The following is a 71243-nucleotide window of genomic DNA, read 5'->3' on the forward strand; positions in this document are numbered from 1 at the left end:
GTACCCCACTATCTCGCATCACACCCATTATCTCACATCACACCCACTATCTCCCTTTGCACCCATGATCTCGAACATGTGAAGTATTTACGTAACTGTTAATTATATATCTATAAATAGCCTCCCTCATTTAAACGAAAGGAGGACTTTTTCGGGGGAAACATCAAAGGAAGACCAGCATTTATTCTCCACTGACTTAGCCATCGGAGTGTTTGTGGGAAATACTTCCCACACTGTTACAAGTCTTGGAATCTAAAGAAGGAAGAGACTCCAAATCCTTTTGTTAGACATCCAAGTTCGAAGTTCTACAAGATCAAGATCCCCAATAAATTCACTGTTGTATTCTGGCAACAACAGTATCAAATGCCTTTTCAATATCTATTTTGCAAATCATCTTAGGGGGATACCAATCTCAGAAGCGCCATGCCCAGGGATGAAACAATTTTCCTCAGGGCCAATAAGGGTGTGAATCACAGTCTTGAGGCGATTAGCAAGCATTTCAGTAATAGTTTTGTAGCAAAGATTGCAAAGAGATATTGGTCTAAAATCAGTGACAGAATTAGGGTTGGGTTTTTTGGGAATCAAAGCCACAAAGGTTTCCCCCCAAGAGTGAGGGAGGTGACTAGAATTAAAAAAGTAAGAAATCACATTAAAAAAATAATCACCAAGTTGATTCCAGTAAAAAAGATAAAATTCAACATTGAGACCATTCGGCCCCGAGACTTTTACCACGGGGCATGGATTTGAGAGTTTATCAGCATAGTGGTTATACTATACAATGGTGGTCCTTATGAGCTAATTGTTACACACTTCTTAATCCTCATCCTTAGAGAAAGGTCTAGTCAAAAATTCTCTATCCATGTCCAAAAGAGTAGGCAAGTTATCTGGTAAAGCATTGAAATAGAAATCAGGAGTTTGAGCAACAGTAGTATACCAAAGATTTTTAAAGAAATTAAGGAAACATTTTTCAATATCAATTTGATTTGAGAAAATATTACCCGAAATGTCTTTAAGCTCTCTTACTATGTTTTTATGCTAGTGAACTTTGACTGTGTTATGGAAGTGGTGAGTATTACTGTCACCTTGAGTCATCCATTACAATTTTACACGTTGACCCCAAAAAATGTTCTGCTGCCTTAGTAAAGCATTGAGTCTATTATACAGAGCCCTGATCCAAGTCGCATGCCAATCATCCTGTTAAGAAGCATCCACAATCTCTAGCCTCTTGATTTCCCCTTGAATATTAGAAATCTCCTTATCAATATGGCAGAGGCCACTCCTTTTCCACCTGAGGATATTATGTTTAGTGCAGGAAATAGAGTGCATGAAAGAGTGCATAGGAGAGGCAGAGGAATCATCAGACCAAGCTCTAAAAACACTATCATGACACCCCTCGTAATTTAACCAAATATTTTCAAAACGAAAAATATTATTAGAAAACTTGGAAGAATTTTTAGCATTGAGAAAAAGAGGGGAGTAGTCAGAATTAGTATGGGAGAGATGATGGTTTGAATACTCTTTATAACTTAAAAGCCAGTTTATGTTTGCAAGGAATCTATCTAGCCTAGTCCACTTGTGGGCAAAGCCAATCTGAGCATTGCACCAGGTGAAATAAGGGCCCGAGAAACCAAGATCAAAGAGTTTATTTTCAAAAATAAATTTTTTAAAAAAAAGCGGATTTGGAAGCATAGTTTCTGAAATTTCCCTCCTTATGTTCCTCAGAGCTAGTTATGGCATTAAAATCACCCGTGAGGAGCCAAGGAAGAGCTAAGAGTGGTTATTTTTACATGAGATTTCCAAAGATGTTTAAGTTTAGAAAGCACCTGTGAGTTGTAGACGGAGGTAAGGATCCAGGAGTTATCATTGGAAGATACCACAAGGTGTAAAGCGCTTCTGTTCACAGCGACAGGAGTAATAAAACAGATCGAACGATTCCAGATGATAATAATACCTCCGAAGAAACCGTTTGAGGGGATGGCAGCCCAATCCCAGCAACGGTTAAGCTTTGTACAAAACCTGTGAATTCTAGGAATAATAGTCTTAGTCTCAACCAAACAGTTGAAATCCGGTTTACTAGTTTTCATGAAATCTTGAATACGATCCATGGTGCTCGAGGTGGATAACCCCCTGCAATTCCAAGTAATTACTTTTAAATCCATAAAAAAAAGAAACAAAAGAGAAAGGAGTCAAAAGAATAACAAAGAAAACAAGAAAAAAGATCAATTAAAAGGAGAATTTCTCCCATTCTTTGGCTTCATTCCCCTTTTAGATGGTAGCATCCCTCTAGTAATGCCCAAATATCATATCGTCATCAACTTCCTGCAATGATCCAACATCATTAGAAGAGGAATCATCGATATTCTGATCACTATGTGGGGAGTTAGCAAGAGCGTCGATAACTTTGTCCACCACCATGAGATGTCTGTCTTCAAGAGAGTGGTTTTGGGAAGGAGGATGGAGCAAAACAGAGGAAATGAGTATCAATTCTAGAGAAGATTCTGGTTCACTGGGGCCACTTGAAGAATCAAATTCAGAAAGTTTACCTTTCCCCTTATCGCTGCACAGAGAAGTATCTGGAGCCACCGAAAGTTGATTTTTGGGGATGGAAGTAGGATTGTTAGAGGGCGGTGTCTCCTCGTGACAAGGGACATTAGCACAGTTGATAGGAGGAGAGATGGAAGGCAACCCATCGGGACCATCAAAAGCATTGTCAGAAGTAATGATCCAATGGACGAAATTTCAACAGGTAAAGATGCCTTGAGATTTGAATTTGATAAGGTTTGAGCAGCACGCGACTTACCACCTCTCCCCATGGGAGTACTACGTGGCACCTACATGTGAGGGTGATCAACCATGTGTTGTGAGGAGACCCAAGTGGGTGACCATGCGTCAAGATCTGGGACATCGTCCCACGATGTTCTCTGGAATTAGGGCGACGAGCACCACTGTGGTCGCCGCCATGAGATACACCTTGACCGCCACCATGACCGCTACCATGACCCCCACCTCACCCTCGCGAGGCAACATGTTGTCCTCTAGGTTTCAATCAGGGACCAAATTCCATGTTTAAAGGAGATTAGGTCATAGGAGATACCCCTACCCTTTGTCGACCTCATCAACCTGTATCTTAGGTTCAGCTTACGCTAGCTCTGGCTCAGTGATACCGGAGGCACATGCGAACCTGGACGCAGGTGACTACCGGTGAAAGAACAGTTTGCCTTCCCATGACCTACTCTCCCGCACCTGTAACAGATAATAGGTAATTTCTCATAGAGCACAAGAACAAAAACTGAATACCCACCATAATTAACCGATGTTCCTTGTTGAAAAGGTTGTTCTAGGTCAAGTTCTACACAGACACAAGCAAATTTTGCTCGTGAACAGTCCATAATATGTCCATTCACCTTCAGAACACGCCTAAACTGGGAAGCCACCAGTTTGAGAATTCCCCCCTCCCTCCCTCCCACCCTTCCCCAAAGCTCCATGGGAAGGTGATAGATTTGGATCCAAACTGCTGCAGTGAAGAGCTTCTCAAAAGCCGGCTAAAAGCTCTCCGACCCGGGGGAGAGTTAAAGAATTCTTCCAGCTACTGACCACGGTTCATCCCACAAAAGGCGATCCTGCATTTCATAAGACTCACATTTAATAAAATAAAAACCATTAGGAAGATCCGCCACCGTGAAAGCTACTAGTCCTCTCCATGCATCAGCCAGCGCAAGCTTCGCCTGGTCGAGAGAAAGAGCCTTGCCCAGAAATTTTGCATAAAAAGATGTCTACATGCTGTCCTTGGCATGGAGCCAAAGATCATGTCGATTGTAACTGCAGCAGTGGAGAAATTTTTGATACATTCGAAATGATCCCTCCTCAGATGCGAGGAGGTTCCTGGAGGTCAACTTTCTGTCCATCGGAGATAATATTTGCCCAAGAGATTCCAGAAGAAGGTCCTGGGTGGGAAGGAGGAGGAGCTTGGGGCCATCAGAAGAGCAAGCGTGGATGGCTCAGATGGAAGGGCAAGCATGGAGAGCTTAAATGTGCACCGGTCGTTATACTGTTGAAAGACTGACAAGTACTGAAATTGAAGAAAGCTTTGTATGACCTTAAACAATCTCTAAGGTATGGTATGTACATATTGATGTATATTTTTAAAAAAGTGGTTTTAGAAAATGCCCTTATGAACATGCTTTGTATGTTAAGGAGAATAAGCATGGAGATGTTACATATGTTTACTTATATATTAATGATTTGATTTTCACATGCAACAATCAGACAATGTTTGAAGATTTCAAAAAAAGATGACTAAAGAATTTGATATGACTAATTTGGGGATTACATGTCTTTTTATCTTGGAATTGAGGTGAGAAGCAAAGAAAAGAATAGATTTTTATTTCTCAAAAGACTTGTGTAGAAGCAATATTAAAGGAGTTTGAGATAGATGAGACAAATTTAGTTTCTACACCTATAAATGTGGAATCAAATTTTCCAAATTTGACAATACTGAAAAGGTAAATCCAATTCCATTTACAAGATTTGTTGAAAGATTGTGATTTTTAACATGCATAAAGCCAGATATTTTGTATGGAGTTGGCATCAGTAGTCAATTCATTAAATGACAAACAAGGACTCATATAAAAGAATCCAAGTGGATTCTTCGATATATTAAGGGACATTGAACTATGGCTTCTTTCATATTGCTACAAATGATTTCAGATTATTTGGATTTAATTGGTATTGATTGGAGAGAAGATGTCGATGACCGAAAAACTATTAGTGGCTTTGCCTTTTCATGGGCATTGTTGTATTTGCTTGGAGTTCAAAGAAACTAGCAATTGTTATTCTGTTAACATGCGAAGTTGAGTATGTTGCAAATGCTTCTTGTTTTTATCTTGTTATTTGGTTGAGAAGACTTCTAAATAAATCTAAAATTTAAGCAAAATAGAGCTACCGAAAGAAGTTAACATATAGACGACAAATATCATTTACTACAAAAGTAAAGATATGTAGTCACAATTTTTTGTGGTTCTCAATTATTTCATCATAAATATAAGGCTTGTTGTAATAAAAACCTACGTGGCATATATTTGATATCATTGGAAAATACACAAGCTACACATTTCACCTAAGTCAGCCTCCAAGTTCAATGGCCATTTTTTTGTTTTTACGAAAATGTACTAATTATGGCGGCTTAAATAACTTTCTAGAAATAATCCTTTGTTAGGGGTACTAGAGGGGCACATAACTCCCACTGGAAACCAAGTGCAATAGGAGTTGAGACGGCTCGAACCAAGTGCTATCCCACGGTTCCTATTCAATGGCCACTTCATGAAGCATTAATTGATTTTTTTTTTTTAATTATTATGCAACTAGTCTCTGTTTCATTTTTTTTAATAAGTTTTCTTCATATGTAATCAAGGTGTTATGTGTAATTATTTAATTAGTAGGGGTATATGTGCAATATGGCGACTCTCTATTAATTTCAATTTTCAAATCCAAAGTGTAATAATCACGATAGTGCCCGATGGCGTCCTCTTCTTCGCGCTCGTCCTCGTCTTCTGAAAACCCTAACCACGATCTCCTCAACAAGGTTTGCCAATTTTTTTTACTTTAATTTCTTGCTATTTATTGGATCTTATGATGTTCTCCATCTTTTCTTGTCAGATTCGAAGCCGTGAGATCGCCATTAGCGAGCTCAACGGCCTCGCCCCCTCCCGCGTGAGCTCTCTTTTCTTTCTTCTCCTTTGCTGCAAATTACTGTACATTGAGTCGTTCTTTTACTTGGGTAATTATAGTTTCATGATTGAATTTGTTGATTTTTCTTGTAAATTAACCGAAATTTTGAAATGCTTTGTTTGATTTTGGATGCTGACAATGCTGACCAAAGTCTTTTTTTTTTCATGTAGAATGTTTATCAGAAAATTGGAAGAATGCTTTTTTCGAAAGAGTATAAAAACAGCCGTTCAATCTGAGAAAGTGAGTGTTCTGCATAATCTCTTTGAAATTTCTTGGCTTGTCAAGATGCTTATCCAAGTCATCTTCTTCATTATGATGACAACTTCATCAAGAAGCGTGGAAGCTGTAATGGTATTACAAATTTGATGGAATTTGCTAAAGTTTTATTATAATTTTTTGTTGCCTTTCCCACTGATTTTTTTATTTTTGTTTTGATCATTAAAACAACTTGAGACAGCCAAAGCACAGTTGCAAAAGATGGATCTGAAATAAAAGAACTAAGGTACGCTGTCTGCGCTTGTTTATCCTTGGATTTATTTGACCAGATTTTTTTATGTTTATGTTTGGTCTATATTTGAATAGACATACATTTTCACAAAAAAATTGTCCAAGGCTAATTATTGTGGATGTCTCTTCACAATAATTGTGACGGAGAAAGCACCAATTCAGACGGAATGGATTCAAGATGAATTAGGAAAGCAAGAGATTGGGATTGGGCTTGTCAATTGATGCAAAACGGCACAACCAATATATATCCGAACTCCTTTTACTTGTGGAAGTGCATCTTTGATTTGTCAATTATGTTGTGGTTGAAGTCCTACTCATGGTGACCTGGTTGAATTTGGTGAAGCTGTAGATATTATTGTTGATTATTTAGTACTATGCACTGATGGGAGGAGTTGTATGAAACAAAAATTGTGGATGCCAGGCTGCCAGCTTAATTGGAAGGAAATTATGTGGAAGTTTTGCAGTTTTGCTCCTATATCTTCCAAAAAGGAAAAAGATTTTTTAGAGTTGTTTTATGGATCTGCAAGAGCATACTTGGGTTTCCCCAATAAATAGAAGGTATAATACCCCTAATTGGTCATTTTAGTTTTCTCTCTCTTTCCTGTTGGTCCCTCTACTCAGAAATGCTCCCGATTAGTCCCTCTACTTTTGAAAATATGTCCACTTAGTTAGAAATACTCCCAACTAGTCCTTATATTTTTAAAAATGGCCCAACTAGAGGGACTAAGTGGGCGCATTTTTAAAAGTAGAGGGCCTAGTTGGGAGCATTTCTAACTAAGTGGGCACATTTTCAAAAGTAAAGGGACTAGTCAGGAGCATTTTTGAGTAGAGGGACCAAAAGGAAAGAGAGAGAAAAGTACATGGACTATTTTGGTGATTATACCTAACTAGAAAGTGCATCTTGCCCAACTGTAAATGAACACTTCTTTCCCTTCTCACATTTGTTCTCTATTGCATTCTTACAATCACTTCATTTTCATTTATTAATTTAATAGTAATAGAAATACATGTCATACTGAGACAATTTGTAACTTGCTATACTCTTAACTAGTACGTTAGGGGTAAAAATCTTAAGAGGTCACCAAACAATACCCATATTTCACTTTGGTACCAAATTTCAATTTGTATATTTTTGATCACCCTACTTCGATTTGATTTCAACGGGGGGATATCCGAGGGATTTCGGTGAGAAATATTTGACATGGACACCGGATAAGCCATGTGGAGAGCATTTGGACACTTCATATGCTGATGTGGACTAGCCATGTCACACCTAAAAGCTACATCATCTATCCAAGTACCATTAAGTTTTATGATGACGTGACTCTTGGGGTGACGCGGCTAGTCCATATTAACATATGACGTGTCAAAATGCCCTCCACATGGTTTATCCAGTGTCAATGTCAGACATTTCTCACCGGAATCCATCGGGTACCTTATTGTTGAAATCAAATTGGAGTAGGATGAAAAAAAGATATAAATTGAAGTTTGGTATCCAAATTGAAATATGGGCATAATTTGTTTACCTTTCAAGATTTTTACCCCAAAGATTTATCTATGCGGAGAGACTGATTTATTCGGATTGGAAGAGTAATCTTTGAGGAACAAGAGAAAAAAAAAATCATTATTTTTTTATACAAAACGAGAATAGAAAATTAAGTTAATTATTTACAAAAAAGAAAGAAATTTTTTCTTTGATCTTCCCTCAAGCTCTTTTTCGGTTACATACTTGCATATAAGACACATCTGGTATTTGGTTATTATTTGTACCAATGACCTACAGAATCTCATAATTGATCATAAAGTTCTATCCTTATATGTTCTGATCGCCAGTTCATACTATATTAGATCCAGTTGTATTCGATTGGAATTGAGAGAATAAAATAATCCATATGAAAATTGACTTTACTTTTCTTGTGTAGATGTCGTGGTAAGAGCTGGGTCAGTCGAATCATCCTCAGGTACATAAATTGCTTGGATCAAAGTTATAGATCCATTTTTGGTAGAAGTAATTCTTTCTTGCAATCACTTAGTAAGTTTCCATATCAAATCTCAATTCAATCAAGTTTGTGGCATCTACCAATTTTGCCGTACGACTTTGCGGAGATCTGTGTTTATGGTAAACAATCGCCTGGGCTTTGTCATTGCGAATCCCTTTTGTGAGGAGGCACCTCTTCTCTCAAAATTACTGGTGGCCCATTCTCCCTGGTCGGAATAGGTAAGTAAATTTCTTTCCTTAGAACCGCACTAGAGAGTTTCCTATCGCATACAGCTTAGCAATTGATCCCTTTGTCATCATATTTTGTTAGATCGAATAGAATCATTTTGTGAAGATCAAATAGAATCATTTTGTGTATCCAGAATAATATCAATCCAAGCCATTTTATGCATAAAAAGTGACAATTAACCAACTTGATCCTCTTCCCTGGGATCCCAGATAAGGGAACCCTAGAAGAGCCGCCGATCTTTTAACAATACCTTCTAAGGAATCGTTAGTCCAAGACATTGAACAACAATGTTTTATTTTAGAAAAACACTAGGAAAAATTACTTACTCCATCTGACTAAATCCCAGTTTGAGTCTGGGGTAACCTACACGGAAAGATATTTATTTCCCTATTTTAACTCATTTGAATTAGAAATTATTCAGCTAGATTTAGTCACATGTCGAGATCATCTATCTGTGGAGATTGGTTCCTTTTCCCTTTCACTTGTACTATAGGGAAGGAGTGGACTTTATGCGTAGTACTCATTGACTAATCAATTAAGTAATCAAATTGTAATAATTATTAATTGTTAAATTGATCGTTTTGCGAAGCCCTAAAAAAACATGATTTTCGACAGAATCAAAAGACATATATGGTAGAATCATAACCATAGAATACAACCCTAATCGAGATGCATACATTTGTCTCATACACTATAGGGATGGTGAGAAAGGTATATATTTTACATCCCAGAGGGGCTATAATTGGATATACCATTGTTTCTGGTATAGAAGTTTCTATATCAATGTGTGCTAAAGAGCGTGGAGGTTCGAATCCTCTTCAAGGCATAATATTGAGAATGCTCATTGAATGAGCAATTCAATAACAGATTTCCGATCTAATCAATATTGATATACCGAGTATCTTATCTGTTGATACGAAGTATTCTGGTAATCAAATCACTTTTCTTGAGAAATACAAGACATTTAAGTTGTACAAGTAAAGAGATCTATTCATTGGAAAATGAACGTGAACGGTGATGGGATTGATGATAAAATAGAAGCCTCGGGCCAATCAATTGAATATTGGTTAATACATAATCGATTGAACACATTTTGGATATGACTCTTTTGTTCAAAAATGAAGTGTTCCAAATGTTTTCTTTATACATTATTCTCATTATGTTCCGGGTGGTAATCTCTACTGAAGAATATAGCTCTATGAGCAAAGGCTCCTGTCATGAGAAAAGAATTTGTGAATGTTTGTATCCATATGGCAAGATAGATCTGAGTATATGTTGGAAAGAAGGAGATTGAGCTGAAGTATGTGACATCTAAAGACCAAGTGGCAGACATGTTTATTGAGGCCTTAAAAGTTTGAAGATTTCTGCAGGTTGAGATCTGTCCTTGGAATAGTTAAAGGCTAATTTACAAGTTTATTCACAAGGGTTTTTTGTTTCTATATATATTTCATTCAGTGTGAACTTTTCAGCGTGTTAGATTTGGACCCAATTGAAGACTGCTTCCTCTGTTCTCTGTTTTTTCCTTCTCTAACACTTACTTGGGCTATATCTATGTGAAATTAATTTGAATAATGTGGATAATTGCTAGATGTGATTATGGATAAAGAGAATTTGACTTCTACACAGATGTTTAATGCAAGAGATAATCTTGAAGTTGGGTTGAATACCAAACAAAATTCTTATTGATTCAGTCTTTGCAAGGGTAGAGGAGTTCGAGGAGATTTAGGCTCGTGTTTTTTCATGAAAAGTATGTGTTTGAGTGAGTGAGATAACGAAATCATACTATTAGTTGGTATGGCTCTTGTACTCTGATGAGCTTATTATTTCATGTATAATTTGATGTACCATGGTTTTCTTTTTATTTGGGTTTTCCATTGTTATTGTGTTACTTGCTTAGTTGCCTATGTCTTTTTATTGTTTGGTATTTTATTGTCATGATGGAGCTCACTAGGTGTGGTTACAGTTGTGAAGGATTTCATCTATACAAGTGCCTCTCCCTTTCCTGAAGAAGTGGTTCTGCCAAATTTATATTAAGTTGAATCTTATTCAAAGTTTAGTTGAGATATATATATATATATATGTGTGTGTGTGTGTGTGTATCTTATTTGGAGTGTTTTATCTATAGTTTGAATCTGAGTAGGATTTGAGTTGGTTATTTTAGTTTTAGTGAGATTTGGTTTATGTAGTCTATATAAAAATTTTCCCTCAGTATACATAAAGGATGAAAAAGTGAGAGATCACCCATCAGTCATTAGGATTTGGAAGGAAATATATGAAAAAAGTATTGAAAGTAAATCCCACTTCTAAGACTTAGATGCTGTTGCATATTTTGATTGAAATAAAATTTTTTATTATTACATATTACGTCATTTTCCTATCCATGTTTCTATGGTTTTTCAATTAACTAGGAGCAGACTTTTTATAATTTTTTTTTATTAAATTAATTTGTTATTCTTTGTGACTTCGCAAAGATGAGTGAAATAGCCTCTTTTTGAACTCCATATAGGCAGCTAAATTGTCTCTTGGATGCTAAATTTTGTATATCTGTTAGAGTAGGATTATATCTTAATGTCTTTCTGGTTTATTACTTAACAGAGACTTACTCTACTTCATTGTATAAAGTTAATGATGTTTAAGTTGAAGTTCTAATCCTTTCTTATTTAAAAAGAGCTGGTGTTCCAATTATATTCTAGAGAGAGACTATTCTTTGGGTTGTTATTGACAACAGGTTTGAATTACTTTGGATCTAACCTTTATAGTTATTTTACCAATGAATTCAAGGTTTCTGTGTTTCTTTTAGTAGTTGGATAGTTTTTTATTGTTTCTATTGTCTAGTCTTTGTTTTCCAAACTAAGTTTTATCAAAATATATGATGTTGGAGTTAGATTTGAGGGCAAGTGCTATGATCATAGCCTAATAATTCTCCTTGATAATGATGAATCATTGTTCTTTTCCTGCATTTAAGTTTGAGATTTTTGATCCTGTCAATTGTTTTCACACTTTGAAATGCTGGTTTGGTAGGCATTATGGCTAGCAAGAGGCTTCTAAAGGAGCTTCAGCACCTGCAGAGAGATCCTCCAACATCATGCAGTGCAGAACCTGTTGGAGATGACCTGTTCCATTGGAAAGCGGCAATCATGGGCCCTGCTGATAGTCCCTATGCTGGAGGTGTATTCTTTGTTGATATTCATTTTTCTCCAGAGTATCCTTTCAGGCCTCCTTATGTGAAATTCCAAACCAAGGTAAGATGGACTTGTATTCCTATCATTTATTATGGTTCTATAACTAGATCTTGTTCTTCAATTATGCTTTTTGTTGTCTTCTTAATTAACTATGATTTTTCATAGGACTTTAAAACTCAATTTTCATATGGTTTACATTCAACACAGATTAACAGGTGTTATACATTCATTATATCTCACTTTGATTCTTTTATTCATTTGAGATGTATACTTCAATTGTGAAAATGCAAGTGTGATAATTCATGTGGCATGTTCAATGAGGATTCAATCCTTTTACCTTTGACAGTGGATCAGAAAAAAAATTGTAAATATGCAATGTAGAAATTACTAATTTACAGGGTGTTATCAATATAAGTCTTATTTCAGTTTGAAGTTTTTGGATTGAGTAGTATTCTTTTTGATAGATTATTTTTATCTTTATCTTCTTGCTTGGTTTTCTTTGCTTGTCTCCTTGAATTTCATGGACTGAGCTAGTGTCAGCATGCTCAGTAATAGATCATGTTCTAGTTTGGCAGGAGTAGCATGTAAACTGACACCGGGAGAGATTATTAGCTTTATTATCGACCTTCTCTTTATTGGCCAGTTTTGGTATTATTTTTATTTACAGTCATTTGAGTACATTCTTAGCTACTCCCTACATGGATTGATTATCATTGGCATTAGTTCTAATGTCTCGAAGATTATCAGCTTAGGTGTTGTATGAATCACATTATTAGCAACTTTACCACATGATTCAATGAGTATCATCAGCATTAGTACCAATGCCTTTAGGATTATCCTTGGTTATTGCAAATGAAGTATCTCGATGTACAAATAAGATCCTTGGTTCAATTGTTTGATCAAATTCAACTATCAAACTTCATTTTATCTTTTAGATCAGAACAGTATCCTTCAACTACTAATTTATATTGTTGTGAATAACAATAAATAAAAATTTAATCTACTGACATCAATCTTTACATTGATTCTGACAGGTTTACCATCCAAACATCAACTCCAATGGCAACATTTGCCTTGACATCCTCAATGAGCAATGGAGCCCAGCTCTGACAATTTCCAAGGTCCTTCTCTCCATCAGTTCTCTGCTCACTGACCCGAACCCCGACCATCCTCTCGTTCCGGCGATTGCTCGCATCTGCAAGAACCAGAGAGCCCTTTATGAAGAAACCGCTCGAGAATGGACCCAGAAATATGCCATGGGTTGACTAATGATCATTCCTTATTTTCAGAAACAAAAAATATTGTGTTAGACTTGTTAATTGTTGTCTTTAGCTAAAGCATAAGATCAAGTGCTTGTTATGAATCTCTTAGTTTTCTTTGTGAAGTCATATAGACTGGCATGGAACTCAATCTATTTGGCTGTATGAACATGTTCTGATTATGAGCAAGTATTCTGTTTATTTCTACAACTCTATTGATGTGGCTTGTGTCTAATGAAATTTTTATTTATCAACTTTTGATTAAAAAATTAAGTTGAATTCAAACTGAAGTTCTCTACTCGAATTTTATTTGAGTTGAAGTCATATAAAGATTCAATTAATGATAAAATATTATATTGTTCTCATCTTAACTCAAATACCCCCCTAGTTTTTTTTTCCCAAAATATCTTTTCAAGCTAAATATTTATTCAAGTCTCTAATTAAGTGGGAAATAAAGGTCAATTAAAAATTAAGGATTGGAACTAATAATTTTTTTTGGTATATCTAACCTTCCAATCATGCGCCTGCAGTTTGTATGAGTATGAAAAGTGTCAGAAGATTATGATAAGATTGGAAGGAGATCTAAAGATTTCAGATAATTTCTTTTAGAGAGAAATCATCACAAATATATTGACTCAAAATTTCCTTTTGTATCTATATAAATTGCATTCAGTGTGTTGGATTTTGACCCAATTGAGGACTGCTTCCTCTGTTCTCTGTTTTTTTCCTTCTATAACAATTATTTGGGCTATATCTATGTGAAATTAATTTGAATAATGTGGATAATGATTAGATGTGATCATGGATAAAAAAAAAGATTTTTGACTTCTACGCAGAGATTTAATACAAGGGATGATCTTAGGGTTGGATTGAAAATCAAATTAAATTCTTAATATTGATTCATTTTTTACTGGGAGTAGGAGTTCTAAGAGACTTAGGATTTATTCTATATATTGCAGGATGTGGCTTCTGTTTATCATGAAAATTGTGTGAGAGAGAGAGTGAAACCATACTATTAGTTGGTATGACTTTTGCACTCTTATTATCTTATTCTTTCATGTACTCTTTGATGCCTCACGGTTTTCTTTTGTTTTGTGTTGTTTTTTTTATTTGTTGTTGTGTTAATTGCTGAATTGCTTATGTGTTTTTATTGTTTGGTATTTCCTTATCATCGTCTATTTGGAGCTCACTAGATGTGGTTAAGGTTGTGAAGGATTTCATCTATACAAGCACCTATCCCTTTACGGAAGAAGTGGTTTTCCCCAAATTTATTGAATCTTATTCTTAGTTCAATTTATATATATAGATATATATTATATTAATAGTTTGAATTTGAGTAGGATTTGAATTTTTTTTTTTTAAGTTTTAGTAAGATTTGGTTTATGTAGTCTATATAAATATTTCTCCCAATACACATAAAGGATGAAAAAGTGAGAGATCACCCATTAGGATTTGGAAAGAAAAATATAAAGTTGTATTGGAAGTAAATCGGTAAATTCTACTTCTATGATTCAGATGCTGTTACATCTTTGGATTGAGATATAAAGTTTTATTATTGCATGCTCCATCATTGTCCTATCCAAGTTTCTATGTTTTTTCAATTAACTAAGAGCAGACTTTATTTTTTCTCCTTCATCATCTTTTTTTAATTTAATTTGTTTTTTCTTAGTGACTTTGCAAGAATGAGTGAAAGAACCCCTCTTCTAGCTCCATATTGGCAACTAAATTGTCTCTTGGATACTAAATTTTGTCGTATCTGTTCGAGTAGGATTTTTATATCTTAATGTCTTTCTGGTTTATTACTTAGCAGAGATTTAGTAGGATTATTACATCTTATTGTCTTTCTGTCTTTTTGTTTAGCAGAGATTTACTCTATTTCATTGTATAAGGTTAGTAATGTTTTTGAGTTTAGTTGAAACTCTCTAATCCTTCTCTATTTCATTGTATGAGGTTTCCTTGTTTCTCTTAATAGTTGGCATTAAGGTGCATGAAAATAATACCCTCTAGATGGTTTTTTTTATTGTTTCAATTTTCTTGTCTTTGTTTTCCAAACTCAGTTTTTATCAGAATATATATATAATAGTGGAGCTATACTTGAGGACAAGTGCTATGATCAAGGCCTTATAATTCTCTTTGATAAGGATAAATTACTGTTCTTTTTACTGCATTTAACTTTGAGAGGTTTAATCCTGCCAAATTTTTTTTTTCACATTTTCAAGTTCTGATTTTGTAGGCATTATTAATTATGGCTACCAAGAGGCTTCAACAGGAACTTCAGGACTTGAGGAAAGATCCTCCATCATCATGCAGTGCAGGACCTGTTGGAGATAACTTGTTCTATTGGCAAGCTACAATCATGGGCCCTGAAGATAGTCCATATGCTGGAGGCATATTCTCTGTTGAGATTCACTTTCCTGAAGACTATCCTTTCAAACCTCCTCAAGTGGATTTCCAAACTGAGGTAAGTTGCACTTTTATTCTTGTAATTTATTTGAGTTCAGTAACTAGAACTTGTACTTCAATTATGTTTTTTGGCGTCTTAGTTGTATATACTCTGATTGTGAAAATGCAAATGTGATAATTCATGTATCATGTTGAATGAGAACTCAATCCTGTCACCTTCGACAAAGGATCAGGAAACTAATTTAGATGGTAATATCAATATAAGTCTCATTTCAGTTTAAAGTTTTTGAATAGATCATTAATTATTATTGCTTGTCTCTTTGTATCTCAAGGCCTGAACTAGTGTCAGCATGCTCAAAAGATTAGATAATGTTTTAGTTTGGCAGTAGTATGTAAGCAAACTCCGAGAGATATTATTAATTAGCTTTACTATCAATTTTCTAATTATTGGCTATTTTTGTCGATGTTCTTTCTATTTACATTCATTTGTATACATTCTTAGTTATTCCCTTAATGGATTGATTATACATCATTGGCATTAGTAACAACGTCTTTAACGGCTACTTACTGCAAATTAATGAAGTGTCTCAATGAACAAATAAGATCCTTAGTCCAATTAATTGTTCAAACTCATGTACCAAACAACAGTTTATCTAAAAGATCAGAACAGTATCATTTGACTACTAATTAATTATATTGCTTTAAAGCAGAAAAAATATAAATATAATTTGGTGACATTGATCTTTATATTGATTCTACAGGTTTACCACCCAAACATTGGGCTCAGTGGTTATATTTGCCTTGACATCCTGAAGAATAGATGGAGCCCAGCTATGTCAGTTTCTACCCTCCTCCTTTCCATCTGTTCTCTGCTCACTGATCCAAATCCTGATGATCCTCTCAACCCTGCTATTGGTAACATGTACAAGAACAGAAGAACCCTCTTCGAAAAAAACGCTCGAGCATGGACGCGAAAGTATGCCATGGGTTGATCAATGATCATTCCCCTGTGCTTGTTAGGAATCTTTTAGTTTTTTTCTTTAAATTGATATATACTTTTGTTAGAACTTCATATTATTTGAACTTTGTTATGTACCCTTTCTGTTTTTAGTTTTTTCCCATTTTTTTGGTAGCCTTTCTTTATATATATATATATATTTGAGGGCAACTCTTATCAATAATATATATATGTATATATAGTGAGAAAGGATGGGTTTTCTACTCACAACTCTCATGGAACTCAATCTGTAACATGCTTTGATATATCAACAAGTATTTTGTTTATTTCTGCAATGCTATTGATGAGACTTGTTTTGATGTAAAGAAATTGTGATAATTTAAGGTATTTCACAATTGAGTTATCACAATTAATTAATATGTTGATAGCGTACATTGTCACATTAAAATTGTTACTAATAATATCATTAACAGTATTTCTATAATATTTGCATATAGTATTGTAATATTACTATGGCACATAGAATTAAATCATATGACATTTCTCTTCTTCTGAGTTTACCTTGTAATTTTTTTTCTATTTTTAACAAATTTGTGGTTTATCTAGTTTATTAAAAAAAAAAAAAATCATGCGTCACTCACCCACCATTCAAATTACTTATTACTGGACCCTTTAGTGATTAATTGTCGAAACTCCATTTTGGCTCATAAGATCATTGTTATTTCTTGAGACATTAATTGAATATTTTTTTATTATTATTGAGCTGGTCACTGTTTCATTATATTAATAATATATAAGCTTTTCTTCAGATGTAACGTAATAAAGGTGAATTTGTGTAATTATTTAATTATTAAGGGTTTAAGTGTAAAATGGTGGCTGTTTATAATATTTATTGTTCATATCCAAAGCGTAATCATCACGATAGTGCCCGATGGCGTCTCCTCCCGCGCGCTCGTCCTCGTGCTCTGAAAACCCTAATCGTGATCTCCTCAATGAGGTTTGTCGAGTTTTTCCTTCAATTTCCTGCTTTTTCTTGGATCTTATGATGTTTTTCTCTTTATCTTGTTAGATTCAAAGCCATGAGATCGTCATTAGCGAGCTCAAACGGCCTTGCACCACTCCGAGTGAGTTCTCTTGTCTTTCATCTCCTTTGCTGCACTTTACTGTACATTGAGTTGTTCTTGGATTTGGGTAATTATAGTTTTGTGATTGAATTTGTTATGATTGAATTTGTTTGATTTTGGTTGTAAATTGACTGAAATTTTGTAATGATTTGTTTGATTAGTATTTCTTATTAGATTCTGATAGAAAGCAAAGAATTTGTGAATGTTTGTATTTATATGGCAAGACAGATTTGAAAGAATACGTTTTGACTTCTAAAGATCAAGTTGTTGACATGTTGAGTAAGGCCTTAAAGTTTGAAGATTTTCACAGGTTGGGATCTGTCCATGGAGTAGTTAAAGGCTAATTTACAAGTTTAAGAAGAGTGTTGAGAAATTAAACTTATATGTGTTGCTCAGTGTGAACTTTTCAGTGTGTTGGATTTTGACCCAATGGGAGCCGGTTCCTCTGTTCTCTGTTTTGTTGCCTCTCTAACAAGTGCTTGGGCTATATCTGTGTGAAATTAATTTGAATAATGTGGGTAATGATTGGATGTGATCATGGTTAAAGAAGAGTTTGATTTCTACACAGAGATTTAATCCAAGGGGTAATCTTAGGGTTGAGTTAAATATCAAATGAAATTCATATTGATTCATTTTTTACTGTGACGAGTTCTAGGAGACTTAGTGTTTTTATTATTCTATATATAGCAGGACATGGCTTGTGTTTGTCATGAAAATTGTGTGTGTGTGTGTGAGCGTGAAATCATACTATTAGTCGGTATGACCATTCTAATCTAATTATCTTGTTGTTTTATGTTTTCTTTGATGCCCCGTGGTTTTCCTTTTATTTTGGTTTTCTATTTGTTATTGTGTTACTAGCTTAATTGCTTATGTCTTTTTATTGTTTGGTATTTATTATCATCATCTATTTGGAGCTCAGTAGGTGTGATTACGCTGGTGAAGGATTGATTTCTTCTATACAAGCACCTCTTCCTTTCCAGAAGGAATGGTTTTGCTAAATTTATTGAATTTTATTCTAAGTTCGATTGATATATATGTGTGTGTGTGTGTGTTATATCTATAGTTGAATCTTATTCTAAGTCTATATAAATTTTTTCTCAGATACACATAAAGGATGAAAAAGTGAGAGAGAGAGAGATCACCCATTAGGATTTGGAAAGAAAAATATAAAGTTATAATGAAAGTAAATCGATAAATTCTACTTCTATAATTTAGATGTTTTTACATCTTTGGACTGAGATATAAAATTTTATAATTGTGTGTTCAGTCATTTTCCTAGCCAAGTTTCTTTGTTTGTTCAATTAACCAAGAGCAGACTTTATTTTTTCTCCTTCATCATCTTTTTTTAATTTAATTTGTTTTTCTTAGAGACTTTGCAAGAATGATTGAAATAGCCCCTTTTCTAGCTCCATATTGGGAGCTAAATCGTCTCTTGGATGCTACATTTTGTCGTATTTGTTAGAGTAGGATTCTATCTTATTGTCTTTCTGGCTTATTATTTAGCAGAGATTTACTTTGTTTCATTGTTTGTTTTTGAGTTAATTTGAAGCTCTAATCCTTTTAATATTTAAAGAGGGCCAGTGTTTCAATTGTAATCTTACTATTCTGTGGGTTGCTAGAGGCAACGGTTTTGAATTAGTTTGGATCTAACTTTTATAGTTATGTTTATCAATGAATTCAAGGTTTCCTTGTTTCTTTTAGTAGTTGTCAATAAGGTGCATGAAGATAATACCCTCTAGATGGTTTTTTATTGTTTCCTTTTTCTAGTTTTTGTTTTCCAACTCAGTTTTTATCAGTATATATGATGGTGGAGTTATTTTTGAGGGCAAGTGCCATGGTCATGGCCTTATAATTCTCCTTGATAATGATGAATTACTGTTCTTTTACTGCATTTGACTTTGAGAGGTTTATCCTGTCATGTTTTTTCACACTTTGAAATTCTGAAATTTTTTAGGCATTATGGCTAGCAAGAGGCTTCAAAATGAGCTTGATTACTTGCAGAGAGATCCTCCAACATTTTGCAATGCAAGACCTGTAGGAGAAAACTTGTTCCGTTGGCAAGGGACATTCATGGGCCCTGAAGATAGCCCATATGCTGGAGGCGTATTCCCTGTTGATATTCACTTTCCTCCAGACTATCCTTTCAAGCCTCCTAAAGTCAAGTTCCTAACCAAGGTAAGATGGACTTGTATTCTTGTCATTTATTGGAGTTCTATAATTAGAACTTGTACTTTAATTTTGCTTTTTGTTGCCTTCTCTAAGTTGCTATGATTTGTCCTAAGAATTGAAAAATCACTTTTATATGGTTTGAACACAGATTAACACGTCTTATACATGCATTATATCTCGGTTTGATTCTTTTATTCATCTTAGTTGTATACTCTAACTGTGAACATGCAAGTGATGATTCATGTATCATGTTGAATGAGGACTCAATCCTTTTACCTTTGACAGTGGATCAGGGAACAAAATGTTGAGTATATAATGTAGACAGTACTACTTTACAAGGTGGTGATAATATAATTCTCATTTCAGTTTAAAGTTTTGGAGAATAGGTTTTGTGGGGTAGATCATTTTTATCTGTTTCTTGGCCTCACTTTCATGCTTAACTTTCACATAACCTTTTGCTGTTCGCTTGTCTCCTTGTATCTCAAGGCCTGAACTATTTTCAGCATGCTCAAAATATAGATCATGTTCTAGACTCCGGGAGAGATTATTAGCTTTACTGTCAACCTTCTATTCATTGGCCATATTCGATATTATTTCTATATACACTCATTTGACTTCATTTTCAGCTATTCCCTACATGGATAGATTATCATCAGCATTAGTACCAATATCTTAAGGATTATGGCTAGTTATTGCAAACGAAGTATCTCAATGGACAAATAAGATCCTTGGTCCAATTGTTTGATCAAATTAAAGTACCAAACAACATTTTATCTTATATCAGAAAAGTATCATTCGACTCCTGATCTATATATTCTGCTGACATTGATCTTTATGTTGATTCTGACAGGTTTACCATCCAAACATCAACATGCATGGTAGCTGTTAGATGTGTGTATGTATATCAGATGTATGTATGTATATATATACATGTGTAGTGGTGTATACTTGTATGTGTTGCTTCTATATGTAGCCATTGATCACTTGTTTCTAATATAACTGATGAGCTTTGATCCATCTCTTTTCTTCTCTTCTTTCATTCTTCTCCCTTCTAACATGGTATCAGACTAGGTACCTTCCTCCGGCCATCTCTCCGGCCACCTCTCCGGCCATCTCTACACTTCATCAGTCGGCCATTTCTATACTTCACTAGTCCTGTCTTCTTCCCCCTTGTTTCATTTCTCTTTTCATTTCCTCATTCAAAAAATAAATAAATAAATAAAATAAATAAAATAAAATCTTCTGCGACCGGCCAGCACATCCACGCTCGCAACCGGCCAGCACGCGCACCAGCATCTTCTGCGCACAACCCTTAACCCCACCCGCGCACCGACGATCGCCTCGAACCACGCCCGCGACCGCCCGAAAGACGCCCGCGCCCGGCCCCTCGGCCACCAAGCATCGCCTCCCGATCCACGCCCCGCGACCGCCCGCACGCCGCGCGACCGGCCCCGCGCTCGGCCACGCCCCGCCTCAACACCCGCGCCCGGCCAGCACACCTGCGCCCCACAGCCGTGCGCGCGCATCTGCCCACTCGCCGTGCGCTGGCCCGGCCGGCCGCCATCACTCGCCGGGAGGCTGCTGATCACTACCTTGTCGCCCGACCTCCATCCTTTTCCCCCACGAATATAGCCTTTTTGTGTCTTCTCCAAGCACATGAAGACAATTGAGCTCGACTCCATTCAAAAAGCAAAAGACATTGATGTCTCATTTCTTTCGTACTCATGTGCTTAGGCTTAGGCGATTAAAAAGGAAAATATATATATGGATGCTTATGGGCTTAGTAGTGTGCTACCTGAGATGCGTCACCGCAATCTCCATCATTCTGATGTGGTACTTGACGGCACCAACTACATCGCTTGGCGGCTCACTATCAAGCGTATTCTTGATGGCATTCGCGTTCTTCGCCATGTTGATGGTACGAGTACTGCTCCTACTGCTCCTTCTATCCCTGACACCACTTCTTCCACCGAGGCCTCTACTCTTCTTCTGGCATTTGAGCAGCAGTTTGAGAAATGGGTTGCTGACGACTCTATGGCCAAGATGATGATCTGTCAGACGATCACTCTTGATATTCGTACTCAGATTGCTGATCTTCCCACCGCTCGGGCGATGTGGGACTATCTTGAGCGTCGTTACTGTGGTTCCAGTCAGGCGCAACTTTACACTTTATATCAGACTCTCTCTAGTCTTCAGCAGGGCGAGGACACTGTCGACCAGTTCTATAGTCGGTATTGTGCCTTATGGCGTCAGATTGATGCTCTGACTCCTCCCTATTGTGCTGTTCATGCTGCCCAGATCCTTACTTGTTCTGAGTCTTGCTCACGTCGTCGTAGCCATGATGAAACACGCCGTATGTATGAGTTCATTATGCACCTTCGTCCCGAGTTTGAACAAACTCGGGCTCAGTTACTACATGCTCCATCGGTCTACTCTTTGGATGATGCTTTCACCTTTGTTCGTGCTGAGGAAACCCGTCTCCGGGCTACCTTCACAGGGGGAGGTAGTGCTCTTGCTGTTCCTCGCATTCCTTCTGCCTCTTCGTCCTCATCTAGTAGACCCCCGGCACCTTCTGTCTCATCTAGGCCTCCTTCTTCTACTAGGCCGAAACGCATCATGATTTGTCACTACTGTGGCATGTTTGGTCATCATGAGCGTGAGTGTCGGAAGAAACAGCGTGGACTTCCGCGTACTGCTCCTTCACTGCCTCTTCTACCGCTGCCTCACTCTCACCAGCAGGCACATTCTGTCCAGGTCTCTCCTGCTACATCATCTTCTCCTTCGCTGTCTCCTACCGATCATCAGTTATTGGCGATGTTTCGACAGTTTCAGCAGTCTCATCTAGCAGACTCCACTGGCCATGCACGGTCGGCTCAGGTTCCTCCTACTGCTCCAGGTAGTTCCTGTCCTCTTTGGCTTCTTGATTCTGGTGCTTCTCTTCACATGACTCCTGATGCCACTCATCTTCATCATTCTCATCCGCCATTACATGTTACACGTGTTCGTACTACTGATGGCACCCTCCTCCTCATTTCATCTACTGACCATTTTTCTTCTACTTCTTTTTCTATTCCCTCTGTCTCTCATGTTCCTCGTTTATCCATGAACCTCATGTCTGTTAGTCAGCTTACTGATTATGGTTGTCAGGTTATTTTTGACCGTACCACATGTCGTGTGCAGGATCACAGTGGGAAGGTGATTGGAGCTGGCCGCCGCCATGATGGAGTCTATGTGTTGGATACTCTTCATCTGTCATCTTCAACTAAGTCTATTCATCACTGTCATGCTACTGTTTTATCTCATCATATGTGGCATCATCGTCTTGGTCACTTGTGTCCCTCTCGTCTGTCATCTCTTGTTCGTCTTGGCGTCTTAGGAGCTGTCTCTCCTTCCTCTGATATTGTCTGTGTTGGCTGTAAGCTTGGTAAACAGCTCCAACGTCCTTATCCTATGAGTGTATCTCAGACTACTGCACCTTTTGAACTTATTCATTCTGATGTTTGGGGTCCTGCTCCTTCTGTTTCTAAAGGAGGTAACCGCTATTATGTTATTTTTATTGATGACTACACTCGTTTTACTTGGATCTACTTTATGCATAATCGTAGTCAGATATTGTTTATTTATCGATCTTTTACAGCCATGGTTCACACCCACTTTGTTGCCTCAGTCAAGATCTTTCGATCTGACTCGGGTGGTGAATATATTTCTCAGGCTTTTCGAGCCTTTTTATCTTCTGAGGGCACATTGCCTCAGTTATCCTGTCTTGGTGCTCATGCTCAGAATGGGGTTGCTGAACGCAAACATCGTCATATCTTAGAGACGGCTCGTGCTCTTCTTCTTGGTGCTTTTCTCCCTCCTCATTTTTGGGCTGATGCTGTTAGTACGGCTGTTTATCTGATTAACCTTCAACCTTCCTCTCATCTTCATGATCGCAGCCCGGGGGAGTCTCTTCATGGGACACCTCCTCGCTATGATCATCTTCGTGTTTTTGGTTGTCGTTGTTTTGTTTTGCTCTCACCGCGGGAATGGACCAAGCTCACCGCCCAGTCTATCTCCTTTGTTTTTCTGGGATATAGCCTTGAGCGTAAAGGTTATCGTTGTTATGATCCCGTTGCTCGTCGTATTCGTATTTCTCGTGATGTCACATTTGATGAGACTACCCCATTTTACGCTTCTCCCTCTTCTACTGAGTCTCCCTCTCCTTCGGTTCCTCTATCTTTTCTTTTCCCTCCCATTTCTCCTGTAGGTACCTCTCCTGTGCCTTCTCCGTCGATCATTACTCCTCCAGAGCTTCTTAGTCCCTCCTCTCTTGACCCTGCTTCTCCTCTTTCTGTTGAGTCTCCTACTGTGTCTATCCCTTCTTCTTCTTCACTTCCTCCTGCTCATCCGCCAGTCTGTTTATTCTACCATCGTCGGGATCCCGCAATGACTCCATCAGGGTAGGCCCTCTCTGACGTCTCTCCTACTACTGATCCGACTCCTCCTTACTCTTTGCGAGATCGCTCCACTTTACATCCTCCTGTTCGTTATGCTTCTGCTAGCACCAGTGTCTCAGATATCATTGAGCCAGGTACCTACAGGGAAGCGGTTCGATCCCCTGAGTGGCGGACTGCCATGGCTGAGGAACTTGATGCCTTGTCTCGGACTCACACGTGGGATATTGTCCCTCTCCCTACCCATGCTATTCCTATTACATGTCGCTGGATCTATCGGGTGAAGACCCGTTCTGATGGGTCTCTCGAGCGTTATAAAGCGCGTCTTGTTGCTCGTGGTTTTCAGCAGGAGTATGGCCGTGACTATGAGGAGACTTTTGCCCCCGTGACCCACATGCACACAGTCCGTACATTAGTTGTTGTTGCTGCTGTTCGTAGGTGGGTTCTTCATCAGCTTGATGTGAAGAACGCCTTTCTTCATGGGGACCTGAAGGAGGAGGTCTACATGACTCCTCTCGGCCTACAGGTACCTCCTGGCTCTGTTTGTCGCCTTCGCCGTGCTCTCTATGGTCTCAAACAGGCTCCTCGTACCTGGTTTGAGAGGTTCAGCACAGTCGTTGAGGCTGCTGGGTTTACTCCGAGCATATATGATCCGGCAGTCTTCATTCATTCTTCACCCCGTGGCCGGACCATTCTTCTTTTGTATGTGGATGATATGATTCTTACTGGTGATGATTCTGCTCACATTGCTTTTGTGAAGCAACGACTATGTGAGACTTTTTTTATGACTGATCTTGGTCCGCTTCGTTATTTTCTGGGTATCGAGATCACATCTCATCCTGATGGCTATCGACTATCCCAGCAGCGTTACACTCTTGACCTTCTTGATCGCTCTGGTTTGACTGATACTCGTACCGCCGCTACACCGATGGAGTTGCATTTGCAACTTCGTGCTTCCGATGGGGTTCCCTTACCGGATCCTTCTCGCTATCGGCATCTTGTTGGTAGCTTAGTCTATCTTGCTGTCACACGTCCGGACATTTCTCATGCTGTGCACATTCTCAGTCAGTTTGTTGTGGCTCCCACCTCTATTCATTATGGACATCTTCTCCGGGTGTTACGATATCTTCGAGGCACTGCCTCGCGTGGTCTATTCTACTCGCACCAGTCCACTCTTCAGCTACAGGCCTATTCGGATGCTACTTGGGCCAGTTCTCCCGATGATCGAGTCTCTGTCACTGGCTATTGTATATTTCTTGGGTCTTCACTTGTTGTGTGGAAGACTAAGAAACAGCAAACCATTGCCAAGTCCAGTGCTGAGGCTGAGGTTCGCGCTTTAGCTTCTACAGTACAGGAGGTGCTTTGGCTTCGCTCGATTTTGCAGGATTTTGGTGTCCCGATTCATTCTCCTATTCCTATTCACTCGTGACGATGACAGGAGCTCTTCGATTGCAGCGAGATCCGGTCAAGCATGAGTCGACCAAACACATTGGTGTCGATGCCCACTTCACCCTACCGTCATGTCGCATCAGACATCGCTCTCTTCATTATCTTCCCTACCGAGGTCCGGTGGGCTGATTTTTTTCACTAAAGGCACGTACACGTGATCGACGATCTGTTTATGTTATCCAAACTCAAGACCCATGATCCACCTTGAGTTTGAGGGGTGTTAGATGTATGTATGTATACGGATGTATGTATGTATATATATACATGTGTAGTGGTGTATACTTGTATGTGTTGCTTCTATATGTAGCCATTGATCACTTGTTTCTAATATAACTGATGAGCTTTGATCCATCTCTTTTCTTCTCTTCTTTCATTCTTCTCCCTTCTAACAGTAGCATTGGCATTGACATCCTCAAATGGCAATGGAGCCCAGCTCTGACAATTTCCATGGTCCTTCTCTCCATCTGCTCGCTGCTCACAGACCCAAACCCTGATGAACCTCTTGACCTGGAGATTGCTCACATCTACAAGAAACAGAGAACCCTCTACGACAAAACCGCTCAGGAATGGACACGGCAGTATGCCATGGGTCATTCCCTGTTTTCTGAAACAAAAAGATGGTTTTAGACTTGATGTGCATAAAATCTAGTGCTTGTTTTTTAATCTCTTAGTTTTTGTCTGTAAATTGATATGTACTCCCATTTAACTCAAGATCTATATTGTTCAATGGCCATGTTTTGATGTATCGACAAGTTTTCTGTTTATTTCTGCAGCTCTATTGTTGTGATTGTTTGCAAATCAAGTGCGTGTTTCTTTTGATTTTCCCCATGTATGCCCCAGTAAAATTCATAATTGTGAGGAACAGGCAATGATTCATCACTTTAAACTCTTTGAGTTAACCCAAACTAATGATAACAATTGATTTGATCATGGAGTAACACATTACTTAGAATTCAAAATGTAACTTATCACTGTTTCAAAGCAACCGTTTCTCGGTATGCTGACTTTGATGGATACAAGTCCATATGATTTCCTTGGGAGATTATTACCACCTAGCTTTAAGAATGAATGATTTATATAATCAACTATTTTCTTGAAGTTGAAACTGCTACCCTCTTAATGTAGCCATCACTTTATCTTGTCTTTAGGTTTTTTTTTTTAAAAAAAAAATCACTCTAGTTTTATTCTAATGAATTTTTTAGTACAGTGGTTGTCACAATGTCAATAGCAATGGGTTTACAAAGGCACACCCTACCTCAGGTGCTATTTCAAATGATTTCAGGGGTTGTTTGTTTGCAAGGCTTGGATTGGGAATGGATTGGGAATGGATAGGGAATGAGCTCAATGCTTTGTTTGGTTGGCAGGCTTGGGAATGTGGGAGGAATCCATGAGGAATGAGATGAGGGGAGAAGGTTGATTGGCATTCCCCCCAATTGGTTGAGGAATGCCCAATCCGGATGGTGAAATATCCATTTTACCCTTGACTTTAAAACTTTATCTATATATATAGGAAAAATGTTGAGAACATTGTAAACAAATAATAATGATAACATATTACAAATAAATTAATACTATAAAAATACAACAACAACAATAACAATAAATTAAATTAATTCTAAAATAATAAAAATAAAATGATAACATTGTAACAAAACAACAATATTAATAATGAAGATTGATTGTAAAAATTAATTATAAAAATAATTATGACAATAATGACAACATATTACAAATAAAATAATATTATTGGCCAATGTATTTATTTTTTTAATATTTACTCTATAAGGGCATAAAAGACATTTTGCACATATTTTTTCTATTTACTTTTCTCATTCCCAATGAATTACTCTCCCATACCCTCCAACCAAACACAGTTTTCCTTCCATTCCTAATTCATTCCCCCTTATTCTCATTCCTATCTCATTCCTCTTCAACTCCATTCCTTGCAAACAAACAGCCCCTCAATAAATCCTCCGTGGCAGGTGATGCATTTTTCTCCAACAAATTGCATTGCAAGAGAAATTTATTAATTCGGTTTGTTTTATGAAAATCTTTTACGTATGTACATAGCCTGATTTTTATCACTCCATGTAACGCCAGATTTGGTTAGTTAACCCTTGAAATGTTTAATAAATCATCTTGAATGGTGCACTATCGTGCTTATCTATCTCTTGACAACCTTTTAATAGGATGGCATTTATCATCTTTATTAAAAAATAAATAAAAAAAATTATTTATCAATTTGTGAGAAAATACTTGAACAAAACAAAATACTTGAATTTAAGCTAAAGTTTTAAACTTGAATTCAATTTGACTTAAACTCAAATAAGAATTTGACTCGTACTAAACCCGCATTGATCTTCAAAACTAAATATAAAAAACAAAAAATAAAGAATGCTTAATATTAAAAATAATGTGCCTAACTCTTAACAGGTCAGTGAAACTTAAATTTAGTTGCTAAAAACCTTGAACATTCATACTTGAAATATGTTCACAATATTGGAGATGAAGCAATACAGATAATAATGTGATTTCCACCAATTGAAGTAAAGATGCACAAACTTGAGCATTATTATATTGTTATTTATTTATCTCCATATTTCTATATAATCATGAGGGTACTTCTGCAAAAATTTTCTTCATTAAAAATCATGAATATGTGAACAAGGAAGAAATTAGGAATTTTTTTAAACTATATGAAAACTAAGATTAAATATGGAAAAAAATTATTCCAGGCAACCATTGGCATTAAAAAAATCTCCAAATTTGGTTCTCAATTGATGCACTTCAGGGAATCATCCATCCTTTTCAACATCCTATTTAAGGACATAAAATTTACTAAATTAATGATAAAATATTAAGGAGTTCTCATCTTCACTCAAATATCCCCAAGTTTTTTTTTGTTTTTTTTAAATTTGATTTTTTTAAAAAATATATATTTATTTGAGGCTCAAATTAATTGCAAAATAAGGATTATAAACTCAGTAAAGAATAATTATTGCAAGTGATAATTTCTTTCAATATTTAACCTTCTTGTCTCTTGTTCATTGTTTATACGAGTCTAAGACTATCTCCAACTCACAACGCCAAAATTTTATCCCAAATCCCAAATTTGGCTCTGTTGCACTAAATTATATTCCAACCACAAACCCAAAATTTTACCCAAAAAAGTATATTGTCAGAATACTCCTAACACATCTATTAATTATTATTATTATTCAATCACAAAATACTTGAAATTAATTATTTTCAATAATTATTTAATTAAAAATTTGTTATCATTTAAAATATTTTACTAATAAAAAAAAAGAATGAAACTGATGTTATATCAACTAGGAACAAATTACAAGAAAATAACCAACAAGTTATGGAGATATTGCATAAGAAAAATGCATATAAAATGGCTATGAAAGAACTTAAAGATTAAAATAAGATCTTGACTACATATTTGAGCACAATTAGTGATCCTAATATTAGTGTTTATATTCAATATGATCATAATCCAATCCAAACAAGCACGGATTATGCAAAAAAAGATGACATTTTCAACAACCACCTATTTCAGCCTCGAATCCTTTTGGAAACTATTTTGACAATCTTGGTAGAAGTGGTGCTGATTTCCCGAAATTTGATATGTTATTTTAATATAATTAGTTTATACATTACATTAACTTTTATTAAGGTTGTTTAATATCTCGATTTATTATCGGTGAATGTTTATGCAGCATTATCAATATTATTATGAATATATATTGTTCTAAATTTGTAATGCATGTGTCTTTCATTGTTTTTAATATATTTTTTTTTAACTATTTTAGTTTAATAAATTTATCATAAATTAATTTAATTAATAATTTTATTACTAATTAATTAATTACACACAAAATTCAATTTAATAAATTGACTACTTATTATAATTATATTCATAAATTGTTTTTTTTATAATTTTAATTACAATAATAAAAATAAAAATAAATAAATAAACTTGAGTGACCCCAAATTTGGGATCATCTATCCCCAAAGCCCCAAATTTAAGGCAAAATTTTAAGATGGATTGGAGTTCAAATGACTCCAAATTTGGGATTTTAGATTATGGTTGGAGTTGCTCTAAAGAGAGTGTGAATTATGACGATTGTGACAAGATTGGAGAAGATCTCAAAGAATTTCAAATAATTTCTTTTGGAGAGAAATCACTGCAACCACTGCCAAGGTTAGTGTTAATTTGAAGCTTAATCTTTGTTTGTATGATTTGAAGATATAATTTTCTTAATATATGACTGATTAATTTGTTTTTTTATAATATCAAGTGATTTTTAATATATGGTCTGAGAAAAGATTATTTTAAAAAATTGATATACTTGATTTTAAGATCTAATGCTCATATTTTACAGAATATTGTGATCAAATTTAAAATTTTGCTGATAATTTTTTGAGAAATTATAACTTGAAAATTGGTATTAGCGATACAATCTTTTTTTTCCCACAAAAATCACCTCGGACATGGTTGAGGGTTTGTGATTATAGTCCAATCTTTACCTTTTACAATATTAAATTGTGATTCTTGAATGTATGGTGAGTAAATTTTGAATGTATGATAAGTGAAAACTTTATTTTTTCTGCTTAAAAGTTTTGTTATTATTATTATTATTATTATTATTATTATTTAATCTTTTTAGGGTTTGATACCCATGTTTACTGAAGTTTTTGGGAAAATTCATAAGTCTTTAGTTAATTTTTTCATAAAAACTACTAAAATAGCTAAAAAAAAATTGGAAAATGATTATATTTAAAAGTTTATTATTATTATTATTATTATTATTAGGGTTTTAATATTTATCATTTAGAAAGATTATGCAAAGATTCAAAAGATTTTAATAATGTTTTTTATTGACAAATCATTACTGTATTGCTCAAAGTTATTATTTGTAGTTTTATTTTTGCTTTTTCTCTTTTAAAGTAGTGATGGTTTACTTTATTGTCAATATGACAAAATTATTTTTTGCATTTAAAATTATTTAATTATTTATTTAAATATTGTTGGGTTTGATATCTGCAGAAGGTAAGGGGATCAATTGCAAGCCCAAGCTTCTATTTTGAAGGATTCATGTGAAAGTGTTTTGTTTTTAAATAAATTATATATATGTAATATGCTTATGGTCTTATATGGATTTGAGAAGTGTTCATGTTTTTATTATTGAGTGTATCAGAGAATGGTTTTTTTATTTTGATTATGAGATCTTTGGATAGATTTGATTTAAAATCAAATTTTGATTTTGATTTTGATTTTTTTTTGTTGCAAAAATTATATTTAATCTCTTTGAGTTGGGAAGAGAAATCATAAATGATAGAAAATGTAATTTTTTTTTTTAATTATGTTCTTGTATCGATGTATTTTTCTTATGATCAAGTTCTTGTATCAATGTTTTTTTTTTTTTTCAATTTGATTGTTTTATTTTTCTAATATGAACACTGTTTTATGGTTAATATACAAGCAGTGATCAAAGAAAAGAAGGTTAGTTCACAATGGATGATTCAAAAGCCAATAATATATATCTTAAAGGGTTTAAATGAGGTATTTGGATTTTTTTTTTCTTTTTTACTTTTTAGACCATATAAAATTTAAATTTATTATATATATATATATATATATATTAAAATTTAAAAATTTACAATGGCGTAAGTAGAAAAAAAATTAAAATCCCTCGTTTAAATACTTAAAGAGTTACTTATATTGTTATATTTATATATATACATATTAATAAATTTAAAAACTCTTTTAGGGTTAAAGTAAAAAGGAAAAAAAATTCCAAATCCTAAGATTGATGAAACTTTTTATTATTTTTTTGACTTTTTTTGTGGGGAGAATAATGTAAGGTTTTAATCCTCTTTATAAGTTACAAGTTGCTTATATTTGTTTTTTTTTAATGAATGTTGATGTTGTTATATATAAAAAATCCATGGAGTAGATGAAACTTAAATTTGGATTTGAATATCCGATATATATCCGATCCGGTTTAAACCGGATACCTGGTTTTTAGTACCCGGTTTAAACCGGGTCGGATAGGGGTCAAGCTTTTGCCGATCTGAAAAATCGGGTACCCGATCCGGTTTTGAAAACCGGGTCGGGTACCCTGTTTTGCTCACCCCTAACTATATATATATGTAGTATGCCTATGGTCTTATATGGATTTGAGAAGTGTTCATGTTTTTTATTATTGAATGTATCAGAGAAGGGTTTTTTTATTTTGATTTTGAGATTTTTGAATAGATTTGATTTAAAATCAAATTTTGATTTTGATTTTTTTTTTTTTGTTGCAAAAATCATGTTTAATCTCTTTGAGTTGGGAAGAGAAATCATAAATGATAGAAAATGTAATCTTTTTCTTTAATTATGTTCTTGTATCGATGTATTTTTCTTATGACCAAGTTCTTGTATCAATGTTTTTTTTTTTCTTTTCAATTTGATTGTTTTAAGTTTCTAATATGAACACCGTTTTATGGTTAATATACAAGCAGTGATCAACGAAAAGAAGGTTAGTTCACAATGGATGATTCAAAAGCCAATAAGAAGATGAACACTCCCAACGTTTCAAGAAAAACATTCAAAATCTAAATCAAAGAACTAGAAAGTATATATAAGCATGCTTAAAAAATAAAAGGAGTAAAAGAGGAAGTTCAAGAGGTTGTTGATCAAGAAGTCAACAAAGATCAAAATATTACTTCAGTTGATGATAGAGCTTCACCATCTACGGAATCTGAAACATGGAAGACAAAGTTACTGATCAAGAAGAGAATGAGAAGGTGGATGATTCTAACAACAACAACAACAACAACAACAATAATAATAATAATAACATTGATCATGTATGCATTTTGTGGTACAAGAACTTCTCAACTAACAAGAAGTTACATGTACACATGAGAGTTCATCCTAAGAGACCATACAGAGGGATGGTTCCTCCTGAAGGAGCAGTGATTAAGAACACGAAAGAGCTGAGTTGGGGAATGTGTTACAGAGAGGCCGAATTGGAAGCTCAAGTCATCCTCAGCCGCCTTAACCTTCTTATGTCGAAGGGTGGAGGAGCTTTCATCCTATCAATGAATTGTACGATGAGTCTAAAGAAGATCAGGCCAAAATTATTCTTCAAATGATTTATGAGTATGAGACTGATTACTTAATTAGTGACGAGAAAGGAAGGTCTTTGTCGGGTGGTATTCTTGAATACTATTAGGAAGAGTTATGCCACATGAGATTAATTTTTAGATTTTTCATGAATGATTATATTTGATATTTATGTAGGCTTGATTATAATTGACATTTTATGCATTATTGTCTAAAATATTCCTCTCTTTACTTAGCCTTATTTCCTTGTATAAGTAGGTCTAAGGTCAGATCTTATTGTCTATATAAACATATAAACACCTTGAAAATGAAACACTGGAGAAATATTTATCTTACGATTTGGTATTTGGAGGCAAAACCCCTAACTTATTTTTCTCTCGGACTTGACCTTATGGCAAATTAATCTTCTTCCTCTATCTCTACAACACCTCTCCAAAAGCCCCTCACGACCATGACATCTCCTCCAGTTATCCAAAGTTCCCATTACTATCTTCTAATTAAACTCACTCCCTGAAACTATCTCTGTTAGCACACTCAAATCATTTTCTTCTTGTTTAGCCAAAAACCACTTGGGTTTATTGATGGATCCTACCCTATAGTCCTCAAACTCATATACAATCTTCTCCGACATTTGCACCACCAAATAATCATGATTATCTACTTTGGCTTGAAAATGATCAACATGTGATGCCATTCCTACTGTCCTCTCTCACCAAAGATGTTTACCTAGTGATTATTGGTAAGAAAACATTCGCAGCAATTTGGGATGCTCTCGCAAAGGCTTATGTCTCACCTTCTACTTCGTGTATCTTGCAATTTCATGCTGAGCTTCATAAACTGTCAAATGACTCTTCAATCACATAGTACCTTACTCAAGCCAACCATATCTTTGACGCACTTGGCGCTGCTGGTCATCCATTATCTTTGAAAGATTTCAATATGTTTGTCTTCAAGGACCTTAGACTAGAGTTCAATGATATTATCACAACACTTCAAGCACAGGTTGAGCCAATAACTTTTGATGACCTCCAATCTCTTCTCCTCACTGGTGAGTATATGCGCAAGTCACAAGCTGTGTCACCTGATCCCATGGCCTTCTTTTTTGCTTCAGGTTATGAACCCATGTTAAAATCATCCTTGGAGCCCCCTGTACATTTGGGATTCTCTTTAGCCCAATTGGCTTATTTTATGGCCTCACACAGTCTAGTCCTCAGTAGTCCTCGCCTTCTCTATTAGCAGCAGCCCAAGCACAATTTGTTGGGCAGAAAGCCCAATTTTTAGCTCTAAAGTATTTCGTTGGATTTTGAGGTCATGCTTGTACGTTGCAATTGAGATCGTGGTTGTGGCCTTGGCAATTTTTCTAGTGGTGAATCTGGAGCTCAATGTCAAATTTGCTAAGGTTTCAATCATACAATGCTCCAATGCTATCAACGTGGGGCTATGAGTCCCTCACTTATTGCTCATGTCTCGTATGCTTACCCTGTCTTAGCATAAGCATCAACAATTTCTCAGCGGTTTCCTGATATTAGAGCTACTCATCATGTCACTCCCAAGATAGCATGTCTCAAAAGCTCGTAAATCTATCACGACCCTAACTCACTTAATATTGGTAATGGGAAAGGACTTCCTATTATACACATTGGCTCCACCACTTTACACACCTAGTTAACTCAATTCATATGTCTAACATCCGACATGATCCTTCCATGTCCAAATCTTTACTTTCTAATTATCAATTTACTAAATATAATAATGTTTTATCTAAATTTCACCCTAACTATTTTATTGTAAAGGATCATGTTACCAAACAACCTCTCCTTACATGCCCGAGTGACAATAGTCTTTACACACTTCATATTTCCTCTTTAACTACAATAAATGCTACTGCTTTCTCGGATGTGCATGCCTCATTAGCAATTTGGCACCATTTCTTAGGTCATCCGCATTAACAACTACTTCAAATGATTATTAATAAAAATTCACTTCTTGTTTCTTCTCGTTCCTCAAATTATTTGTGCAATGACTGTCAATTAGAAAAATCTTCAAAGCTATCTCTTCCATTGACAAATAATAAAAACAATGTTGTTTTGGATCTTATTTTTAGTGATGTTTGCGGACCCACTCCTTCTTTGTCCGGTGATGGCCATCATTCCTATGTTATCTTTGTTGATCATTTTTAAAAATATATTTGGTTTTAAACTCTTACTAAAAAACTGATGTTTTTCATGTTTTCCCAAAATTTTTCTATATGGTTGACGCCACTTTGGTACCACATTTAATTGGTTCAAATGGGAAAATTTGTACAAACAGATGCCGGGGAGAGGGTTGTACAGACTATTTTTCAAAATTAGGTATCATTCATCATATATCGCGCCCTCATACACATGAACAAAATGTTATGGTAGAACATCGGCACCATCATATAGTAAAACCTGATTTATCTCACCTAGCTCACTCTGGTGTTCCTTAAAAATATTGAGATGTTGCTTTCGATAGCGCAATTTACAGATTGTATTGCGAGGCATGTACAGTTTGATGAGCATGCATTCCTATTTCACTCCTCTAGTCCAACAACTGTTGTTCCTACTCCACCTGAATGTACTCTTCTCATTGGTACTCATCTTTCTTGGCATGCATCTGATGAAAATTCTCCTTTCCTGACCTCTGAGTAGCTTTTTTTGCATTCACCGTCTCTTCTACATATTACCTCTTCTTAAACACCTATCTCTACTTCCCTTTCATCTAGCCCTTCTGAGTCCTTATCAATCTTGCTTTTGCATGAGACATCCCCAACTCTCTCGTTGAAAATTCATCTCATGCAACTCCATCCTAACCCGAAACCTAAATTCTTATTTTTCCTCATCTGCCTCCCTGACTACTATGCCCATCATTCCCTCTGACACAAAATTCACATCCTTTACTATTGCTAATAAGTATGTGTAGTGTCGCAGGGCTATGTCTAACGAGTACAAGGCTCTTTTTAGGTATGTCACTTAGACGTTAGTCCTATTTCAAAATTCCATGATGGTTGGAAGTAGATCTACAAGATCAAAAAGAAGGTTGATGGAACTGTGGAGCATTACAAAGCCTAGCTAGTTGCTTGCCAATGGTTTTAATCAACAACCGAGCCTCAACTTTGGGGAGACATTTAGTCAAGTTGTTAAACCTATGACTATTCGGGTCATTCTATCTCTTGTTGTCACTCAGGTTAACCTTTTTGTTAGCTTAATGTCTAGAATGCCTTCCTGTGGGTTTCTTATTGAAACTGTATACGTGTCTTATCCCCAGGTATTTATTGATGCTCCTTGTCTGGATCATGTGTACCAACTTCACTGATCTATTTATGGCCTCAAACAAGGTCCACGCTCATGGTTCCATTGTTTATTACAAGCCTTGAGGACTAATGGTTTTGTGGCTTCCAAGATTGACCCAACCATCCCTTTTTATTTACTCCTGCGGTTTGACTAAACTCTTTATTTTAATTTATGATGATGACATCATTATTATAGGGAACAGTTTGGCCTGCATCATGTGTGTTATACATGCTTATTCCTCCGAGTTCGTACTTAAGAATCTTGGACCTCTCCACTTCTTTCATGGTATTGAGGTTGTTCCATACAGAGATGATTTATTCCTATCACAGTAGAAATATACCGTTGAACTCCTTTAGTAGGACGGTCTTTTAGATGTCAAATCGGTATCAACACTGCAATCTTCATCAATGACTCTCTCCACTTCGCTATTCTCTGACCCCACTAAATATCGATAGATTGTTAGCGCTTTGCAATATGTTACTCTCACCAAACTCGACTTGGCCTTCATTGTTAATAAGGCTTGTCAATTCATGCACCAACCTACTAATGCTCACTAGTCAGCTGTCAAAAGTATTCTTTGGTACCTACGAGGCACCCATGCCACACCTATGGACTCTACCTCTGCCGTATGTCTCCTCTCTCCCTTGAGGCCTTTTGTGGCGCTGATTGGGTAGTCCCAATGATCGGAAGTCCATGGGTGGCTTTGATATATTTCTTGGGGCCAATCTAATCTCTTCGAGTTCTTGTAAGTGTTGTCTCTCATTCTTCAACATAGGCTGAATACAAAGCTCTTGCTAACACTGCTCTCTCTTAACAACAATCTCTATTTTGAATTAAAACTCAGACTTTAACTCTGCACTCCTTCGACTCTCTAGTGCGATAATCTTGAGGCCACATACTTTTCTACTAATTCGATGTTTCATGCTCGCACCAAACATGTGGAAATTGACTTTCATTTTGCTTGTGAAAAGGTAACACGCCATGATTTACAAGTCCAATTCATCTCTAGTCATGACTAGCTGGTTGATATACTTACTAAGGCACTTTCCGCACCGCATTTTGACTTTCTTCTGTCCAAGCTTCAGGTTGTGTCCAACCCTTAGCTTGTGAGGAAGTATTGAGATATTTTAAGAACTATTGTATCTAATATTTATATACACATGATTATATTTGATATTTTAGGCATTATTGTCTAAAATATTCTTTTCTTTACTTGGCCTTCTTTCTTTGTATAATTAGGTCTAAGTTTAGATCTTATTATCTATATAAACCTATAAACACCTTGTAAATGAAATACAATTTATAAGTGAAATATTCATCTTACAATTATTAAAAATTACTGAATTTGATGATAAAAAAAAAAGAAGTGCAAGAACAGGTGGTGGAAGAGAAGAAGGAATACACATGCCAGACATGTAATAGATCATTCTCAACTCATCAAGCATTGGGAGGACATAGCGCATGCCACAGCAAAGTGAGGAACAATATTGAGGAGGGTGAGTCATCAGAGAAGGGAAAGCAGCAGGTGAGTTCTGGACAAGAGAAGGAGGAGCAAAAGAAGAATAAGAGTATTAGAATGCATGCATTAGCGTTTAATTTGAAGACGTTAATTAGTTTATAATGATAACAATTGATTTGATAAAAAAACACTACTTAGAACTCGAAACATAACTTATCACTGTTTCTAAACAACCATTTATTGGTATGCTGACTTTGATGAACAAAAGCCCATATGATTTTTTTTTAATTATTATTACCATCCAGATTTAAGAATGAATGATCTATATAATCGACTATTTTCTTGAAGTTGGAATCGATGCTTTCTTGATGTAGGCATCACTTTTATCTTTTTTTTTTTCTTTTTCTTTTAAATCACTTCTCTTTTATTCTAATAAATTTTTTTTTTATTTATCAACTTCATGATAAAACAAAATAGTTGAATTGAAGAAACCAAAGTATAGTCTAGTGGTTTCTTACCTTGTTTATGTTTGAGAGGTCTCGAGCAACACAAAAATATAAAAAGGTACTTGTTCCCAATTTGTTAAAAAAAAAAAGAAAGAAAAAATAGTGGAATTCAAAGTAATGTTTTCAAAATTAAATTCAATTTGAGTTGAACTCAAATAAGGGTTAGACTTATATCAAATCTACATTGAACTTCAAAAATTATTTTAAAAAAAAAACTTTTACTAAAATGAAAACTATTGTGCTTAACTTTTTATTAGGGGCACGGGTGAAAATCAAATTTAATTGTATACAACCTTGAAGATTCATACTTGAAATACGTTCACAATATTGGAGCTGAGGCTACAGGTAATAATGTGATTTCCACCAAATTGAGAGTAAAGATGCACAAATATGAGCATCATCTTATTGTTATTTATTTATCTCCGTATTTTCATATAACCATGAGTGTATATTTGTGAATATTTTCTTTGTTAAAAAGTATGAATCTGTGAACAAGGGGAAAATTAGGAATTCGTTTAAAATATTTGAAAACTAAGATCAAATATGGTGAAAAATATCCCAAGAAACCATTAAAAAAAATATCCAAACTTAGTTCTCAATTGATTCATTGCAGGGAATTATCCGTCTTTTTTAACTTCTTATTTAACGGCATAAAATTTACTAAAATAATAAATTAATGATAAAATATTGTAGAGTTCTCATATTGACTCAAATATCCCAATGTTTTTCCTTTCATTTTCAGATTTTATCTTTTAAAATAAATATTTGTTTAAGTCTCAAATTAATTGCAAAATAAAGGTCATAACCTCAGTAAAAATTAATAATTAGAAGTGATAAATCCTTTCTATATTTAACCTCACAGTCTTTTGTCCACGGTTTATATGAGTCTCAAGAAAGAGTGGAGATTGTCACAAGAATGGAGAAGATTTAAAAGATTTAAAGATAATTTCTTTTGGAGAGAAATCACCGCATCCACTGCCAAGGTTAGTATTTGAAGCTTGATTTTTGTCTCTATAATTTGAAGTTAAAATTTCTTATTACATGACTAATTAAAAAGTTATTGTTTTACTCAAAATTATTTTATTTTATTAGTTTTTTAAATTTTTTTTGGAGTTTGATGCATATGTGTTCGGAATTTGAGGAAGTTAAGTTTTTGGATATTGTCTTCACAAGAGAGATCACGATCAGAAGATTAGTGTTTGTAGTTTTACTTTAATTTTTATTTTTATTTTATAATATCAAGTGATTTATATTAATACATAGTCAATGAAAAGATTATTTTAAAAAATTGATATACTTGATTATATTTTTTAATTTTTTACAATCTAATGTTCAAATTTTTCAAAAGATTGTGATTAGATTTATACTTTTTCTAATAATTTTTTGAAAAATTTTGACTTCAAGATTGGTATTGGGGATACAATCTTTGTTTTTTAGAGAAGTTGTGATCGATCATCATACAATGAATGAAAAATTATTTTTATGTTAAAATTGATTTATATATATTTGGGTCAGTTGTTCATGTTTTCTAAAGATTCTGCGATTATTTAGATGCTTTTAGATAATTTTTCATTAGAGAAATCACTTAGGGTTTGCAATATATATCATCTTTTGTTTTGAAAAGTTGTTTATTATTTTTTGATAATTTTTTTAGGTTTAATATCTATATTTTCTGATGATTGTGGGAAAATAAAAGTTTTTAGTTAATTTCTTCATAAAAACCACTAAAATCGCTAAATAATGGAAAAGTAATTTTTATTTTAAAATTTATTGATATTATTATTTGGGTTTTGATTTTTATTTTATTTATAAAGATCACGATTCAGAAGATTTTAATAATTTCTTTTTTAGAGAAATCATTAGTGATATTACTCAATTTAATATTTGTAGTTTTATGTTTGCGTTCTCTCTTTTAAAATTGTGATCGCTTACTATATCATTAATATGACAAGATTATTTTTTATTTAAAATTATTTTATTACTTCTCTAAATATTTTTGAGTTTGATATCTTTGGTATGCAAGGGGATCGATTGCAAGTTCTGTAAGACAAAGGGATCGATTGCAAGCCCTAGCTTCTATTTGCGAGAATTCAGGTGAAAGTGTGTTTTTTTCTTTATTTCTTTTAAGAAAATTATATATACATAGATTTTTAACCGGATTTGATAAGTGTTTGTTCTGAAGGGGGTTTTTATTTTTGAATTGAGATCTTGTGAAGATAAATTTGATTGAAAATCAAAATCTGATTTTTTTTTTTTTAAATCTTGATTAATCTGTTTGAGTTGGAAGAGAAATCAAACGGGATAGAAAAGTATGTTTTCCTTAACTATGTTATTGTATCGATGTATTTTTGTTATGATCAAATTCTTGTATTGATGTATTTTTTCCCCTAAAAATTTGATTAATTTATTTTTCTAATAATTTAATAGCATTGTTTTACTGTTAGTATTCAAGCAGTGATCAAAGAAAAGAAGGCAAGCTCATGACGGATGATTCAAAAGTCATTGAGAAGATGGAGAACACTCCCAACGTTTCAAGCAGAACATTCAAAATCAAGATCAAAGGACTAGAAAATATATACAAGCAAGCTCAAGAAATAAAAGAAGAAGAAGTAAAAGAAAAGTCTCAAGAGATTGCTGATCAAGAAGAGAACAAAGATCAAACCATGAGTTCAATTGATGATGGAGCTTCACTGTCTATGGATTCTGAAAACTTGGAAGAGAAAGCTGCTGATCAAGAAGAGAATGAGAAGGTGGATGATTCTGATAATAATAATAATAATAACAACAGTGATCATGTTTGCATCTTGTGTAACAAGAGCTTCTCGACTAACAAGAAGTTGCATGGACACATGAGAGTTCATCCTGAGAGATCATACAGAGGGATGGTTCCTCCTGAAGGGAAAGTGATCAAGAACAAAAACAGTCAACCTGTTTCTCTAAAGAAAGGGCTAAAGTGGGGGAATATGTTTCAGAGAGGCCGAATTGGAAGCTCAAGTAATCCTCAGCCTCCTCGACCTTCTGACGCAGAAGGGTGGATGAGCTTTCATCCTATCAATGACTTGGACAATGAGTCTGAAGAAGATCAAGCTGCAGTTATTCTCCAAATGATTAGTGAGTATGAGACTGATTACTCAGTGAGTCTTGATAGAGCAAGCTCTTTGTTGACTGGTATTCTTGAGTACTACCAAGAAGAGGGATACCCCAAGAGATTAAAAATAACTGAATTTGATGATGAAAAAGAAGAAGTGCAAGAACAGGTGGTGGAAGAGAAGAAGGAATACACATGCCAGACATGTAATAGATCATTCTCAACTCATCAAGCGTTGGGAGGACATAGAGCAAGCCATAGCAAAGTGAGGAACAATGTTGAGGAGGGTGAGTCATCAGAGAAGGGAAAACAGCAGGTGAGTTCTGGACAAGAGATACATCAATGTAAACATTGTCCTGCTTTTTACACTTGTGGGCAGGCTCTTGGAGGACACATGAGGAAGCATTTCTTGGAGGAGCAAGCTGCAGAGGCTCCTGTTAAGGCACTGCAAAGCCCAAGGATTTCCAACTTTGATCTCAATGTGAAACCATGTGATGAAGAAGAAGAAGGAGGACTTGAAGAAGGAGGAGCAAAAGAAGAATAAGAGTATTAGAATGCATGCATTAGCGTTTGAAGAAGTTAGTTTCTTGATGTTTATATAATGCTTTCATGTGCATTCATGAATTGTTAAAGTACTGTTTAAGTTTGATGTCATTTGCATGGTTTTTATTTGTGATGGTGATTGACTTGATTGACAGTGAAAGTTGTTACTTTTAGGTTTTTTATTTCAGTCTCAGAATGTACTAGTTAGTTGTGAATATTTTATTATTATGGTTTTGTTTTCATGGTTTGTATGTTGTGTGAGGAGGGAGAAAAATATTTGGATTATAATATGAAATTGAGTCTAATTGATCTATGTCTCTGATACTAATTTATATGATCATATCACCATAAAATGCTTTGAATTATTGCTTGTAACTAGAGTTATAAATGTTTTTTTTTTCCTGTTTGCAAGCTCTTTCAGAGTCTTTTATTATTAAGTTTTTGAGTTTTTAACAAATAAATTAGATTTTTTTTTGTTACTGGTATATAGGACCCCTATCTTTTTGCTACAATGTCTATGTACTCTTCATCAACTAAGTTTATTTTTTAACTAAAATATATATATATTTTGGAATATATGTTTTTCAAGACTTAAATAGTTAATTTGATATATTAAATATCCGTCTTGTGTATATATATTATTGTTTTAATTTATATATATATATGTTGATTTGAATTAAGAAGCATATCCGGTAATTAAAATATTAAGATATTATATTTATATTTTTAAAAGTTATGTTTAGATAGATTCTCTGTAGATTTTCAAGTATATATCTTTCCTATACAGAAATGATATATATATATATATATATATCCTTTTGTAACTTATGCGGATATATACTGATATTATGTTTTATTTTAGAAAATTATTTACAACCTTGACGACAAAAATATTTAATTATTTGATTATTTTAGTAATGTATAAAAACATGCATGCATTGGTTCAATATTTTGTAATAAATGTATTTTCTGATTTTATTTTTAAATTTTTTTTCTAAAACAATTTTAGTAAAAATGTTTCACAATAACAACAAATAAAAAATAATAATTTTAAAATATACCCTAACCCTAAACCCTAAAAATACCCCCATAATTTTTAAAATGTACCCAAACCCTCATTTTCATTTCCCTGATTTTATTTTATTTTTTTCAATGAAAATTTGTCCAAAAAAACAAATAAAACACTCTGAAGCTAGGGGAAAGAAATATTTGGATCATAATATTTGTTAGGAGTTACATTAGTTTCCATGTCTTTGATACTATTGTTTATTTAGGCTACGATTGGCGTTAGTCAAATTTTAATGAATATATATATATATATATATATATATATATATATATATATATATATATTTAATGGGGACAAAGGCATGAGCTCTCTCCTTTTTCAGTTAAAACCAAAATAAAACCTTTTTATAAATATAAAAAATATACTGAAACTTCTTTTTCATTTCCCTGAATTTATTGATATTTTTCTCAAATAAATTATTCAATCCAAATAAATTGATTATTTGTATTTTATTTATGGTTTTTATTTAATACAAAATAAGAAAATCGATAAGAGTCATCAACAAAATATTTGTATGAGAAATATATACGGCCAATAAAATATATATATATATGTATATATATCAAAGGTCGCGTCATTTACAAATGTCCTTATGGACATTCATGTTGAATCATTGGATTTAGTTCAACGGTCTAGCATATCTAGTGCATAGAAGTTTTCATTTAGGAGTCATTGTTCATTTGAAGTGAAAAGTGGGATGTATTGTCTAATTCGATTTCTATTAGCATCTTTCAAAAAAAATTAATAAACCCAACCCAATACTCTCTTTCATCCCATCCTTACCCAGTACAATATATCGTAAAGTTACTTATTATTGCACTCTCTTTCCACCCCACTTACTCTGTCCTTTTTTTCTCTTTTCTCTCTTACTTATGTCAATGTGTGTATGTTCTACAAATGTCCACAATTGATATATTCTCAAATATATATATATATATATATATATATATATATATATATATATAATTATATGTATATTTATATAAAAATAAAAACTTTGCATATAGCAAAAGTGCGTGAGCATTGAGTAATAAATCAATATGGCACTTCAAATCAGCAAATGCCACAAACTTTTATAAATTGAGTAGTTTTTTTTATATATATTTATTATATACCAAATAAAATAATATTTAATCTAAATTTATGAAAACAAAATCTGATTTGCCGCCGTTCTTTAAAAAAATGTGTTTATCTGGTCAATTTGGTGGGGTTTCTTATAATTTTTTTTTTAAAATTTACTATGTAAAACTCACACCTCAAATAATTAACCTGATCTCATTAGCCAAAAAAAAAAATCATATTTAACTAATTTCATCCAAGTACTAACAGAATCAAGTACCGTATTATATGTATAATAAAGAAATAAATAACAAATCTTTTTCTTTTGAGTCACATTATAAAAACACAAAACATAATTCTTATAGTTTTTTATACACAGTAATTTATTAAGGACAATTAAAAGTTTTGTGTAAAAAAAACTTTTTTTATTATTATTTTTTGGGATAGTGGACCCCAGTAAAATAAAATAATTAGAAGAGGACCATATAATAATTTGGTAGTTGCATTTCAGCGGCGTGATGTCCGACTAAATCTGGTTTCGGTTAGCCGTTGATTCAAAGATGGACGGTTAAGATTCAATCCTGAAAGTCTCATGGGAGTTTTTGGTTCACACGACGCTCCCAACTTTTCCGCACCGACATCTGCTTATTATATTCATAAGTTGTTGTTAACCCCTTACCATTGACAAAATATCAATAATGCCACTCTAAACAATGGCCTTATAATTTAAAATGTTTAAGGACATAAAAATTTCTTTAAAATTTTTTTCAATTACTATTCGAATTTGGTTTTTTTAAAAAAAAAAATCAAAATTTGCTTTCTTGCTTCTCCCCCTCAAACAAGTTGACTATTTTAAATATAAAATTAATAGAAATATTAAAATAACCAAAAAATGATATTCTTTTAAGTTTAGTAAGAGTATTTTAGGACTTTAAAGATATAAACATTATTTTCCATATTTAATTATAAATTATTATTATTTTTCTCATTTTTTTTAATTAGATTAGTTATCTGGAATGATATAAAGAAAATCTTTTGGTGTTTATGAATATACAAGAATTTGTAATATTCTGGAGGTTAAATAAGTAATTTTAAATATTTTCTGGGAAAGTTTATATATTTTGTGAGTAGAAAATTCATATTTGCTCAAGAGGGTTGAGGTTGTAATTAGCTTGTAAACCAAGGCCAAACTCTCACTAAGCATTTAAATTCTTCAAAGTTAGGCTCTAACCCTACCATGGAAAGGATTAGAGAGGCTTTCTTGAACTTAAAAAATTAATTTTTTTTTAATGTCATTCATAGTTTATATAAAATTTCTTTTTGCATCTTTTGAAAGGCATTGTTGTGTGTATTTGAACATTAACTTGATTAACTTTAGGAAGCTGTCTAATTAAGAAGAAACATCTCAACATGGAATGCTCTTTGGAAGATTGAGAGAGGGTTCTTCTCAAAAATTTTGATGTTTTTGTTCATCAGGTATGTATCAAATACATTTTTAGATCTTTAATTTGTTATTGTCCTCTTGAATTGGTAGTTTGTTCTTGAGTAAATGATTCCAAATGGTTTTTGATTTTATTCATTTGATTAATGAATCATCTACTCATTCATTTATAAAGGACTTAGTATCAATTTTTTCTCTGACAAAGCATTTGGTTGAAGAATCAGAAGTTTGTTTTGATTTCAGAAACTTACATGGTGAACAAACAATGATGAACTAAATTGATTTAAATCAAACATTGTTTTCCAGAACATAATTTCTGCACTGATTCTGAACTCTACTTTTCACAGATAATCGGGCAAAAATGGGTTGCGTTTCTTCGAAGATTTTAATGAGAACAGGGAGTTCCAAAGAAACAAGTCATAGCTTTCCGAAAGGATCAAATAGATTAGAAGAACTACTTGCTTCGAAAAGTGGTGGTGATCAATTCCTAGCTCTTCTATGCACTGTAAATACTGTTGCAAAGAAACTCAAAACTTCTTCCCTTCCCAACATTGCTCAAACTGCACCAATTGAGATCACAAACTCAATCAGCATCAAAATTCAAGATACTGCCAATGATGATAAGTGTCAGCATGAGTCAGATGAACAAGCAAACTCTAAAAGTATCGAAGCTCAAGAGCGTTGTAGCGATACATATGAGGCGATTAATATTGAAAGCATGGATTCCTCTATAGATAAAATTGAGTATCAGAAATTCCGAGGAGACTTGCATGCGAAAAGCATTCGTACTGTCGAAGAATTTGACGCAATGGTGGAACGAATTCAGTTAAAGGAGGTAGGAAAAGATGAGGAATGTGATAATATTAGTAGTGAAAAAGGGTGGAAAAGAAAGGCAATGGGAAAAGAATTAGCAAACATTGAGGTATCATCATTTGAATTCTCAAGGATTGGGAGTCTTAGAGAGTGGCTAATTGTTGGAAATCAAGTGATTTCTCCTGAATCCTATGTGACACCAAAATTCGGCAGTTTTGGAGTACCATTGTCTGAAAATGTAGATAATATGAGTAAAGAACCAATGTTTCATCCGGAGATTGTTTCACAATTAGAAGAAGACATGGAGAAGCTCAATGTTGAGGAGGATCATATCCTCAAGCAAATTGTAGAAGATGGATAGTGTGAATCTTTCTATGAATATATATATATATATTGTGAGAGTGGTGTGGTTTGCAATAGGAATGGAAATGGACCTACTTGAGAGTGCAATTATGATAATATAAATTTATTTATATGTCTAGTTACTTGTTAATGAGAAAGTTAGTGATTGAGTGACCCTTCATCACTTTTCTCTAATTATTACCGTCTCCAAAGTGCACTTTAACTATTAGTTTAATGCATATTTGAGTACTGACAATTAATATGGATGATAATATTTTTAAGCTCCCTGGAAGGTTCATCTAAGCTAACTCTAACCATAAAAGAGGCATCCATCTTCTCCATTAGGATATAATGGTTTTGGTACTCCAAATTAAAGGGGTATGAAGGTATCTTTAATGATTAAAAATGTTATATACAATCTCAATCATGATATTGAACTTTTTTGTTTATAGAGAACATGCCATAGTTTCGCACCTTAGTTCTTTTCAATTTTTTATTGGGTTCTAACCAGATATTCTACTTTCACATTAATTAAGATTATTCATAATATCATTAGCAATATTTATGTTTAGACATGGCTGGTACTGTGAAATCACGCTCCCTACAAGGCTATAAGCCACTTTTATTAATACCAACATAAAGCTAGTTAATCATCACATATATTTAATCAGTTATAAGAGAATTGGTATTTAATTTCCCTCTAATTATAGGTTGATGATACATTTCTTTACTGACTTGTCATAATTTCTCCCAAAAAAAAAAGACTCATGATCAATTTTATTAATTATTATATATTATTATCATAATCATCCACCTTCTCATTCTCTTCTTGATTAGCAGCTTTGTCTTCCAAGTTTTCAGAATCCATAGACGATGAAGCTCTATCTTTGTTGTCTTTTTGATTAGTAACCTCTTGAACTTGCTCTTTTATTTTTTAAGCTTGATTGTATGTACTACATAGTTCTTTGATCTTGATTTTAAATGTTCTTGAAACAGTGAAAGCATTCATCTTCTGAATGACTTTTGAATTATCCATTGCGAACTAGTCTTCTTTTCTTTGATCACCGCTTGTATATCAACAATAAAATAGCATTCTTAATATATTAAAAAAATTAAATAATCAAATTGAAAAAAAAACACATTGATACAATAACTTGATCATAAGAAAAATACATCGATACAATAACATAATTAAGGAAAAAAGATTCTTTTTTTATCCCTTCTAATTTCACTTTCAACTCGAACAGATTAATGATGATTTTTGAAAAATTAAAACTAAAATTTCATTTTAAATCAAATCTATCCAAAGGTCTCAAACTCAAAATAAAACCTATCTCCGATACCTTCAAAGAAAGAGAATGAACACTTCTCAAATCTGGAGAAAAACCAAAAACACATATATAATTTTCTTTTTAAAAAAAAACTTTGACATGAATCCTCGCAAATAGAAGCTAGGGCTTATAATCGATCCCTTGCCTTCTACAGATATCAAACCCAAAAATATTTAAATAAATAATAAAATAATTTTAAATGAATAATTTTGTCATATCGGTGATATAGCAAGCGATCATAGTTTTAAAAGAGAAAAAGAAAATAAAACTATAAAACTAACTTCGAGCAATGCCAACAATAATTTGTCTATAAAAAAAATTATTAAATCTTTTGAATTTTTTGTATAATCTTTCTAAATCATAAAACATCAAAACCATAATAAAACTGTGGTTTATCCACTTTTATATATAAAAAAAAACATAAAAACCCAAATAATAATAAACTTTTAAATAAAATTTACTTTCCCACTTTTTCCTTAATTTTAGTGGTTTTTATAAAAAAAATTTCTAAAGACTTATGAGTTTTCCCATTAAAATAAATAATAATAAAAGAACTTTATGACAATTTATTAATCTAAAGTTCACATTTCTTTAGAAATTATCATTCTCATAAAATTAGCTTTATCATTTCTAACATGCAATAGAAATATAGCGGACTTGAATATTATGACAAACTAATGATGGAGACTGAGAGATAATAATTCTAACAAAATACTTGTAAATGGACTTATACCATTAGAGAATAAAGAAAATGTTCTCATTAACCAACTTAAATTTACAAATAAAATGATGTGTGAAACAAGTACCAAACATCTCACAAAATGACTTATATTATTAATTTGTGCAATTTTAATAACCAGACTTTTACAATAAAATCTTTCTCGCATACTATATTAAAATTTAAAATAATTGAATAAATATAAATAAATAAATAATTTCATCGTAATCTATTAATCCAAATTCCACCCAACTTCAAAGTTATATACATACATACATATAAATACTAATGAATTAAAAAAAATTTGTTTAATGCAAGATAACATGAGTTTGAAACATCATTTCTTAAATAATAATAATAATAATAATAATAATAAAAGAATATAAAAAGGGCTTTCAATATAGTAGTTATACGGCAAATTGTGATACAAAAGATAAGTAGGGACTTATATGCAAAAATGCTAATCACTTATCGGGTCGGATTCAATGCCATCCAAATTCCAAAACCCTGAAAACCTCTATGCCTGATCAGTGATCTCTCTCAGCCAAACCCTCCGGCCTTCTTCCTCTGGCCATGGCTGCCTCCATTGCTCGAACTCGAACCCTCGTCAATCGAAGGATTCAATGCCTTCATGGATTCCTTTCTTCTCATTTGACTCCATCTCTTCCAAACTCCAATCCTTGGAGGTTGAGGTATTCACTTATCTTCCATTTGTGTTCCCAATTTGGTATTGATTGTTGTCATCGGAGTATCCTTGATGTGTTTTTAGAGGTGCAGTGAGGCGATTTGTGGGTATTGTTGGAGAAATTTCTGCTGAGTAGAATGCTTGGTGTTTTGGCAACCATTTCAATAAAATTTGTGGTTTTTTAACATGGCTTGTAGTGAGATTAAGATCCTGGTTCTTGGTTGTTATCTTTTATTATCTTTGTATATATATATTAGTAAATGTTACTGTTTTTTAAAGAAATTGACTATTATTTTATCACCTTGTTCTTTTATTTTCGGTTAGATGATTATAGAACATAAAATTAATGCTGATATGTGAAAGGAATCAAATTGGAGGCACTCTTGAATCCATAGAATGGTGGGGGAGTTTGAGAGATTGCATATGGTTGCAGCGTTGCTGGGTGGGATGACCAACTGTTTGTACAGTCTTAACATGCATGATTTTTGTTTTTGATCTTCTGTTTGTGAATTGTATATTTTCTTATCAATGCTTACTCCAACTTTGTTGTGAAAGTGCATGTTGGAGATCCTACTTGACTATTACTGATTTATCCCTTTAAAGATTGATTACGTTTTTGATAGATGCTTAAGTGATGCCCTCTTCTGATTTCATTGAATTGACTCTAGAAATCCTTAGTGCAGACCTTACCCAGATTGTTTGTACTTTTTAGTTTCACATGATAGCATTCAAGAAATTCAAGAAGTATTGTTAATAGCAAGTAATCTATGCTTGCAGGAATTATCTAATGGAATTAAGTCGAGTTTGTAGCACTGTGGGAAGTTGGAATTCAGGATTTTCCATTTCAAAGTATTCTACGCACTTGTGTGCGACTAAGAGAGGCTTTATGACTGTTTCATCTTCATTTAATGCCACCTTTCCTATGACGGTGCAAGAAATCATTCCATCTGGATTGTGCTGTTTGGGTAGATTGCATTCTGTTAGATTCTCAAGCAATTCAGTGGTTACTTTGATTACAGATGATAATGTGGTCAAGTTTTCCTTTGATGAACCGAATGACAAACCGGGAATTCAGAAGAATGGAAAGAAAACTACTAAGCGTAAGATGTCAAGAAAAGCAAAAGTAAATGAACTCAAATGGTACCGCCTAAAGGCAAAAAAGAAGATGAAATCTCCAAATCCAGAAGTTAGGATTAGATACAAACTTGAAAAGGTAATCTCATTGTTTATATTCTCCTCACAAAGTAATTTATGAATTTGTTGATAAGCATAGGACATGTCTGTCACCTACAAAGTAAATAGGGTAAGTGAGGAAGTGGGCTAACTTAAGCATAGGGCACATGAAAGTGGGCTGACATCTTCCGCTTCAATTGTTTGTTTGTGAGGAAGTATGAGGAGCCTCACTTCCTCATTTCCTCACCCTCTTTAGGTTCTATTTGGTTGATTTGACCATAAACTTCCAAAATGGTAGGAAGTGAGAATCATTTATAAATTTGGAATTTATGGATGCCTTGCTTCTTCTAAAACAAAGTGATAGGGAAGTTGTATCTACTCACTTCACTTCTATTTGGGACTGTAAATGAGCTGAGTTTGATTGGGCTGGACCCAGCTACAGCTTGGCTGGAAATGCAGTAGCTCAAGCTTGGCTCTATTTTAATTTTGAAAGCTCTGGTTTGGCAAAAAATTAAAATTGGGTTGTTGACACCATGCTCAATGATGATTGATGAGACTTAATGAAGATGAGAGATGATAGCGGTGCCTAGAGGAGCGGATCAATGGAGATGAACTAAGATGCGCTGGTGCCTGAGACTTACTGTCTCACGACTTGGTGAAGAATGGAATAGGAAGATGAGGGACAATTAGTAAGATGATGATCAGAAGAATAAAATAGGGTCAATGTCTTACATCCTGGAAATAACTATATGATATGAGAAATCCCTATGACTTGGGTGACTTGATGAATCATGTCTTACTTCCAGTGAGTGTGGCAGAATGAGGATTTGGGAGTTGAATTTTGTGACTAGGGAGTTTGATTTTCCTTGAGTAATGGCACCAGAGCCATTTGGATGGCTTTAGAGTTTAGAGATTAGTCATTTTGGGTTAAACCATTATGTATAACTTGGGGGATGAACCATTGGATCTAAGATCCTTCCTCCTTGGATCAAAGATCCAATGGCTTAGACTTGTTATCAATGTAATAACATACAATATGCTAATATGTTATATATCATTTTTTCCGAGTTGTCAACCTGAGCTCGACTTGGCTCAAAAATAATTCAAGCTTAAAAAACCAGTTTGTGCTTGGCTCGAAAGCTCGAAATTCTGAGCTGAGTTCAAGCTTTTACCAAGCCCAGCTCGAGTTGCTCACGAATAGGTTGATCATCTGACAGCCCTATTCCCACTTTCCCATTTTGCACGGACAAACATGCCCATAATGTGATTAAATTTCCAGGTCCTTAAATTGATTTCCATCCTTAAGCTTGCTAATATTCTAGGCTCTATTTCTTAGTTAATATTTTATATATAGCAGTTGATAGTTTAAGAGTTATGCTTATTTCATGCATGGGCTTTGTGAAAATATGGTTTTTTATCACCCTCAATGCATTCTATGCTTTCAATCAGGCTAAAAGGAAAGAAGAATGGCTGATTGAGAAACTTAGGAAATATGAGATCCCAAAAATACCAGAGCTTGAAAATGATCCTGAAAGCCTCACAGAAGAGGAGCGGTTTTACCTCAAGCGAACAGGCGAGAAGAAAAAGAATTATGTCCCTGTAGGGAGGCGTGGAGTCTTTGGTGGTGTAGTTCTCAACATGCATCTCCATTGGAAGAAGCATGAAACAGTAAAAGTTGTTTGCAAGCCTTGCAGACCAGGACAGGTGCATCAATACGCAGATGAGCTAAGCCGTCTCAGCAAAGGCATTGTGATTGACATAAAAGCTAATAATACTATCATGTTTTACCGTGGGAAGAACTATGTGCGGCCAGATGTTATGTCACCTCCTAACACTCTTTCAAAGGAGAAGGTAGAATACTTTCCCATTCTTTATGTTTATTGTTTTGTGTTTGTTCATGTAATCCTTGTAAATTCTTCTTATGGTCAATACAATTCTTATATGCAAACCTGAATTTCCTTAATTTTTATACAATTCTGTTACGTGTAAAAGGCAACTTTCCTTCAAAATAACCACCAGTTTTTCATGAAATATGTTGCTCTGTGATGTATATTTTCTGTTATTTAAGCCATTTTCAAGTGAATATAGCATGTTAGGTTTTGTTATGCAGGTATTTCTTAACCACTGACCAACTACCATCCTGCACATTTGGTTCTGATGTTTGATTCCTATCAACCAATTGCATTTATCTTGTTCATACCTCCACTAATTTGGATAAATGCTTGTGCAGGCCCTTGAAAAATATAGGTTTGAGCAATCTCTTGAACACACAAGCCACTTCATTGAGAAGCTGGAGAAGGAGCTGGAAGAATATCATAAACATGTGGCTTTGTACAAAAAGAAGAAAGAGACTTCAATAAAACCTTCCAAAATTACTGACGACTGATGGTCCTCCCTGAATGAAACTGCTATTGATTTGTCATCAATATGTGGTCCTAGTAGATTACGCATTAGAAAACCAGAACGCATGCTTCCAAAGGTTCTTCACCATCTGTCATGTTGCATTTTTCTACATCCATTGCTTGAGGTGATTACTCAGGCTCCTCAGCCTTGGGATTTGTTTTGTTAATGAGCAGCTTCTCCTTTTTGGTAAGCATACTGTTACTTTACTCTTGTTTTCCTTGTTTCCATTCTGCATTTGTTTCAAGTATGGCCTATCTCTCACCCCTTTCTAAGATATCAACCATGTAAAACCAAGTTACTCTATTTTCATTTGGTCACTTCTTTTAAAAGTGCCCTTCATAATTAAAAATAAAATAAAAAGAAATCCATGGTTCTATATCTGTAAACCATTCAAAGATGAATTGAACATGACATGATTTATTGTGTTCTTCCATTTAAAATATGAATTCATTGTGGCACTGGTAATTTATCTGTCATTACTTGGACTAACATGATTTTAAAGCATATATCTTGTATCTTCTTTCTTGGATTGCTTAATTCAAGCTTAAACCTTGCCTTCATGCTGCTGTTCTATTTTTCAATCATGCATACATACGCCTTAGTATACATGAATCTACAACATCATCAATCCCTTAGGATTACATGAGAAAAATCAATATCCATGTGATTTCTTCTTATCAGTGTCAAAATTTGCACCTTTAAAATGCCAATGATGCATATCAATTCCCACCCTTGTATAGTGCTTTTTGTTAACACTGTTTCTCTGAAAACCTGCCACTAGATGCTGCCAAAGCTATGATGCAAACAAGTCACAAGGAACCTCAGGAAAAAAGGTAAATAAAGTCATCAATTCATCTTTCCAAGTTGTGAATTGCATGCCTTGAATTCAATTTGCTTATATTCAGCAGTGCCTTTGAAAGGAATGGCATTGCCCATTTATTTGAGCCAGTGACCAAATTTTGCAATTTTGCAGCTCATTCATTGTGCTCATTCACTGTGGCCAGTAAGGACTGAGATGAATGATAATGCAGGTCATCATCCAATCCAAACATAGAAAAGAGGAAATCAAAAGCTACCCACTAGAGTTGTGATATTGGTGTGATGTTACATCCCCTCACTGGTCTATTCATACAAGCAGTTTGCACATTGATCAATCCAATAAATGGTGTTACTTTTGATTGTTTGGTCCAATTGAATGTGAGAATTTTGCAGGGATTAAATTTTCTTGATTGATTAGTTAATGTGGTTAGTGGGATTCTTGAGCTGATGTAATTCTGGAATGATGTTTCTCCAAATCCAGCTTCATTAGTATTAAAATTTATTCGCTGGACAAACTGTAGCAGATTTACAAAAATACCCTTGTACATGTATGATTAATTCATTCACATACATGATATCATTTGCATGTTTGTTTATAATCAGTCTGCTTTTTTTTTAATCATTGTTTTAATAAAAATAAAATGCTTTGCATATGCCTAAAGGGGCCATTTGCGCATAAGACCCTCTAAAATCTCATTATTATGAATACTCTTACAAAGGTTGTAAGTACCTTATACCATCTAAAACAAACTATCTTGAATATTACATGGATGAGAATCTTTTGTCTTACTTGGAAGCATAAACACAAAATAAAAGGAGGGGGAAAAAGTTATTTAGTCTATGAAACAAGTTTTTATTCTGTTTGAGAAGGAATTGGTCAGAAACATATATATTTATTACAGAGTATGCTTTTCAGCAAGCTTAGTATTACAACTTCAAAGAAGCATGGCTGAGACACAGACCTATCAAAACTCATATACATACAGAACACAGATTGTTTGGATTCTCCAAGTAAACAACTTACCAAATTCATAAACACGATGAACATGAAGTCAAAATCATCGCATAGTCTCAGGGTAGAACAAAGATGGATGCAAGTGACTGATTAAGGGAGAAGGGAACCGAAACATGCTCTGTGGAAGAGGAACAGAGTCTCCCGGTGCGCTGCTTCGCTGTACAGCCCTGGCATTGTCGAAAGAAGGCCGGAAACCTCCATCAAACTCCATTGGTATAAGCTGGCTATGTCGTTGGAAGTAAGGATATACCGGCCCGTGTTGCAAAAGATTAGAAGCAGGAATAGTTGCAGATGAAATGTTAGTAGCTCTTTGCACTCTTTCATGATCAGTAGCATCATCAGTCAAAATGAAATCTCTCATTGGTATTCCATATGAATGCAGGGGCATTTGGTTGGTAGCCATTGATGAAGCTTGGCTGAACACAAGAGGAACACCCATGAAATGATGTTGCTGCTGTTGTTGTAGATAGGGTTGATGGTTTGAAAATCCATGGTCAGATGAATGTTTCAGAGTTGGGGTAGTGTTGGACATAGGACTTGGTAGCTGTGTTTGTGTTTCTTCTTTGCATTCAACTGTCAAATTCTTCCCCATGAGTCTTAGAACAGGTTTTGATGTAGATTGAGTTGGACTTGGGGAACTGAAATCATGGATGGTAGGAAGCTTTGCTGCAGAATCTGAAGATGCCATTGTGCACATTGAGGCAGTTGGTGATTCCATATCTGCTTGGAAGGTTGAACAATGACTGAATGAAGGACTAATTGGCCTGATGTGCAGGTTAGAGACCATCTGTTTTCCTGAATTGATGTGCATTTTAGAAAATTGAGACTCTCTAGGTAGGTAATCTCTTCTTGAGCAGCAGCAAACCTGAGCATCTGGAGATTGCACTTGTACCAGTTCCTTGGCCAATATAACTGCTTCGATTTTGTCTGTATTTGTTCCTTCAGCTACTTCAATACTTGACATTGATGACAATTTCAATTTCAAGTTTTCTTCAATTTTGGAGACATTTGGTTCATTTGGAGAGGAAGGAGAAATTGTTGAGGCAGTGGAAACAATAGAATTATCGGTGTTGGAAGACATTTTCCTGTTTGATGTTATCGATGAATTTTCTTGAAGAATTTCAATCTCTGTGTCCTCTTGATTGCTCAAGCAAGCACTAGAATCTTGACAAGATTGTTCCTCCACTCTGGTTCTCACTTCATCTGCCATTTGGTCATTTGCACGAGCAACCTCGTCGCCGGCACGATCCCTGCATGGCCTTTCTAGTTGATTAGGTGATGCTGGAAGATGCATATGTTCTTCTGTAGATGGCCGCTCTTTCGCCAATTCAGCAGTGGAAGCTGGTGTGCATTCATTTGTACTTGCAATTCTACAAAGCTGCTCAGGAATCACTTCTTCCTCAAAATTTGTCACCATATGATCAGTAAAAATTGATGCTTTGATTTTCTTTTTCAAGATGTCACCCTTTCCCTTGTCTGCCATAGTTAACTCTTTGCCTCCATATTTTGCCTCAGATTCTGCATTTTTAGCAGGACTGGTAAGTGTGCAAATATCAGAATGTGATTTCACTCCTTTTTTACCAGCCCCTGCCATTGATCTATGCTTGCGAAGATTCTTAAAGATAGAGTATTTCTTCCCCATTCCATCACTCAATTGCCGTCTTCTAACAAGATTGCTCTCATTCAAAGTTGAACCTTTTCTGGAAGCTCTGGTAGTCAGCTCAGGAATATTGTCAGACATCGTTGAACTGTTTCTGTAAACCTCCTCCTTTTTGCTTTTCGGAGATGAGAAAACTATCCCCTTAGATTTTGATAATTTCACCATAAGACCACTTGCTGACTTACAACTCTTTTGTGACAATTTGGATTTAATGACAGCATGTGTTGAAGGATTCATCTTCACATTGTCAGTGATGTTGACTGTGTTAGACAATATATCTGTACTGATTTTCGGTGCCAAGTTCAAGGTATCAGATGATCCAGTGAATTTCACAGTCTGACTTTGTAAGGCAAGAGGGTCAACAAATCTTGGTTGGTTAGTCTCCACCAATGGAGTCTTAGTCCCAGTTTTCGCCAAGTTTCCATGGATGTCTTTGTTGTTGATTTTCCTCTGCAAATCCGATCGTTTAGAGCAAACTCTTGGTATTATACTCGACAATACATTGCCTTTCGCTTTGTCTTGACTATTCAATTTTTGCAAGAGAGATTCTTCTTTATCTTGATGATGTCCTTCTTCGCATTCTTTTCCTGATGGTTCTTGAAACTGATTAACAAATAATGAAAGTCAGATCATTGAAAATTCATAGAAATTTGATAAAACACAACTGTTTGTAAGTGCACGATAAATAAACCATACCTTGCTGTCTAAGAGCTTGAAAGAGTTCAATTTCTTGCCTTGTGACTTTGTTGTCATGTATTTAGATCCAAATTGCTTTTTCTTGCTGAACAAAAAACTATTGCTTTGATCCTTGAAATCTTCGGTGTGCTTGCTTAATTTCAAGTCCTCTTTTGGTATCAACTCTGTAGCATCACTGGACTTAGACAGTATTCGAAGTTTAATGCCATTGGAATCAACATAAACTGCTCCATTATTTTCATTGGTTCCTGCATCTACTGCACTCAACTTTGGTCGTTTCGCCTCTTTGTTAACTTCAGAGTTTGGTGCCAACACAGTCAAATCAGTAGCAGCGCAATTCCTACCATTCCTCCTATCAAGATCTTCAATAGTACAATGAGGAGCAGAAGCATAAACATCCACCATTAGCCTTTTCTTCCTAGGCTTCACTTTGATATTTGACGAGCTATTTACAAAGTTTGTATCAGTCTCAGAAGAAAGACACTGATCGATATGCGCATTCAAAGTTGTGTTTGAGGTGGATACAAATATTCTACAGACAGGGCACACCTTCGAAGCCATGGTATCTGAAACTTCACTACAATTAGAAGTTAGATCCTCTGTCCGAGTGATCACCGAGATGGAACTGAGTTTCACAACAAGTTTACACTTCTTTTCTGATACTTCAAGCTTCCTCTGTAATTCAGTTGACTCTTCTGAAACAGCTCTGCTTACATTAACTGAATTTTCAACGACAGATTCGATTTCAATAATTGTCTTCTTAGAACACTTGGCTCTCACTAAATCAGGTGGCTCAAAAGGTGGCAACACATCATTAATTCCTTGATTCAAGCAAAGTTGTAAACAATGCTGAGGAAAAGGCCAATTCAAACCAATGTTTTTGTTGCGGGACTCTGAAACATAATTCCTGCAATCAAAGACAAATCCATAGACCAAACTCATAAGAATATCATAAGATCAACCAAAAAGTCACTAGACCACAAAACCAGACATAGACCCAAAAATAAGCAGACCTTCCATATTTGTCACATCACCACAAAGAAAAAGGCCAAACCTTTTGCTCTGAATACCATGGTGTCTCTCATGCCAAAATTCAAACAAGTCTAAGTTGAATCAAAGGGAAGATATATATTCAATAAAAAACAAAAAAGATTTCAAGGAAGAGCATGTCACAAACTAGACAAGATAGCTCAGATCCAGCTCAAATGACAGCCCCACAAACAAAAGATGAGCAACTTGACAGAAATTTAAGATATAAATCCATCTAATATGACAGATGATAAATCAAATCAAGATTTTTCTCACAAAGAGATGTACAAAAATTTATCACCTTATGCAGAAATTGGGGTTCTGTGTACCACCAAGTTGATGAACCTTCTCAACAGTTTTCACTGCTGGGAGCTTGAAGGAAGATGGAACCTGTGGATTGTTTTCAATGGATAACATCTGAAGAAGACCTTCTATCTCTTTTCCCAAACACTTGTAAACCCAGAGCTTCACTGCAACTGGGTCTGCTCTTGTGCTTGGCCTCCAGCATAACAATCACTGGATCCCCTTCACTAGACTGAGAAATCAGAGAAAAGCATTCAAAGCTCATCAGAAGAAGATAGAATCATGGAGAACAGTACTTCAATTCTTGAGTACTTATGAACATTATTATTTCATGTGAAGTTTGAGGAGGTTTTGCTTAGAAAGCCATGCAATCAAATCAAAGTCCTTGAACCAGCTGGCTATGGAGTCATGGGAGAGAAGACCAAAGAAACTGTCATTTTATGTGAGCAGAAAAGAGAATGCTCTAAAAACTCCACAAAAATCCCAACTTGAGATCAAAAATAAGCAAAAGGGAGCATTTTTGAAATGAAATTTCCAATCAAGGCAAGATGGCAAGAGATTGAAGGAAGAAAGGAGAACCAGATTCCCAAAAATAGACTAGAACTACTACTCCTACTACTAGACTTAGAAAATCATGTTTCAGTGGATTAACTAATAAAGAAACCACAAACACACACAAAAAACAACTACCATTCTTGAAAAGCCTCAACCTTGAGAATCAAAATCATGAAAACCACTACTTTGAACTCCATACCAGCACAAGATCTAAAGCACTAAACAAGAAAAAAACAAAACAAGAGAAAGAGAGAGAGAGAAAAAAAGAAAAATAGAGAGGAGTACTGTGAAGAGATCATATTCATGCACAACCTCAAACTTGTGAATAAAAACAAATGAACCATGAGATCACACACACACACACATGAAATGAACTACAACATGACATATAGATCAAGAAAGAGAGCAAAGATGGAAGCAAAACTAGTTTTTGTTGAAGAAGCAATAGTTAAAAGAGAAAAACAAGGATAAACTTCACCCACTCACTCATCAAAGGCATCAGGTTCTCCACCAAAAGCAGCCATGTACCATTAACAGCAACTCAACTCCAAAGACATAGAGAGAGAAACTCTAGAGAGAGAGATTGAAAAATGAGATGAGGGAGAGGAAGTTTTCAGGGAGCTGTCCTATCCTACACCTACTCAATACCTTTTTTCCATTTTCTCTCTCCTTTTTTTTTAATTTTTTTCCTTTTTTTTTTAATTTTTACTGAATTTATGTGTTTGCATTAAAGAAAGGACTTAGCTTTTGACCATGCTTTTCCATTAAACTAAAGATTGCCTCCTCTTCTAAGTCTTTGTTGTCTATCTTCTGTAAAAATACCATAATAACCTTGATATTCTTTATAGTTATATATATTTTTTTTATTTATTTATTTATTTATTAAACATTTTTTTCTCTTGATAAATACAAATGGATTAGCATAGAATTTTATTGTGTTTCCTTTTGTTGTAATGGATGGAGAGTGATGGGGAATCAACTTTACAGAGTATCTGATCAAAGTTGGGATGATGTCTCATTTTGATCTGTGAATCAATTCATTCAATTCAAGTGGATATGGACATGTTATCAACTTATTATTTGGGCCTTTTTTTTATTTTTATTTTTTTGCTATTATGGTTTCATTGATATAAAATATAATTTTTTTTTAAGATGAGCTCTCATGAGGGGTTTTAGTAATTTAACTTAGAGAACCATAATATGATACATTTTAATATATATATATATATATATATATATATATATATATATATTAAACTAACTTTGCTTAATACTTATGCAAAACATGAAATTCAATTCAAACAATACATGCTAAGACTATCACTAGTTAATTAAAAAGAGTATTCACTGATCCATCAAGAAAATCACCACACATTTAAATATCATATATGTTTGAGATGACAAATTAAATATGAACACTGTACAACATGGATTGCACATTAAAAAAGTCTTTGGAAAAACATACACATCAAGGTACACACACATTAAGCAATGCTTCCTATTTTGTGATATAAAATATGACATATGAGAATAAAAATTTATGATAAAAATGATCAAAGAGTTGATAATAATGTTATTATTATTATTAGTTAAATTTATTTTGCTTTGTTATTGGGGAGGGGAAGGGGCCCACATTATGGGGGGGAGTTTGAAATAGGGATGCCCACTTAGTTTTCATGGAGCCAAATTGCAGGATTCCTAAGTGCCTCTCATCTTTTTCAAAAGACAAAATAGACAAAGATAGTGAAAGATAAGTAGTGCATCCCCCTTCAATTCCCTAGCTATTCTTTCATATCCCCTCTATCTAGCTAGCTAGGGCTGTCATGCATGAGCTGGCTAAGGTAAATATTATTATTATTATTATTATTATTATTATTATTATTATTATTATTATTATTATTTATAGAAGTTTTGATTATATATTTACCAGCCACATAAATTTGAGGTGAAGATCAATTTAATTTGTCAAGAAATAAAACTACCAATTACTTTTAAAACAAGAGTATTGTTTATTTTGTTATGTAAAATGTGTGTATTTATAAATATACATTTTAAGTATTTAAATTAAATAAATTTATTTATTTTGAATCATGTTTTATGTATAGATGACTTTAAATAAATCATGTGATTGGCTATATCAATTATCTTGTTAGACTGATCAAAATAAATTTTTTATTTAAAAAACTAAAACAAACAATCACTGTTATTTTATTAGTGATTTAAATTTATTTTCATAAAAATATTTTTTAAATCTTTTCAAATGATATGAATCAAAATAGCCATATTCCTATTTTTGGTATATTTTTTTCTCATTAAATGATATACAATTGTGAAGTGTAACTCAAGAACATATTGGAACTTTATAAAGACAAATATGAAAACGATTTACATAAAACAACTTAAGAAATTTAAGTAAATTTTGTTCTAAAATTTATAAATATATTAATTAAGCTTAATTCAATATTTCAATTAAAATGGGACACAAGTCTGTTTTACCTCCCTACCTAAGAGAACTATTTAATTATTCTCAAGCTTTACAAATAGTGGTTCCCTAAGTCTATATCGTTTAGATATTTTGCCTATATGAATGGTTGGAAGGGATTGCCCCTTTGGAAGGGTTAATTATTTAATTGTTGGGACAAACATTAAATTAGATTAGTTTGACTAATTTCCTTCAATCATGGTCTTTTGTATGTGGTTCTTCAAAGTTTTTTTAAAATTTTTATCATTTTTTTAATAAAATGTAGACAAGTTACGTGTTAAGAGAGTACACAGACATCGACTTAATACCTTAATATATACGTATCATCATCTTGTATAAACTAAGATTCAAATTCTCCTCTTTGGCAGGACGTGGACATCATATGCAAATAATTCAGTGGCAATAGCGTAAAGAAAGTATTGTCATTTTTCAAAATCATTTGAGTAGAGAACTCTTCCAATTAATTTTTGTTTACAATAATGTCTAGTTTCTTGTCATAAGGGTTGAGTTTGAATTTTTGATTAATTAAAAAATCTAAAAAAAAAATAGATTTAAGCTTTTATAGACTTTATTTGCCATCAAACTATACATGTTATTAAATTTAAATTTAATAACATGAAATTAAGCGCAATACCTTGGTATAAGTCCTATTCAAACTAATGAAGTGAAATCAGGGTTCTATTGTATCTTTGAAATTGACAAACTAGCAGGAATTTCAAGCTTTCACATGAAATATCAAGTGAGAATAAAATTAAAAATTAAAAATTTTAAAAAAATTCTTAATCACAATTCTATGTTGAGTCAAGTCATGAGAATTTAATTTCATTAATCAAATGCAAGGACATAGACTTTATTCCTCAAAAAGCAAAGAAAAGGACTTTAAAAAAATAATAAGAAACAAATGTTCTTGGAATTTCCATTGGATCATCCTTCTCAACCTACATATTTGTTTTATCACTTCCCAACAATTCCTTTGATTCTTCCCAAATTGTAAGTTTGTGTGTTTGTAATTTATTAAATCGAATCTTAGACTTAATTCATGTTAAACTAATACTTTAATTCCTTTGAATTAATTAAAAAGAATTCACATTAAGCTATGTTCAAGATCGGTTACTAACTATGTTCAAGATTGGTTACTAATTTTATTGTTTTTATTTTCATAACTAGAATTATATATTTTTATTTATTCTAAGAAAATCATACAAGTATTTGAGAGTGAAGTAAAGTTACATATTTTAATCTTTTTAAAATTCATTGAAGTTTCACTAATTAATAAACGAAATTAGAATTTCATTTTATAAATTTTTTTTTTATTTCAATCAGCAAAGAAGATGAGAAGAAGGTCCATTCTGACAATTTGAGTCAAAAGATGACCATAATTGCTTAAACTTTGATGATTTTCATCAATTGAGATTTCAAATTCAAATTCAAAATAAACAACAAAAATCATGCTTGAAAGCAAAAAAACATAAAAATTTCTTGACTTCAAACTCATAATTCTACTTTTAATTTTCACCAAAAAAATGAATTCATGGTTTCGTATAAGAAAAAAAAACTAAAAGTATCTGTGAAATGTAAGTTAAAAAAAAATATATATATATATAGAGCATATAAATTTAGGTATACATGGAACAAACTATGCAATACTAGGATTCTAACACATTTTGTGGAGTATAATTAATTATACATGTTTATTATTTAATAATAAATAAAAAAATTGATGAAATAAATTTTGTGCTTTTTCATATGTGCGTCTCCAAAGTTTTACCAATATGAATTTATGACTATATAAGTCTATATAGTCATCTTTTCACATGATTCTTATTTATTACACATTTTATAGTTATTTATAAAAGAAATTTATATTTTAATATTATATTTATTCATTTATCAAAAATATTTGAGAGAATAAAACTTTGGAAGTAAGATAAAATATAAATGCATAGAATAAATTGATAATTAAATATAATAATCATGATTAAATTAAATACCAGAAGGATGTCAGAAACTTTTGCAAGAAATACTCCATCAAGTTGTTTTTATTTGTTGAATTTAACTAATTTAAGTGGATTAAGAATTTAGTTAAAGTTAGTTGATAATAAAAAATTTATAAAAATTTATAGTAACTTTCCAAGATTACTCTTTTATTTTAAATATAATTTGCTCCCTTCCATTACTTTTTACTTATCTATGTTAATTAATTCACATGATCAAAAAAATCCATTAATGTTGGTTGTTAATTTAAAATTTATAAAAAACTTTATTAATTTTCTAAAATTATCTCTATTTAAAATATGATTTAATAAAATGTATAGTTAAAAATGATTTATTAAAAGTTGTATAAGTACATTAAATATAAAATATAAATTTTAAAAAATAATACTTAATGCTTTATAAATTTTTTAATTAGACAAGTGAAAAAAAAAACTCTCTAAACTGAGACAAGTTAAAAATGATCAGAAAGAGTATAAATAGATATGTAATTTAGTGTTTTGGAGGGGTTTAGGTGAAAACCAGAAGCACAATAGTATTAAAAAAGAGAGTAAATAACCTAAATTGTTAATTTTTCATGTGTTTATATTTTTGTCATCTAACTTTAAAAAGTTATGATTTTGTCCATTACTTATAATTTTTATTATGATTTAGTCACCAGAACATACGCCGTTAACGACAATTACATGTGGTATATATCAGGTCAGATATCAGTTCTAGGAAAATATATTCTATATAGTATATTATATGTGATCACTATATATGTTTAGGTGACCAAATCATAATAAAAATTAATTGTGTCACCAATAAGAACACAGAAATAACAGATAGTTATCATTTAGACTATTTACCCTTGGAAAAAACAATGTGCTAATTTTGAGGAGAGAAATAAGTGTAAATCACGAGGCAAGGAGGGATTCACGTTAAGTGTTGGGACACGTGGCAAGCAATGCGCGTGAAACGAGATATAGCATGTGTTTGAGACACGAGTGACATGCCCGAGTTGCCGGTTTTGGGACCACATCAAAAGACAATGGGACACGTGGCAAGTTTCATACTTTGGTTTGTGTGTGTGGGACCCAATGGAAACACCGTTTCTCACCCGTTTGTTTCACGCGACACACCCACTACCCGACAAAATGAAATGAAGTCCCCTTCCCCAACCCCAACCCCAAACGCACGCCACGTAAGCAACGATGACTTACATGGCCTTCCTTCCAGAAATATATATATATAATAAATAATCTTTTTTTTATATTGATTGATATCCCAAATAAAAGTTTCAGTTAATAGGTGAAAGATAACTTTAAACAATATAGTTTTTTTTTTGTTATGTTTGTATTTGTGTCCAATCTAGGCAAAAATAAAAATAAATAAATAAATAAAAAATCTTTTATATTATATATCAATCACGTATTAGGAAAGACATGAACTCTCAATTTTCTATATCAATCACGTATTAGAAAAATATCGAAAACCCTAAACCTAATTATAAAAATACCACCTCCACTTAAAAAGTGATTATTTATTTTCCTTCCAAATAAAAGATAAACAGTTCAATGTGATCAAAGGTTCATGGTTCATCCACTTTGTCGAAATATATATATATATATATATATATATTATGAAAGCACAGTATAAATTACTCAGTGAAGGGGCCATATCAGCAAATACGGACAAGAATTGCTTGCAGCACTTAATCCAAACAGTAAACAGCATTTCAATTTGCAAACCAAATGAGAAAAACAAAAGATGCGAATAAAATTCCAAATACTAGATAATAATCTTATAAAGCAATTATAAATCAATTCTTAAAGCCAACAAAAAAAAAAAATAACAGAGAAAACAGAGTCAGTGAACCAACAAGCTCAACCGACAAAGACACTACATTACTTACACAGATTAACAGACTCTTTGGGGGGAGCTATCAATACTAAAGTACAGTTTTAATTGATAACCTTTGGAAATAAACATTTGTTATAGGGGCCTACACAAGAAAAGAGTTCTTATCGCAAACAGTGAGAGATATCAAACAACAATTAAAAGACAAAATATCAAAGTTTACTAGAGATTCTACAAATGCAAATTACAAGAAATATTTGACCAATGACCATCAAGGATCATAGTGTCCAGACCTGCTGATCAACAAAATTCAGTATAACTTCAAACTCAGTAGAAAAGTCCAGGCAGAAGTAACCATATAATGGCAGTGAAAAACACCATTGCAGTGGGTGATTAAAAAAACCTGGAATTAAGTACTATGCCTGTACTCAGAAATCTGATTTCCTCATATTATTTGTAGCATACGAGAGATTCTGCAGCAAGCACCAGCTTTTCGATCATTTGAAAGGTGGTAGAATTCTCCTTCGGCGCTTGGGAGTCTCCCTCTTCACATACATTTTCTCCATTTCATTCAATGATCTGCTTGATCCATCGGGCATGCTCACAAACTTCCAGCCTCCGCCACTACCACGCTTATCACGAGGTCCCATTTTCTCAACGGTAAAGCTCCATCCTTCTGACGGTCTCCTCCTGCTATACTTGTGACATTTCACTTCTCCAGCCACCTAGAGGAGTGACCAAGAATTAGCTTTCCAACAAACTAAGCAAGCATGAAGCATACCATATTCTTATGCAAAATAGTATAGTTTACTAGCTTTCTATGCACCATTTGTGTAGGCTTTGTAATCCACTCACACATCTTGATTATCCATTTCTACCTGGCTATAGCAGGTTACCTTGCTACAGCATGTTGCTGAAAATAAAGTTGTTTTTTTTTTTTTTTTTTTTTTTTTTTAAAATTGAAGTAAACCAGCTAATAGCAAGTCAAAAGGTAGAATATCAAGTAGTGGGGTTGAAATAGTCAATCCCCATCTGTTGTGTATGGAAGGAACCAAAATATTAGGAGAGCAACAATTCAAATGTACAGCCAACAAAAATAGTTTTAATGACTTGTACAGGCATACAGCGGATTTATATCAGAAGCCAACCAAGCAGGATTACTTCATTTATGCTAAAATAAAGGCTTTCTACATCCATGCTTTGCAAAGAACTCATGGACTTTAGCATACATTCAGCACCAGCTTGTGAATATATTTCACTTTCACAGACCCAACAATCTTGATTGAAGTTGTTGACATAGAAGAGTCATACATAAAAGATTTTTATGCATAAATTTTTATAAACAATTAATACTGCCATGCTAAACGCTGAGCAAATCTTTACAGGATGCTTGCCTCAGAATTGACAGCAGACTGCTATTAAATGACAAATTCAAGTGAATTGACATAAAGGTCGATTATGCTTTTCCAGAGCCTCTGATTAGTGGTTGCCTCATATATTCATCATTTCAATTAACAATAGATATCAATAACAGAAACTTTTGTTAGGAAATCTAATGACACATCTTTACTTATATACTTGGCTCATTTTATTATATATGAATGCCATTTGATGCAAAAAAAAAAAGGAAAGATGGTGTTAACCAACTTATTAATGAGACTTGAGCCAATGTTGTCACCAAAACATAGAAAATGAAAATGTAAGTTTTTTACTTAATGAAGCTTGACTGATCCAAATACTTTCTTGCCTCTATATTTCTTTGTTATGATGCACAAATCATGGAAAAGGAACTATAAAGCAATGCATTTTTCGAAAAAGCTGGCCATAAGATTTTGGATCCCTCTTGATAAATTAAATCAAGATTATACAGTTTCATGCAGCTAGAAGCATATATGAGCGTTAGATGATGTTAGGTAGCCAAGAACTAATCAAAGATATAATGAAATCAGCCTGGAATAGAATGGAATGAGAATGGAAATGAAATGCAATAACCAACATTATAGAAAAAATAGATATTGACTAACAAGGGGTACATATAGTTCAAAAAAGGACATCAAATAATTTGAAAGGGAATGTGAATATAAATTTTTACTAAGGTACATAACTACAAATATATGAGTTTATGGGGGTATACACATAAGTACACTTTTGAAAGGTCTATGTGGAAAAAAAAGCCTATTCTAAAAGAGTTACACAGACACGCATTATTTATTTTAAAGTTATAGGCATAAAAAAAGTTACATATAATGATACTTTAAAGGGACTTGCACATTATTTTAAAGGCCTTTAACAAATATACATGAAATTTATCCAGCTTTTTATACTTATATTTTTCTTTTATAGAGCAAACTAATAACATAATATCCAAACTTATTTTCTAACAATTATTAGTAAACTTAAGGAAAAAATAAGATACCACACAATTTAAAATTTCCAAAAGATTTAGGAGCAGAAATATATAATTTGATTCCAAATAAAGTTGGAATGCACATTCCCTAGCTTCCTATATAGAATGCTCATTCTCACTTTTAATGGAAATGGGCATTATCAGAGAATGATCTTTAAATTCCCATTCTCACTTATTAACAGTTAACTAAGAGTGAAAATGGTAATTAGAAGCTGGAATCATATTTCCAACCCATTCTAGGCTACCAACACCATTGCAGTATTAACCACATGTTAATAAATAAATGTTAACAAACGTTGGTAGGAACACTGCCACCTGTGGAATTGTCTTGTTCACATAGCACTCAACCAGCCCAACAGGTACACTACCGATGAAAATAAAAAATAAAAAAATAAAAGCACAACAAGATTGAAGCTTACCTTTTTCTTGTTGAAGTTCAGTCTTTGTACAAATTCTTCATAAAGCATTTGGTCCTCCTTCACAGAGATCTCATAAAGAACCTCATCAGGATCTCTGGTCGTTCCATCCCAACCCTCAGGCATGACTTTGAAGTCTGGTTTGTAGGGGAGAGAGGCTACATGAAACTCCCTGTCATGGGAATTAAAAAACCTGCAATGGAGAAAAACATGTCTTGAATGAAAACTACATTGCAGCAAAAAGTGTTGCTGGACCATTATTGATGTCAAAGCTAAACTTGAAAAGAACGTCCTTTCTAGCAGAGTATTACAAACTAACTCCTAGAAATTGTAGAATCTAAATACCATCAACCAAGCCTAGATGAATAAGAGTGGAACTAGAGCATGCCACTGGATCATTAAAAAAAGGAAAAGAAAAAGATAATGAAAAAAAGCACCACTGCCAAAAAACCTGAACCCAGGTTATACACTTTAAAGTCCTTCCTACTCGTATGTTGACAAAACAATTAGAATGGATAATGTGTATAGTTTCTAAGAGTAACCAGTTCCCAGCAATTCATAAACTATTTAACTGATTTCAAATTTATGAAGCTGACTTATACAAAGGATCTCCAAGCTAGAAATCATAGAAGCATGTAATCCACTTAACTGTTTACTGCAGCATGCTTCTACTAATTTAGAGTACTTTCTGAAGAGGAGAAATTCCTTAACACTTATAATTTAAAATTTCAACATAACCACATAATGGCTTCTCCTCAATCAATCAAAGATTGCACATGTTGTGGAGAAACACAAACATTGAAGATCACCAAAACCTAAGTCCACTTATTTGGGGACAGAGCAAACATCATAATCCAAACATAACTCTAAAATTTGACAAGCGACCACAAAAAAGTGATCCACGTGATAATCTTAGTGCTAAAAGCAAAGAATACAAGAAAAACTCCAAAAAATCTTATGACAAAAATCAATTCTCATAGCATTTTCTTCATTGTCTATTCAAAATCAACAAATGATGAATACGAGCATAAATCATAGTATACATCCCAACATGTACAGTGTTTCTCATATCACAAGTTAAACTCAACTATTCATCTTTTTCTTCTCACTCCAAACTACCTCTTGCAAAACATTTTCTATGTTACCTAAAATATCCACATAGCATTCTTTACTTCACAGGCTTAAAGATGTTACAACCCTAATCTAAATTTTCTCCCTTTCCCATCCAACAAATGCTATAAAAAGCATGCCATCAAGATGCTTGCAAAATCTACCTTCAAAAGCCACCTAAGGTTTTCGACATTAGCACCAACAAGACGTGCCCTTTTTACTAGCTTAAAACAAGATGATTGATAAATTCAAAGGTGAAAACTTAACTCATATTCAGAAACTAAAAAAACGTGAAGAACAAATAAAAGACTGGAACCTTGCGCTTACTCTGGGAAATTATCAAGCAAGATCTCAACGGAGTCATCAAGCGGCCGGCCAAGCTTCTTCTCCTCCTCCTCCTCCATCTCCTTGAGCCACAGTATCGCATGCACCCTCTGTCTCATGATTCTATAATCCTTAGCCAGACGCTCCACTGTATAGGTCTCCGGATCCTCCTTATGAAGCCGATACATCTCAGCCTTCTCAGAATCCTTGAGATACTCCCCCCTTATCCCAGGCTCCCTCACCTGCTTCAAAAGTTTATACGTTTCCATCATCCGATCCTTCCACCCATCTACAAATGCCTTTTTCTCCTTGTTATCCTCCTCCACCATTCTCAAAATCTCATCCTCCTCGTCCAAAGCTGCCAACTCCGACGACACGGCTTGGCCAGGGCTCGAGGGAGATACCTGGCGGCCGACGGCCTCGCCATCGAAGTGATCTTTTGTAAGCCCCGTCGACCAGGATGAGACTTCCTCGCCCCAATCATGGACGGAGGCTCCACCTGCGGCGCCACCCCACGCATCATCGTTGCCACCACCGTCACCGGAGCCCGAGGCCGTCGAGAAGGAGTGGACAAAGGGAACCCTAGAAATGGAGGAGGTTTTGAGGGAAAGGCGGCGGAGAAGGATGGTTCGGGCGCTGGCGAGCATCTCTCTCTCTCTCTTCGATCTCCAAATCGAGGGAGGCCGAGGGTTTTCGAAGAATGGGGTTTCTCATTACTGTAGAATTTTTTATTTTTTATTTTTTCATATATACCCTTTTAAAAGTTATTAATCTATTATGCATAATGAATCGATGTAAAGTGATTGTAAATCAATTTATGGAGAACTCAATGGCGTGCTGTTTGAATCGATGATTTTATATGTGAAAATTTATATATATCTATATATTTTAAAACAAAATTCTATTTCACTATTCTTTAATTCTCATAATCTAACTTATATTTACAAGTTTTTTTTTTTTTTTGATAATAGAGGACAAACATGTACAGTTGTAGAATAAGTTCAACAAGCATATGTACTCTCACTTTGGGTGAGATTTTGAGATTTGATTTCGGGTTCTTTTCGAAACGAATATTCTACGCAATGAACCTGGTATTAATAGAGCAAAAAACCATTTGTTTAGTACATCGCATAAATTATGATTTTAAATCTATTTACGTTTTATAAATTAAATAAAATTTTATTAATAAAGCTGCTTCAACAACGAAAATAACCAAAGTATAAAAAATTACAAGTCAACCATCCATCAGCCTTTGAGACAAAGTCCATTCTACGATTAAAAAAAAAATAGATGTCCTTGTCTTAGGCTAGTAAAATCAAAGTCCGTAACAAAGTTGTCCTACTTGTGAAGTAGTTCTAAAAAGCTAACGCCATCAAAAGCTTAATATCAACAATGTGCTTAGGGTGGCTCCAGCTCCAAACACAATGTCACATGGTATTAGTGTTTGCATTCTCCCCAAGAATTAGACAAACATCTAGCAAAAAAAAAAAAATCAAGAGATTATCAGTTGTTCCTTTTTGTTAGGTCTGACGACGTGAATTGGCATTATTTGACAAGCCAAATAGTGACATTGCAAGAGGAAAGTGATGTGGCATGATGACTCAGCAAAGGAAGTAATGACTAGGATAATGATGTGGCAAAATGTTGATATCATGACATGTGAAGCTACAAGGGTTAGAAGATCATGATGAAGATGATGTTTAAAAGATATTCCTCTCAATGAAGTCATGTGATGATCAACTATTTTTGGAAAGTGCATCAAGTTAAAAAGATCTCTTCAAGAAGGGTAAGTTTTATTTAAAGTATGTTTATCTATCCTTGGTAAAATCTGGGATGATAAATCATATCTTTGATAGAACTCCTTTTTGGAAAGATCTATTTTAAAGAGGGAGGGGAATATTTTATCATTGGCAAGCATTCAAAATTATGAAGATTGTATGGAACTTAGTTTGGTGTGAAGCTATTTGAAGACACAAACTAAGTTAGGCAAGGACAAGCCAAGGTGATTATCAACACCATAATTAGCAAAAAACTATTTAAAGAAAGACCCAAGAGCTAATTATGGGCGGAACTATTCATGGAGACTA

At 34.0% G+C, this 71243-nt stretch overlaps 8 protein-coding genes across 15 annotated transcripts; 6 read left to right on the forward strand and 2 right to left on the reverse strand.

Moving 5' to 3' along the window:
* The first annotated feature begins 5495 nt into the window (after positions 1-5495).
* Positions 5496-13088, forward strand: LOC120266894 (ubiquitin-conjugating enzyme E2-17 kDa-like). 7 transcript variants are annotated; one of them, XM_039274544.1, is made up of 8 exons: positions 5496-5581; positions 5656-5709; positions 5898-6078; positions 6185-6229; positions 8157-8195; positions 8301-10254; positions 11484-11704; positions 12679-13088. In XM_039274544.1, the coding sequence occupies exons 7-8, from the start codon at positions 11489-11491 to the stop codon at positions 12907-12909; spliced, it is 447 nt and encodes a 148-aa protein (XP_039130478.1). In that variant the 5' UTR covers positions 5496-5581; positions 5656-5709; positions 5898-6078; positions 6185-6229; positions 8157-8195; positions 8301-10254; positions 11484-11488; the 3' UTR covers positions 12910-13088. The 7 variants fall into 7 exon arrangements, with proteins under 7 accessions (XP_039130478.1, XP_039130480.1, XP_039130479.1 ...); XM_039274546.1 differs by having other exon boundaries at positions 8301-9832; XM_039274545.1 differs by having other exon boundaries at positions 8301-8452.
* Positions 13089-13879: 791 nt separating this feature from the next.
* LOC120266407 (ubiquitin-conjugating enzyme E2 11-like) lies at positions 13880-16368 on the forward strand. The gene is made up of 3 exons (XM_039274033.1): positions 13880-13925; positions 15137-15364; positions 16068-16368. Exons 2-3 carry the CDS (start codon positions 15149-15151, stop codon positions 16296-16298), a joined length of 447 nt encoding a protein of 148 aa, XP_039129967.1. The 5' UTR covers positions 13880-13925; positions 15137-15148; the 3' UTR covers positions 16299-16368.
* Positions 16369-17192: 824 nt separating this feature from the next.
* On the forward strand, positions 17193-20494 carry LOC120267625 (ubiquitin-conjugating enzyme E2 5A-like). Its single transcript, XM_039275296.1, has 4 exons — positions 17193-17261; positions 17334-17388; positions 19343-19563; positions 20408-20494. Exons 1-4 carry the CDS (start codon positions 17196-17198, stop codon positions 20444-20446), a joined length of 381 nt encoding a protein of 126 aa, XP_039131230.1. The 5' UTR covers positions 17193-17195; the 3' UTR covers positions 20447-20494.
* A 20010-nt stretch (positions 20495-40504) lies between these two features.
* Positions 40505-41473, forward strand: LOC120267246 (zinc finger protein ZAT1-like). The gene has a single exon (XM_039274930.1). The coding sequence runs from the start codon at positions 40505-40507 to the stop codon at positions 41471-41473; it is 969 nt and encodes a 322-aa protein (XP_039130864.1).
* A 3471-nt stretch (positions 41474-44944) lies between these two features.
* On the forward strand, positions 44945-46242 carry LOC120267895. Its single transcript, XM_039275573.1, has 2 exons — positions 44945-45076; positions 45389-46242. The coding sequence occupies exon 2, from the start codon at positions 45403-45405 to the stop codon at positions 46213-46215; it is 813 nt and encodes a 270-aa protein (XP_039131507.1). The 5' UTR covers positions 44945-45076; positions 45389-45402; the 3' UTR covers positions 46216-46242.
* Positions 46243-48740: 2498 nt separating this feature from the next.
* Positions 48741-53891, forward strand: LOC120266395 (uncharacterized CRM domain-containing protein At3g25440, chloroplastic). Its single transcript, XM_039274018.1, has 6 exons — positions 48741-48937; positions 49708-50143; positions 51553-51954; positions 52334-52692; positions 53288-53339; positions 53480-53891. The coding sequence occupies exons 1-4, from the start codon at positions 48819-48821 to the stop codon at positions 52487-52489; spliced, it is 1113 nt and encodes a 370-aa protein (XP_039129952.1). The 5' UTR covers positions 48741-48818; the 3' UTR covers positions 52490-52692; positions 53288-53339; positions 53480-53891.
* A 266-nt stretch (positions 53892-54157) lies between these two features.
* Positions 54158-59206, reverse strand: LOC120266711. Of its 2 annotated transcripts, none has more exons than XM_039274362.1 (4): positions 59070-59206; positions 58027-58260; positions 56697-57603; positions 54158-56603 (listed from the first exon to the last, which is right to left on the reverse strand). In XM_039274362.1, exons 2-4 carry the CDS (start codon positions 58140-58142, stop codon positions 54384-54386), a joined length of 3243 nt encoding a protein of 1080 aa, XP_039130296.1. In that variant the 5' UTR covers positions 58143-58260; positions 59070-59206; the 3' UTR covers positions 54158-54383. The 2 variants fall into 2 exon arrangements, with proteins under 2 accessions (XP_039130296.1, XP_039130297.1); XM_039274363.1 differs by having other exon boundaries at positions 59066-59206.
* Positions 59207-64912: 5706 nt separating this feature from the next.
* On the reverse strand, positions 64913-69860 carry LOC120267927 (protein GAMETE CELL DEFECTIVE 1, mitochondrial). Its single transcript, XM_039275608.1, has 3 exons — positions 69160-69860; positions 67726-67915; positions 64913-65624 (listed from the first exon to the last, which is right to left on the reverse strand). Exons 1-3 carry the CDS (start codon positions 69801-69803, stop codon positions 65397-65399), a joined length of 1062 nt encoding a protein of 353 aa, XP_039131542.1. The 5' UTR covers positions 69804-69860; the 3' UTR covers positions 64913-65396.
* Between the last annotated feature and the right edge of the window lie 1383 nt (positions 69861-71243).

Source organism: Dioscorea cayenensis, chromosome 8 (genome assembly GCF_009730915.1).
Source record: "Dioscorea cayenensis subsp. rotundata cultivar TDr96_F1 chromosome 8, TDr96_F1_v2_PseudoChromosome.rev07_lg8_w22 25.fasta, whole genome shotgun sequence".
NCBI classification, from domain to species: domain Eukaryota; kingdom Viridiplantae; phylum Streptophyta; class Magnoliopsida; order Dioscoreales; family Dioscoreaceae; genus Dioscorea; species Dioscorea cayenensis.

Coding starts and splice junctions, on each gene's coding strand:
- LOC120266711 (XM_039274362.1), bottom strand. CDS start 58,142: ATGTTATCCATTGAAAACAATCCACAGGTTCCATCTTCCTTCAAGCTC. Junction 57,604..58,026: donor AACCCCAATTTCTGCATAAG/GTGATAAATTTT, acceptor CTTTGATTGCAG/GAATTATGTTTCAGAGTCCC. Junction 56,604..56,696: donor TCAAGCTCTTAGACAGCAAG/GTATGGTTTATT, acceptor TTTGTTAATCAG/TTTCAAGAACCATCAGGAAA.
- LOC120267927 (XM_039275608.1), bottom strand. CDS start 69,803: ATGCTCGCCAGCGCCCGAACCATCCTTCTCCGCCGCCTTTCCCTCAAA. Junction 67,916..69,159: donor TTGCTTGATAATTTCCCAGA/GTAAGCGCAAGG, acceptor TCTCCATTGCAG/GTTTTTTAATTCCCATGACA. Junction 65,625..67,725: donor TGAACTTCAACAAGAAAAAG/GTAAGCTTCAAT, acceptor TCACTCCTCTAG/GTGGCTGGAGAAGTGAAATG.
- LOC120266894 (XM_039274543.1), top strand. CDS start 11,489: ATGGCTAGCAAGAGGCTTCTAAAGGAGCTTCAGCACCTGCAGAGAGAT. Junction 11,705..12,678: donor ATGTGAAATTCCAAACCAAG/GTAAGATGGACT, acceptor TGATTCTGACAG/GTTTACCATCCAAACATCAA.
- LOC120267625 (XM_039275296.1), top strand. CDS start 17,196: ATGGCGTCTCCTCCCGCGCGCTCGTCCTCGTGCTCTGAAAACCCTAAT. Junction 17,262..17,333: donor ATCGTGATCTCCTCAATGAG/GTTTGTCGAGTT, acceptor TTATCTTGTTAG/ATTCAAAGCCATGAGATCGT. Junction 19,564..20,407: donor AAGTCAAGTTCCTAACCAAG/GTAAGATGGACT, acceptor TGATTCTGACAG/GTTTACCATCCAAACATCAA.
- LOC120266395 (XM_039274018.1), top strand. CDS start 48,819: ATGGCTGCCTCCATTGCTCGAACTCGAACCCTCGTCAATCGAAGGATT. Junction 48,938..49,707: donor TCCAATCCTTGGAGGTTGAG/GTATTCACTTAT, acceptor CTATGCTTGCAG/GAATTATCTAATGGAATTAA. Junction 51,955..52,333: donor ACACTCTTTCAAAGGAGAAG/GTAGAATACTTT, acceptor ATGCTTGTGCAG/GCCCTTGAAAAATATAGGTT.
- LOC120267246 (XM_039274930.1), top strand. CDS start 40,505: ATGAGTTCAATTGATGATGGAGCTTCACTGTCTATGGATTCTGAAAAC.
- LOC120266407 (XM_039274033.1), top strand. CDS start 15,149: ATGGCTACCAAGAGGCTTCAACAGGAACTTCAGGACTTGAGGAAAGAT. Junction 15,365..16,067: donor AAGTGGATTTCCAAACTGAG/GTAAGTTGCACT, acceptor TTGATTCTACAG/GTTTACCACCCAAACATTGG.
- LOC120267895 (XM_039275573.1), top strand. CDS start 45,403: ATGGGTTGCGTTTCTTCGAAGATTTTAATGAGAACAGGGAGTTCCAAA.